Source organism: Nelumbo lutea, chromosome 5 (genome assembly GCF_056320005.1).
Source record: "Nelumbo lutea isolate HS-2025 chromosome 5, American lotus-T2T, whole genome shotgun sequence".
Classification (NCBI taxonomy): domain Eukaryota; kingdom Viridiplantae; phylum Streptophyta; class Magnoliopsida; order Proteales; family Nelumbonaceae; genus Nelumbo; species Nelumbo lutea.
Window position 1 is genome coordinate 49,269,279 of NC_142688.1, and position 72,089 is coordinate 49,341,367.

The window sequence follows — 72,089 nt, forward strand, 5'->3', positions numbered from 1 at the left end:
ACTATAATACATACTTAATACACTCTTGCAAATTAATATATGGAAACTTAAACAACTTAAATAAAAGTTTAAATGTAAAACTCAATCTATTAATATAAAGATTAATCACTATAACATCGAAAACAAATTGTTCAAATACAGTTTATTGATCTATGACAATTTATTGTTCCTTCGATCTTTGACTGCTACTGCCTTCTTCCCCTGATCTTTGGCTTCTACAACCTTCTTTCCTCGGATTGTTCATCTTGCCAGAATAATTGGAACGCTTCAGGGCAACCAGGAATTGATAATCCTAAAACTCCCCTACCTGTACATAGATTACAAACACGCAAGTCATAACACAAGTTTGAATGGTATACGATAATATAACATGCATAGAACACAATAAATAAGTGCCCCATGAAAGGTGTATACATTCTCCTAAGAATAGGTAGTTGAATTGAAAAAAAAAAAAAGAGAAAAAAGTGTAGGAAATCGAACCCAAGTTAATTTATATCTGGGTTGAGTTTGATGATAGTGCAATTATGATTGAATATATATGAAAATGGATTCGGGACTATAAGAAAAATAAGCTGATGTGAATAAATGCAATTGTAAACTCCAGCAAATTTAAATTATTATTTAAAATCTGTAGATAGATATTTCCTTTTATTTCTTTCTAGATCCTAAAATGTTGAACAATGGCATACAAGCAGGCCACATATGCACAGAAAGCCACTGCTTAAGCCTGTGCCTATCTTTTATAGAAAATTGACACTTCTACACCCATCATGGTGATGCTTTCAGAAAGCCACTGCTTAAGCCTGTGAAGCTACAATATATCTCAACCAAGCAATGAAAGGCATCCGAGTAGAAAACTTAGACTTCTCATGTGCCCACTTATAGAAATGGTAAAATTATTCATCAATCACACACAACCACAGCATGCCATTTCCACCAATATCTTCTTTGGTAAATTTCCACAAGTAGAAGAATGACTGTTGTAGGTACATTGTAAAGAAAGCATCAAAATAAACCATCTTAAATGGTTACTTGTTTAGGTTATGGCCTCTGACAATCAGCCCATCTCTGTTCCATTATGGTGATACCGCGACGTGATGTGGGCTCGCCTAGAAGATCATGGAGATTCAATATTTTGGGCCCTTTGTGCCACATTCTCAGCCATGAGGCCTAAGTTCCCAAACCCATACCTCAATTTAGTTGGAACAAGATTGGCATTTTGGACAACACATTAAAAAAGACAAATGGCACTGTACCCTACCAACACATGCATTGAATGTGAAGATCATAGTATACTAGTCTTTCTTCTGTCACTAGGGTTAAAAATTGGTCAATAGGGTCACCAATCATTCAAAGTATCTTCTGAACAGGAGAAGACCGTGGAGAAGCTGGGAATATCCCTGTAAGCTTGTGGATCAAAACCAGATCACTTTCATTGTGGGCAAATCTTCATCCGCAAGAAAATAAAGTGTTTTGGTGAGCCTGTATTGTGTAGCCAGCTTTGAGTATTGGTTACACTGATTAGCTACTGATGACACCCACAATTTCTGGATAGAAAGCTGGAAAGGAAGGTCTTGGGGACCCAAAGTCAGCCAGTGAGCCCTACCAATTATACCTTCATAGGTAGAAGATCAACAATCTCCTAGGCATGGATGTAGATGTAGACCCTAAATCAAAGTAGCATTCTGGTGCCTTCAAATTTCAAAAAAAAAAAAAAAAAAAAAAAAACAAAAAAACAAAAAATGTAGACCATCATTTTCCATCTAAAGTAGTAAGACTTAATATATACAATTGAATTGGCGAGAAGGAATGGGAGATGAATTCTTCTTCCCCTCTTATTCCAGTACCTGAAATAAAGTTGAATGAAATCCCGGTAACTACAAGAGTTTCTGACAGTTTATATTTTATACATCAATATGTATAGAGCTTTTCAATAAGTGGCCATCTTCCATATATCTTGACTCAGCAGAGAAGCTAAGAAATTAAGAGCATTTCAATTTAACAATCCTCCATTCTTTTGAAGCTAAGAATAAGAGTATGACAAAGTAAAGAAAAAATGTGGCATGATTGATACAGCAGCATCTTTATTTGATATAAAAGATCACCTGCCATTTAAAACCCCATCAAATTTGAGATTCTAACTCAAATACAGTTATCATTTTTTTTTGTTCAGCCTTCTTGATCTACTCCCGTCAAACCCTTGATTCGTCCTAATTTAATTTTGAAATGCTGATGATGTCTTAACAGCATTGTTGATGAAGTATGAAAAGCGTCTCAATAATTATTTTTGCCTCAAGAAATATATCAGCATAAGAACCGAATTCTTTATTTAATTCTTAATAATGTGGTGATTCAAAAGAAAAGAAAAAGAAAGAAAGAAAGAAAGAAAAGAAGTGGGCCGATCAGATTAAAATCTTTTGGTAATTTTGTATGGAGAAACTAATTTGATCTGATGCTATTTTTTCTTTCTAATAATGAACGCCACCAAACGATCTTCAACAAGAAAAACTCTAAATATGTAATTATTTCTAACCGTGATCCAACACCAGTACAGTATGCAAATCTGAACCTCACTACCCACAAATCTAAATTTACCAAAAACCAAAAGCCAGGGGAATAGAACTTGATAAAACGAAGTAGAGAAACATAAACAAACACTACCAAACAATAGCTACTCAACTCGAGCTTCTGATAACCAAATAAAAGGGGCAGGGTGGAGAGCAACGAGATCAGCTATTGTTTCAGCAGTCTGGGAAGAGAGGAACACTAGGATCTTCCAAGGAAAAGGAAAATCAAAGGATGAATTGGTAGAAAAACATAACCACCGATTTCTTAAATTGGCTGAAAACATTGGATCTGTTCAAGGCTTTTACAGTAGATGACTGAGGTTGGAGTACAGTAGTAGGCTCCTCTTCCTCATTCCCACTATTCATGTAAGCTGATCTCCTCCTCAACAGAATAAAGCTAAATTTTGGTGGTAGTTCTGTAGGTAACCCTGGTCTCCAACCACCTTGATGATTGAATCCTTCCCAAAACTTTTGACCTTTGTCTCATCCCCTCCTCCTAGAGAGGACGCCTTTATACCTCTGACATGTACTCAAATCAACTAAGTTTTCTCCCAATTATATGGGGTCAACTACATTGGATCTGTTCTGTCATGCTACTATGTTCAGTGCTATATTTACTGTTAAGTTGTGGTCCATTAAATCATTTCTCTACTTCAACCCATGTCCTTTTTGGTCTGCTCTTCAGCTTTTTCTAGACACTCCAACTTGTAAAAATCACTCACTGGTGCTGTAAGCAGTTTACAACACAGACATGGTACTCAATTTGAAGTATGCATATGAATTGTTTTTGTTGTTGATAAGCAACAGAAGTGATTGTATTAATAAATTTAAAATCTCCTGATAGCCCAATTCATGAGTGGCATGCTAGATAATACACAAGATGCAAGACAAAATCAAGGAAATTACAAATTTACTCATAGCATAGGTAATCCCCATTCTAGACTCTCCTTTACAACCCCCAATCAAGTACTTAGCTCATTGCAACATAACTTCAAAAGGTCACAACCTGGTTTTTTTGACACAAACCTTTATTATTCTGTTTTATTATTTGGTTGTATAAGACAATAAGGCAGTTCATATCAGATATCCTATTACAACCTGTCTGACTTGAGTTCAAACCTCATTCTTGTTGCCAACGAGTTCTAAAAGCTAACAATGCAAAGCTACCTGGGTAAAGCAACAAACCAAAACCTATCATGCTACAGTCTCAAATTGATGACAGTAGTAGACCAATTCATCAAAGTAGTTCAAGTCAAGTGATAGTGAAACCTCTGTTCTACTCAACTAGCATGCAACAAATCAAGATTGGTGCCATGGGATTAATGCTAACATGAAATCATCTGTTCTACTCAACTAAAATGCTAAATTAATGCTAACCTGAAATACTCTCTATTTTACCAAACTCACAAAGGGGGATAGACTGATGTTGCCATGGGATTATGTAGATACAAGCAAACTCAAAGATGATAAACTGACCCAAGTTCTTATTTTGATAATGGGATCTTCACCCATCTTGAAGGGAAGAAAAAAAATGTTTAGGGAACACAGAAGAAGATTTCTCTTACAAATTCTCGTTAAAAAGTAGGATATACTCAAATACACCACAGAAATCACATCAGCGCCCCACAGGCTCATCTCAGTGTGCATTGGGAACATCTCTTCTACTTGTCGTTGAAATATTGATGTTTACAATACACGGTTGGAATGTGCTTTGGGGCATGCCCTGTGGGGCCCCGAGTTTCCAGAATGCAGTCCTAAGAATAATTCAACACTGTAAGGGTGTTAGGTGGGGCAGGGGCTGAAGTGGAAGCTAGGGCGGCCAAGCATGCCTTCCTGGAAGTTACCCATTACCTGAAGGACCAGATTACCCATTTTGATAAGCACCGGATTGGTGCCATTTTCTTATTTTGATAAGGACCAGATTGGTGCCTTCTTAACAATCTACTCAAACCCGGTTTCAGCAGGGGTTGGTGGTCTGTTCAAGAAGAGGGATGTCAAAATTTGGTGGGTTTTTAGTGGTCCGATATAGGGGTGTCAACGGTATTCGAAAATCCGATTTTGAATTCGATATTCGACATAATCGAATCGAATTCGGATAATTCGAATATTTAATCGATCGAATTTGGATATCCTATTCTTACTGAATAATTAATCGGATTCGAATTCGGATATGACCTGATTCGATTCGATAAATATCCGAATTCGACCGATTATTTAATTCTTATATAAAATATTTTATATAATATATATAATAATTAAGTTATATAAATAATTTATATATTTATTAATTATCTAAAATAATTAATTAATCGAATTCGAATCGAATCGAATATTCAAATATTTAATCTGATTCAAATTCGGATATTAATTTTCAATATCCGTCAGATATCAAATCGAATTCGGATATCAGATTTTCTAATCGGATTCAAATTCGGATATTGCCTGATCCGATTCGAATTCGATCCGTTTACACCCCGAGTTTGATAGGGACATCTCACTCAACAAAGGCTGAAATTCTAGCTATCCTCATAGGTCTCTGAATTGCAAAAGACAAAACTCTGCAAACACAATAAAATGGTTAGGAGAGAAGGATGGAGGACCTTGGAGGTTAGCCCACTATCTGACAGAGACCAGAGACATCTTGGGTTCCTTGCATGTCAACCTTAATTGGGTTCCTAGGGAACTAAATTCTATAGCTGATCAATTGGCAAAATTTGGATCTGCTAGGCATGGTGGTATAGAAAAATAAAATATACCTCACCTAGCCTAGGGTTGTCAATGGCCTCTGAAAGTCTGATGTCTGTTTTGACATCCAATCCAATTATCTTGGATTAGGATTATGTGTTTACATAATCAGATTGGATTTGGATTTTGCAATTTGCATTACTGGATGTGGATTTAACTCCATCCAATCCAGTTAAAATCCAAATTTGATTATATTATAATATTCATTGATTTTAATATATAAATTTAGATAGTCATATTTGAAATTATAAAATATATAATTGTATATTATATTATATATGAAAATATATATAATATATTTAGTATGTCATATTTATATGAATTTATTAAAAAGTCATCAACTTTTTAAAATTTTTCTGTATTTTAAAAATTAAAGCAGTGTCAGATTAAATTTGAATCTGATCCAAGTCCATTAGGATTCAAATTCGAACCCAGGATCTTCAAATCTGATCAGAATTGGGATTGGATTCAAATGTCATTTTTCAATATTCAGATTGGACTCAGATATTGTTAAATGCAATCCATTTACAGACCTCACCTAGCCCACTACTCCTGATTTACTGATTATCTATAAGTGGGATCAAGTGCTGGATCTGCAATTGAATGCACATCCATTAAGCAAGCATGTAAGTATGGTTAGCTACTAATAAATAACCAGCAGGTCCAAATGCATTTTCTGCAGCCTTGGTTGAAGCATTTTATTGTGACTGGCCATAAAATATACACACAATTCCTATAGTTTTAAATTCAAAAGACCAAATCATCTGGTCTTCTTTATTTGATCACTACAACTAGGGTTGTAGACATGAACTCCCTCTTGATGTGCTCAATTGTTTTAAAGTAAACTGCTAATCATACTTGTCAACACATAAGGTGATTCTGGGTGACAGTGGGGTACCTAGTTGCCCAGGTGGGCTCCTAGGCAATGCCAAGATGATAAGAATTTTATAAAATAAAGATCTAAGTTTTTGATATATCACTAGTTTTATATACCATTCAGCATACATATCATTTGAAAGAATAACAATTCTTGTGATTGGGGTGCAACCAAAGCATTAATGTGCAAAAATCATGCGACTATTTTACTTTATAAGAAGCTTAGTTTCCATAATTTTTATAGTGAGGGAACCTCTATTTGTACTAAATTTAATGCTTTCATGGCCTTCAGATTTTCTTATCTCACAACATTTTGTAAATAGTGGTTTAGAATGATAACCAATGTTTGTTTGATATATTCATTGAGAAAATACCCACACCCTTGGAAAGTTGGCATCTAGCAATGTATCTTTCAAAAAATAAAGAAAACAAATGTTGGCATGAGCCTTTCCTTTTCTTAAACATTAAAACAAGGAAACAAGTGTACCAACTTCATTGCTAATAAGGGTATCAATGAAGAAAACTTCTATGATTATAATACCATCAATGAGTTTCCAAGCATGGCAATGTTACTACATGCTTAAAGAATACTTTGGTATTCCGTCTATTTGTGTAGGTCAATGGTCTTGTTGGTTTATGATTGGTTTTTTTTTCTATATTTTAAACCTTGTATTAGGTCAGGATGAGAAAGTTAGGTTGTGTGCTCTACTTTTGGGTGAGATGCTTATTACTCTGATTGCCTCATCTGGATTGACTCTCTACAAAACTCTATTGCCCTGCTTATTGAGGCTGAAGGTTGATAGATATAGTCAATCAGTTGTAATTGAGATTTTTTACCAATCAGAAAAATAAAATTAGGGGTGCAACTTGAGTGGGGATCAAAAACACTTTATAAATCTTATTGAGGCTGAAGGTTGATAGATATAGTCAATCAGTTGTAATTGAGATTTTTTACCAATCAGAAAAATAAAATTAGGAGTGCAACTTGAGTGGGGATCAAAAACACTATAAATTGAATCCTAATGAATCCTTGGCTACTTTCTACAGAAAAAGAAATTCCTATGAGTTGATAGTAGTGACAGTACCCACTAGTGAAGTAGAAAATTATCTAGTTTTTTGTAGTGAAGTAGAGAAAAATTATAGCCACTTTGAATTTTTATTGTGTTTTCACCTATAGTTTCCCCACCAAATAGGGCTTTTCTTACAAGATGATGATAGTAAAGGAAATCTATGAGTCGAGAAAATAGTACATAACTAGTAAAGAAGAAACCCCAATAAAATGTTAAATAAAAAACTCTTTAAGAAACCTAAATTCTCCATCTCCAAAAATTTGAACATGAAGACAGATATATATTCTTTATTCCTCAAATGATTTCTTTATGCTTTGACATACCTACGTTTGAATTTGGCTTGACTTACTGCCGTGTTTATGCTTCAACAATCCAATATGTCTCTTCTATTTAGGGCTTCACAAAAGATTGGGGTACCAACTGGAGGCTGATGGATGAAATTCCTGCATATGAGGGGAAAGAGAGGTGAAGATATATAAATAAAGATATCTCATAAGAAAAAAAATATAAAATCAGAAAGGAGGGAAGATGAATATCATTCCCACAAGTAGGAATGGAGTACCAGGAACAAATCTTCTGGCTTCAACCCAAACCCTCTAGTTTCAAATCTTCAAATCTTTATTCACAAATTCGTGGCTTCAAATCCTTCTCTCTGAGCATATATTCACAACCGATCCACAGTTATCTTGAAATCTCCACTCTCACATCCACAGTTCTCTTGAAATCGAACTCTATGCATGGATTCTCACAGTTCTCAAATGATAAGTTAAATGGAGGAACAAAGATATGGCATCGAGATTCAAGGAAAGGATGATTTAAAGTGAGAGATATTCGTCATTACGTTTAACGAATCCCTCCTTTGGCGCGACATAGCTGTTTTGGCGGGACCCCTGTTTCACTGATCAATTGGTTATTATTTTCTTTTTTTTTTTCAAAATAATAACTGCCGGGACTCATCATTCGGTTACGTTATATGGCCTCTTAAAATTTGACCATCGGCCCCTACTCAAAACGTGAGCGGGCAAATTTGTGCACTGATGTTGTTGGGATTTGTTGGCATGGCACGCGACCGCCGGATACAAGCCGCCGGATAAAGAAATTTGGTATGTAGAAAAGGATTGTTGTCTTAAGGAAAGACAACAAGTTAATTACTCTGAAGAGAACGATAAAAATAATTATCTATTCTACGCTTGTCATGCTGCTTCAGAAGTGAAGGATGATACTTGGTATTTGGATAGCGGCTACAGTAATCACATGACAGGAAATGAGAAGATCTTTAAAGATATAGGAAAGTCAGTTAAGTCACAAGTCACGCCTAGCAATGGAGAATTATTGGACGTCGAAGGTAAAGGACCTATCATTATTAAGACAAGGAATGGGATACAATTCATACAAAATGTGTGTTGTTAGTCACAAGATTGAAGACAAATTCTATTAAGTGTTGGGCAAATGGTGGAAAGAGGATAGTCTTTACTCTTCAAAGGCGATTCATGCATGATATACAACAACAAAAATAAAAATTTGGTGATTGCTAAAAGTACATAAAAAAAACATGATGGGGAATCTTCTATCCATTCAATTGATGAACGACATATGTGAAGGATGCTTGCTTGGTAAGCAAAATTGAAAATTGTTTCCATTAAGCAGTGCATGGAGAGCCAAGGCAATCCTGTAGCTTGTACATACAAATGTCTGAGGACTAATGATAACGACATCCTTCGAACAAATCAGGTACTTCATTCTCTTCATTGATGATTGTAAGCGTCAGAAAATGGGTTCACTTGTGACTTGGGCTAGAGACGGAATCACCACCCATCAAGTAAATGAAAAAGAGGTGATGCAACCTCTAGGATTTACATTGGAAAGCACTTTTAATTTATTAGTGACTTCAAAGCCCGAGGCATCGGCTAACCAAACCGGGTAAGACTCGGATAGGAGAGGGAAAAGATTAGACACCCCTCTCCCGGGCCCAATAGGTGGGGCTCACATGGGATTCCAAATAAACCAAATTAAAGAAAGTAATTCAATAACTAATTAAGAGCAATTAATAATCAATAATGCTGAGCGAAAACATGAGCAAGCCACCACAAGAAAAAAAAAACTAACTAAATTATTTTATTTTAATTTATCTCCCCTTTTTATTTAATTTTATCATTTGTATATATTTTTATGAAAACCATTTTTATCTTTATTTTTTTATTTTTCTATTACCTAATTTTTTTAATCTTTTAATTTGTATTATCATTTTTTTTACTTCATTCCTCTTTCAGTAACATATCCTCTCCTACCACCTAAGTATGTCCGAGTTGGCTGCCTAATCCTCTCGATCCCTTTCATGCTACTGATTCTATATAGGGAAAAATCATTTCTACGTTGTTACCTATCTCCCATTGTCATCCCGATTCCTCTTTTTTTTTTTATTCTTACTCTTTTACAAGAATGATCTGGGTGGTTATAGTCGGTGTATCTGAAATCTTTTGTCAGGAGGAAATTAAGCTCAAACACGACCACCAGTGTGCCTGAAATCTTTTGTCAGGAGGAAATTAAACACACACGATTGGGCCAATTGTTAGACAAAATAAAATAGATATGGGTAGACTTCCAGACTGATGAATCAATTCAACAGAGCTTCGTCATCGGTTCCGATGACTTCCCAGACTCTGGTCATTTATCATAAAACATAGGTAGAATGAAACAAGGAAACAAGAGAGCCATATAAAAAAAGAAACATAGAGGCATATCATTACGATAATGATAGGAATGGAGTAAGTGAAACAAAACCAATTAGTAAACACTGGTAATGATATATGAAATAGACTTCTACGGATTACCTTACATGATTAACTTTTGTGTAAGTAGAATAAAACAAGAGAAGCTCATTGAGGAACAATCAGAAATTACAGCTAGAGAATTGTAAATCAATATGCTGAGTGAAGAAATGACTAAACATCAAAAATCAACAATTGGGAGAAGAAAATATGAACCTAAAGGCATAAGCATTAGTTGTGTTTTATCTGTAATAGAAGTTGGTTCGATGGTTATACCCATCACCAATATAGACGAAGGATTCAGTACATTACCAACTCACATTGGAAGTCTCAGTAACAGAAAAATGAAAATAGTAATAAGAAGAAAGATGAAACGAACACCTTTGAAGTAAAAATAAAATGTAAAATAAAATAAAACCAAGAACAGATCACGACAACAAGATTAAACTGAATGCAAATGATGAAAAAGGTGCTACAGAAAAAACATTCCCATCTTGCTTTTTACAGAGACAACTCAACACGGTTCATTGCCGTCTCTAACTTGCAATCGAATATTGCATCTGAGGAAGGGAGGGTGGGTTAAAACTAAGAGAAGAGTAAGGGATTACCAGAGGAAATTACTTCGACACAAACGAGTATTTTGGCCTGAAATCGGCTGGTGCTACTGGCAATGACTAGCTTATTTCAGTGTCACACTATGTTTGAGGAATTAGTGCTAACGACGAAAAACTGATGAGGAAGACTTGATACCTCCTGAGAGATGATGTTGAGTCACCGAAAAGAGAGAGTCATGAGAAGACCCTGCCGTTTTTTATTCACTGCCATTGTGATGAGTGAAGTAGGGGATGAACAGCTTCTTCCCCCTTCCGAGCCCTCCCCCTCAATTCTCCTCCTTGTTTTTCTACCAAAAATGAAGCACCCAACACCTCTTTTTAAAGAGTGTCCAAGGACAGCTTCATGAATTTTTGAAAATCTAGGGTGAAATTGGTGGTTTTGGGTACGCGAGTCAAAGAGGGATTAATGGGTTAAACCGGGGTTTGGTGCAATGATGGGTGGCTCTGGTTTAAAGAAAAGTGGAGGATTGAGATTGGTTCGACCAAAAAGAGGTTTTTGTTCTAGTAAACTAGTGAGCTTGATGGAAATGGAATCTTTTCCGATTGATGGGTAATTTGGAGGTGTTTTTGGTGAAAATTGGTAGGGTGAGGTTTTTGGAGGTCCTGAGCCATTTAGTGGGGTTGGATTGGGCCATATAGGCCAAGATCGGACAAATTTGGGAAAAGGCTTGCTTCAACTAATCTAGGGATTCGAAACAGAATCTAGGTATGATCAATGGGAAAACAAGGTTTGCTTTGGATGAAATTTCTCAGGGTAGGGTTTTTGGGTAGTCTGAGATGATTGGTAAAATCAGATCGGTCAAATGCGTTTCGATCAAAAGGACTTGGGATTTGGCTGATATAGAGCCTTGAAACAGAATCTTGGTATGGCAAAAGGTAAATGGGGGGTATTTTGGGGAAAATTGGCAAAGTGATGTTTTGGAGTGTTCGGAATCTGATGGTGATGTCTGATTAGTCTTGGGGGTCAAGATCGTAGGAATTTAGGTTAACGGGATATTTTAGAAAGAAATCTTTGTTTAATGGGTAGACAAATGGGGGAATCTAGCTTTGAAACTTTATGGGTAGGTATTTTGATGTGTTCAAAGTTTAATGGTGTGATTTGATCAGTTCAGATGTATCAAGATCAAGGGGATTTGGGTTCTGAGTGTTTAGGTTAATGAGATTGGCTGAATTGGAATCTTTGCTTGATGAAGGGGTAAATGGAGGAATCTTGAGTTGAAATTTTATAGGTAGGTATTTTAGGAGGTCTTAGGTCTGATGCTTATGTCTAATCTGATCCTTGAGGTATAAGTGGGGGTCAATCGGGGCCGTCGAATAGGTATCAAACAAGTTTGATGGTGGATTTAAGGGTTTTTTGGGTGGAACTCGGGTTTCTTAGGTTTTAGGTGTTTCGGAGAGGTCCGAAGGGTTTGATAGGGTGTTTGGGGTGAATTAAAGGTTCAGACGATGAACTAAGTAAAAATCAGGTGCTAACAATGATTATACAAGAATGGCGTGGGTTTATTTTATGTATGAAAGTTCAAAAGTCTTTAAGATTTTTGAAAGGTTCAAGAATTTTGTTGAAAAACAAAGTGGCCAAAGCATAAAGGTGATAAAAGTGATAGAGGAAAAGAATATACTTCTTATGAATTTCACAAGTTTTGCAAAGATGAAGTCTTGGAGCATTACTTGACCATCGCCTACGCTCCAAAGCATAGTGGAGTTTCAGAAAGGAAGAATAGAATAGTAATGAAGATGGAAAGATCAATGCTCTTGGAACAAGGCATGCCTAAGATTTTTTGGGCCAAAGCAATATATATTGCAGTTCATCTACTTAATAAATGTCCAAAAGGAGCAATAGAAAACAAGACTCCTATATAAGCTTGGAGCAGAAGCAAGCCGTCGGCACAACACTTGAGAGTTTTTTTTATGCATTTGCTATGTTCACATTCCAGTAGGAAAAAGGAACAAGCTAGAAGATAAGACAAAAAAGGGAATATTCCTGGGATATAGTATGCAATCAAAAGACTAAAGAATTTATAGCCTAAAGAGCAAGAAGCTAATTATTAGTCGAGATTCAAGATGTAGAGTTTGATAAGAATGCTACATGGAACTGGAAAAAAGAAAAAGTAGAGATACATAACATCATGGTACCAAAAGTAGAAAAACTAAGGCCTTTTATTAATGAATGAGAAGAAGGATAAAAAAGTCCTCAATCTACAACATCACCATCAACTCCATCATCAGCCACAATAGAAGAAAAATAAGAAGAGTTATCTCTAGAATTGCCACCAAGAAGGATGAGGCCACTTAGTGTTAGACAGTTTTGTATGCCCTTAGCTCCAATAAGTTTTGATGTACTTTTGACATTTAGTGTAAATGAATAAAGTGCATTTTTTATTCATGTTGTCTGGTATGTTTCTGTGTAAGACCCTTAAACTGGACACTTAATGAGACTTGTGTTAGTTTATAATGTTCATAGCCGTTGGATAAGTCTGGGGAGATTTATCCTGCTAAGGCTGACACTGGTGTGCTGCCAAGTGTTAGGATGGCCTATCTCAGCTGCCAGGGTTAGAGTGGCCTGTCTCAACTCCTAATAGGATTAGGAGGTTTCTTAATCGCTAAGAAAGAGGAGAAACCCTAATCTTGAATTACAAGAATTCGAACCAAGGGTTTAGCAGAAAAATCCTCCTGCCAACTTCATCTCTAGAGTTCTCTTCCAGCCGCCGCCATTCACTGCCTGGTTCGATCTCTCTGAGAGGGAAAGATCAAGAAGGTGTTCTTGATATCAGTCTTTGCTGAAAGGCTGATTGTGTATGGTGCTCTTCGCTTCCATCGAATTCTTGTGAAGAATTTGGTTTGTAGGATGAACACTGCTGGTTCTGTTCCAGTATCACTGCGTCATCTTCAGTGGGAGCAGATCTTGGGAGTATTCTTTGGGCGTGAACACCGACATTGGGAGATATCGACTCTCCATATCAGGTATAACCCTTCCCTTTCTCTTTGGTTCAGATCTGGTTCGGATTTGGTTCGATTAGATCCTTGAATATTGTATTCTAAAATCAGGGAATATGATTCCCAGTTGGAAGGGAGGAGAGAAAATTTTTGAAATTGGCCCACCCTGTTCTGCTGCATTCTTGGCATCCATACGATGGATCTCTCCTTCCTTTCAGTGGTATCAGAGCATAGGTTCGAATCTTGAACCAAGAAAATCAGATCTGAACCTACGCAAATGGGTAGAAGTTGTTCTACCTGGATTTGCGTAGATTGTTGTTTTTATTCCAAGGAATTGTTTCTGGATATGGGAGATTGATCTGAAATTAATTTTTGTTAAATCTGAAATTTATTTGGAACTATTCTTAATTTATTTCTTGATTTAAATGGGTTGTTCGTACACGGAGATCGAAGTGCAGATTTGGCGCAGATAGTCTACGCAATCTTTTTTGCAGTTTTTATTCTATTCGGTCTGTAAAATAATTTTTTTTTTATTTCTCTAGACTGAATGTATAGGATTCAATCAAGAATGTAATTAATTAATAGAAATTAGGTTACTGTAATTTTTTTTTCTTGATTGAAGATGGTGGCGGCGATGGAGATTTGCAGATTGTGTTATCGCATTCTGCGTTTTGCAGTTTATGAAATTGCAACCCTTGATTACTAACCTCTGTTTTGCAGGTGGTATGAATAGTCCATATCTGATTTGTGATTGTCTAAAATCAGAAATATTAATTTCAGATCATTCTTGAATTGTTTCTTGAATTAAAAAAATGGTTTTGGACCGTTTTCGGACCAGATTGGACCAAAGCTGTTTGGACCGAATCTTGGGTTCAAACGGGGCTGTTCTCAGCCCTGATTTCTCCCACTTTCAGGTCTGAAACTAATCTTTAATTCGAAGAACCAATTCGGCCCAACCTCTAAAGCCTAGTTTTAAAGAGTTAAAACTGCAAAAGCCAATTTTGTGTAAAAGCTATATGGGCCGAACTGCTAACTGCTATTCAGCCCATATACCTAGATAATGTTAATTGTTAATATTATGGATTATAAATGGGCTTATTAATGGGCTTTACAGAAAGTAATTGATTGGATCAATTCTTCCATTACATGCGATGTGTGGATGTTTGATGTGCTGCGACCATGGGCCATAAGCCTGAAAAGGGACACGTGCGGAAACCCTAGCCGAATTGGGCCATTACATACGTTAGTGGCTCTCGCGCACGCTATGGCTGAATGCACATCATTGCCATGGTGTTCCTTACGGTCATTGGATGACCCCTTCCTTTCATGGTGGGCCCCATAACCCTGAAAAGGGACACGTGCGGAAACCCTATCCAAATTGGGCCACCAGAAATCTGACTTTATGAAAGTCAGTGGGAGCAACTTTGTTTTGACCTAAATTAACTTGGGCGTAATCACTTGTTCCCTTCAGTAATATGTGTGCATGTAATAGGGAGATCCATATGATGGACTCTCTAAAGGCCTTCCGTCATTAGCACGATGATGGGTCCTTCAGTAATGAGGAAACACATCATAAAATTGGGCTATCCATTTGCTGTTGGGTCTGTCAAAGTGTTTCATAAGATGATAGGGGCGTCATAGACCGATATGAGAGGGGCTTCACCAGAAAATGGGAACTCTCTCACGGTACCTTGGTGTAACCTAAATATGATGGGTGAGCACTCACTGGACAGAAAGGTTTATTCTAAAATGGCTATGAACCTTGTATGATAGAGGCTAAAGGGAAACTCATATGATGAGTGGATATGATTCGTCATAGAGAGGTAATGGGGTTATGCAGTTGAAACAGTTGGTTCCATGCACCCTATGTGATTTCCCACATTTATAGAGACATTTCGTCATCTCCGTCACTGAGATAGGAGGGAAATGTCAGAGATGAACAAATGGAAATGAAACATAGATTAAAAGCCATATCTATGTACGTAAAATGAGTCAAACTAGGGTTGTGGACTAACGTTTTGTTGTTTTACCAGAAAATGGGAAACGAACAATTTGCTAAGTTGCTTGACGGCAACAAATTTAAGGGCTCAAACTATGCCGACTGGTACAAAAACCTTATGCTGCTCTTGACTTCAAAAAAGTTAGATAAAGTGGCAAAGAATCTTGCACCGGATCGTCCGGGAGACAGGGCTTCAGAAGCCTATAGGAGGGAATACCAAGAGTGGGAGGAGAAAAACTCCCTAGGCCATTGCTATATCATAGCCTCTTTAGATAATCCGATACAGAGGCATTTCGATCAGATCGAACTCACCAAAGACATATTGGATAGTCTAAAAACTATGTACGAAGAGCAGAACCGTTCTACTCGCCAAAAGGTCCTGAAGCAGTTCATGACCGTGCAGATGACCAAGAGGCAGCAAGTTCATGACCATTGTCTCCGGATGATGAGTTACATAAACGTAGAATTAGTCTTTAGAGAAGGAATACTTGTACTTAAGGATTGCCTTTATGTACAAAACTTAAGAAGAAATTTGATTTCTGTTTCTAAACTATGTGCGGATGGATATACTGTCTGTTTTAGTAATATGATTACTATTAAAAGGAACAATAAATTCATCGCATGTGGGGAACTGGAGAACGATCTCTATGTTCTACATCATTCTTTAGAAACTAACTTAACCGAAACTACGTCGGTCGAAATCCCCAAGAAAAGGACTCGTGATATAGTTAGTCCCACATGCCTGTGGCATTACCGACTTGGCCATATTGGTATTGACTGAATCACAAGACTAGTAAAGGATGGTCCTTTGGATTTTCTAACCGTAGAAGATCTTCCCACTTGTGAGCCTTGCCTCCGAGGTAAGATGACAAAACGACCATTTAACAGTAAGCCTGAAAGATGTACAGGCACGTTTGACCTTATACATACTGATGTATGTGGTCCCCTGAGTGTTAAGACTCATAACCAACACGTGTATTTCATCACCTTCACCGATGATTACTCACAATATGGTTATGTGTACCTAATGAGACAGAAGTCCGAATCCTTTGAAAAGTTCAAGGAGTTCAGAAAAGAAGTCTAGAAACAGTTAGGGGGAGAAATTAAGGCCCTTCGATCAGATCGAGGTGGTGAGTATCTCTCTGACGAATTCAGGAACTACTTGAAGGCCAACGGGATAATATCACAGTTAGCTCCTCCTGTAACACCACAACTTAACGGTGTTTCAGAGAGGAGGAATAAGACATTGTTAGACATGGTCCGGTCACTTCTCACACGCTCGGAATTACCCACATCCTTTTGGATATATGCATTAGAGACTGCAATCTATGTGCTGAATCGGGTTCCAACCAAATCGGTTCCGAAAACTCCATACGAACTTTGGACTGGAAAGAAACCAAGTGTCACACACTTGAAGATTTGGGTTTGTCCTACGCACGTTAAAAGAACGAGTGCGGACAAGTTGGAATCCAAGACCAGCCATTGCCTATTTGTAGGCTACCCAAAGGATTTGGTGGGTTATCTATTCTATGACCCAAGTGAGCAGAAAATGTTCTACAGTTGAAATGCCCAGTTCTTAGAAACCGATTATATCCTGGACACCCATCGTCAGGAAATAGTTCTTGATGAGAGCTTAGGAGCAGTGGGAGGTGTCCCACAAGTTCCAGGTAGTGACCAAGCTAGAAGATCCACCCAGGTATCCAGGCCATCAGTCCGTTATGGTTATGACCAGGATAGTTACTTGGTGGAAGCCTTGACTAGTGAGGAGGATCCCGTGACTTACGCGAAAGCTATGTTGGACTTAGATTCCCAAAAGTGGGTGGATGCCATGAGAGCCGAGATGGACTCAATGGTGGCCAATGGAGTCTGGACTCTAGTAGATTCGCTCTCCGGGGTAAAAGCAATCGGTTGCAAATGGATCTATAAGAGAAAGAAGGGCCCTGATGGCAAGATTGAGACCTTCAAAGCTCGTTTGGTGGCGAAAGGGTATACTCAGAAAGAAGGCATCAACTATGAAGAAACCTTTTCGCCCGTGGCCATGCTTAAATCCATTAGGATCCTGCTAGCTGTAGCAGCATACCATGACTACGAGATTTTGCAGATGGGTGTCAAAACCGCGTTCCTGAATGGAGATCTTAGTGAAGATATCTACATGCAGCAGCCACAAGGTTTTATTGTTGTTGGTTAGGAACACATGGTATGTAAACTTCATAGATCCATATATGGACTTAAGCAAGCTTCTAGGCGTTGGAACATCCGTTTTGACTCTGCAGTCAAATCGTTTGACTTTGAGCAGAATCCGGATGAGCCCTATGTTTATAGGAAGTTCAATGGGGATAAGGTCACCTTCTTGGTGTTGTATGTGGACGATATCCTACATATTGGGAATGATTTAGGAATGTTGACTTCGGTCAAGGTGTGGCTTTCGCAGCAATTCTCCATGAAAGATTTTGGAGAAGCCTCCTATATACTGGGTCTTTGACTCTATAGAGATAGATCGAAGTGGATAATTGGATTATCCCAGGATGCTTACATTGACAAAATTATCAAAAGGTACAACATGGAGAACTCCAAGAAAGGAAACGTTCCTTTTAGGCACGGAGTCACTCTCTCCAAGAAAATGTCTCCCAAGACTTCTGAGGAGATTGAGGGCATGAAAGACGTCCCCTATGCCTCAGCCGTAGGGAGCATCATGTATGCCATGTTGTGCACTCGCCCTGACATCGCTCAGGCGGTGAGTGTGGTAAGCAGGTTCCAGGCCAACCCAGGGCAGGAGCATTGGACTATTGTGAATAACATACTCAAATACCTTCGAAGGACAAAAGAGTTTTGTCTGGTATTGATGGTAGTTCACTACAAATTCTGGGGTATACTGATGCCGATTTCCAGTCGGATCTAGATGATAGAAAGTCTACATCTGGGTATGTTTTCACAATAGGATCATGTGTTGTTTGTTAGAAAAGTAGCAAACAAGGGTCCACGACAGACTCCACAACCGAAGCCGAGTACATTGCCGCAAGTGAAGCTGCCAAGGAAGCCGTGTGGATGAAAAAGTTTGTTCACGAATTAGGAGTGGTTCTGTCCAGCACATCACCCATCCCGTTGTTGTGTGACAACAATGGAGCAATCACTCAAGCTAAGGAGCTTCGAGCCCACTCGAAGTCAAAGCACATCGAGAGGAAATACCATGTACTGCGGGAGATTGTTGGCAGATGGGACGTCCAGATTCAGAAGGTAGCATCAGCGGGTAATGTGGCAGACCCATTGACTAAGCCACTCACACAGAAAGTGTTTGAGAAACACGTGGAAAGCATGGAACTCCGGTTTGTACCAGATTGGACCTAAGTGCAAGTGAGAGCCATTAGACAGTTTTGTATGCCCTTAGCTCCAATCAGTTTTGATGTACTTTTGACATTTAGTGTAAATGAATAAAGTGCATGTTTGATTCATGTTGTGTGGTATGTTTCTGTGTAAGACACTTAAACTGGACACTTAATGAGACTCGTGTTAATTTAGAATGTTCACAGCCGTTGGATAAGTCTGGGGAGATTTATCCTACCAAGGCTGACACTAGTGTGCTACCAAGTGTTGGGGTGGCCGGTCTCAGCTGCCAGGGTGAGACCCAAAGCACATGTAGTGTAGGATTACTTGAATCTTTGAACCGGACCAGATTTCTAGTTTTGCCCTGGACCTTGGTGATTGATGGGAAAAACTGGAAAGTTACACCTAACCCCTAGACTCGATTATGATATAGCACTAGGCGTCGGATTGGGCTGTCTTTGATAGGCCAATCAGTGAGATCCTTAGCGGGGGTCAAAACCTAGGTATGTTGGGACAGTCTAAGAATTCATCTGAGTGGGCGATCATAGTGACAGGATTAGCCCCTTTGTCGGACAAAGGTAATGATCGGGGATGCACTCTCTCTGATGGAAACCAAACTGCCGGTAGTTGATTTCAATCGTTGGAATTTTGTTTTGTCGGGAAATGGTTTTAATTCCTGGGATCCATATGTGCAGAGAGTGCATTACCGTTCCTTGCAATTGAGGGAGAGAGGTCCTCTCTTGTTGGACAGTGTTTGATCATTATGGGCTGAGAGGTTAAGTGTAAGGCCATTTAGGGTTATACCTGATGGGCTAATCTTGCATCTGCCCACAGTCCCTGGGTTTTTATACGATGGCTTGACCCAGGGACCACTTAGTGTAAGTGTTGGGCACATAGAGTCCATGTGATGGGCTCAGGGGGTTCACTGGGCTATCTAGTGAATTCGGTTAGGCTTTGTAACAAAGGCTGGGCCGAACCCATGTGACTAATGTATAGATCAATGCTTGGGTCCCACGCCATACAAAGAAGCCCAACTGGGCAGCAGTTTGGAAGCTTGTTGAGCACTTAATACATATTGGGCCTAAAGCCCATATCGAACTGGCTAATTTAATTACCCACTTAAAGGGGCGGATTTGAGATTAAGGCAAGCCAAAGGATTGGGTCTTGACCCTATCCATTCTTGGAGACCAAATTCAAATAAAGATTTGAATCTGGTAACCTTTTGATTAGATCAAGAGTGGGCTGACCTAATCTGTAGATAGAATTAAGATAATTCCCTATCCAAATACAGATTTGGATTGGGATAACTCCTAATAGGATTAGGAGGTTTCTTAATCACTAAGAAAGAGGAGAAACCCTAATCTTGATCTACAAGAATTTGTACCAAGGGTTTAGCAAAAAACTCTTCCTGCAATTTGAGATAGGATCTCAGAAACCCTAGAGAGAAGAAAAGCAAATACGCCAACTTCATCTCTAGAGTTCTCCTCTAGCCGCCGCCATTCACTGCCTGGTTCGATCTCTTTGAGAGGGAAAGATCAAGAAGGTGTTATTGATATCAGTCTTAGCTGAAAGGCTGATTGTGTACGGTGCTCTTCACGTCCATCGAATTCTTGTGAAGAATTTGGTTCGTAGGATGAACACTGTTGGTTCTGTTCCAGTATCACTGCGTCATCTTCAGTGGGAGCAGATCTTGGGAGTATTCTTTGGGCGTGAACACCGACGTTGGGAGATACCGACTCTCTGTATCAGGTATAACCCTTCTCTTTCTCTTTGGTTCAGATCTGGTTCGGCTTTGGTTCGATTAGATCCTTGAAAATTGTATTCTAAAATCAGGGAATATGATTCCCAGTTGGAAGGGAGGAGAGAAAATTTTTCAAATTCGCCCACCCTGTTCCGCTGCATTCTTGGCGTCCATACAAAGGATCTCTCCCTCCTTTCACTTAGTGAGATATATTTGACATGCAACTTTGTAACTATGGAGCTTGAAAGTTTTGAAGCAACAACAAAACAAGAAGTATGGGTAAAGGAGATAAAGGAAGAAATCAATATGATTGAGAAAAATAAGACATGGGAATTAGTGGGTCGTCCTCAAGACAAAGAAGTGATTGAAGTTAAGTGGGTCTTAGCTCAACCCTAATGGCTTAATACAAAAACACAAAGCGAGACTAGTCATTAAAGGCTATGCACAATTGCTTGGGATAGATTACAATGAAACCTTTGCTCGATGGCACACTTAGACACTATAAGAACACTAGTAGCATTAGCATCACTGAAGAAGTGGAAGATCTATCAAATTGATGTCAAGTCGGCGTTTCTTAATGAAGTGCTCTAGGAAGAAATATATGTAGAGCAACCTCAAGGGTTTATAGTAAAAGGACGAGAAGACAAGGTACTAAGATTGAAGAAAGCTCTCTATGGCCTAAAGCAAGCAGAACAAGCATAGTACAATCAGATTGATAGTTACTTCATCAATCAAGGATTAGGAATCAAAGTAAGTCTACTCTATACATCAAGACCCAAGGTAAATCTAACACTCTCATTATTTCTCTATACGTAGATGATCTCATCTATACATGAAATGATGAGACAATGATCAAGGTGTTCAAAAAAGATATGATGAAGACATTTGAGATGAGTGATCTCGGATTAATGCACTACTTTCTTGGCATCGAGATCAATCAAGAAGAAGGTATCTTTATATCACAAAATAAATATATCAAGAACCTACTGAAGAAGTTCAAGATGCAAGGATGCAAGATGGTCGCTACACCACTCGTTACAAACAAGAGGTTCAAGAAAGAAGATAGTTCAAAGAAGGTTGATGCCTCAATCTACAGAAATCTTATTGGGAGTTTACTCCTCATAGCTACATGGCCAGATATTATGTATGCAACAAGTCTACCCTCAAGGTTCATGCAAAGCCCAAGTCAAGCTCACTATGAAGCAGTAAAAAGGATACTAAGATACTTGGAGGGCACAAAAGAATACTTCATTTGGTACAAATCCACCATCAAGACTAATTGGCTATACTAACAGTAATTGGGCAGGATCAGTGAATGACATGAAGAGTACCTCAAGCTATGCTTCTCACAAGGATCTGGAATATTCTCTTGGGTATCAAAGAAGCAAGACACATTAGCACAATCATCAGAAGAAGCTGAATACATAGCAGCGGCAGCAACAAGTCAAGCTATATGGCTAGGAAGAATACTTGAAGAAATGGGTGAAAGGCAAAAGGAACCAACAATGATCTATTGTGACAACAAGTCTACTATAGCAATGGCAAAAAATCAGTATACCACAGCAGAACGAAACACATTGCAATCAAGTACCACTTTTTACGAGAGACAACTAGCAAAGGAGAAATTGAGCTCAAGCACTGCAACTCTGAAGAATAATTAGTAGAAATTTTCACAAAGGAATTACTGTGTTCAAAGTTTGAGTTGTTACAAGAGAAATTAGGAGTTACAAGAAAGTGTATTAAGGAGGAGTGTTAAAAAAATAATCCACTTTCTAGAAGTTTTCCAGAAATTCAAACTTCTAGAACTAATTAGCAGGTATGACTAGAAATTAAATCTCCAAGCCTCTAGAAAATGTAAAGAAACTATATAGAATGTCAGTTGGCTTTTGCTCCATTGACTTGGCTCCAATTTAAATAGGACTAAGCTTCTACATTTGAGGACAAGCCAATACAAGTTCCCATTTTTCCAACATCTTGAGCCTTTGCCATTTGCTACAACTCTATCTTACCTAGTTTACTCTCTCTCACATCCCAAGTTCTAACAACTCCAATCTCCTCCATATCCCAATAATTTGATATATAGTTTTGGAATTCTCAAATAGGAGGTCAATAAATCAAAATAGGGCTGTTTGGGCTCTCTGGTGTTGGGGAGTTGAGTTAGAAGTCAATCATGTGATGGGTTTTTGGCTTGGTGGAGTGAGATCGAGTCATGGGTCCCATTCTTTGAGAGATGCCACTGTTGCTGCTACTGCTGTTGCTGTTGTGGTGTTGTTGGAAACCCATGCCCTGAGGGTGGAATTATATTCGTTCCCCACCATTACAAGCCCTAGAGTTTTTAAGTTCAAACATATCAAATTCTCAACTAGGTGAAATAGTGGAAAAAATGTCAATACTATATTTTGTGTAGGTTTTTTACTAAAACTCGTGCCCAACTTATACTGATTTAATCAAAGATATATTTCAATTGAGCCTCTTCTCCCATGTATAAATTCAATATATTGAGTCTAGTGGTAGATGGTTAATTGATGGAGGGGGATGTAGTTGAGACTCAGAGAAAGGGAGAGCTGAGACTCATAGATGTAGTTGAGACTCAGAGATGGAGAACGAAAGAGATAGGGGAGGGGGGGTAACTCAAAATGTCCACTTAATGGAATTTGGGCATTTGGAGTCTGCTTCCACGTTAATGTTAAATCTGAACTAGGGAAAATAACGTATTTTTGACTTTTGGCTTCAAGTTGAGATGCCAACAAAGGGCAGTCCAACATTTAACCTCATCCACTTTTGCACTGACTAGTAAACCACAGTGATCAAACAACACTTGAGGAAAACTTCGCACTCCCAAGTGCCCTTCTCTAAGAAAATTTTGAGACAATCATTGAATACTTGAACTTTTGCAGCTCGCTCCTAAAAACACCTAAACCCATTGTTAAAACAGAACTTATGATGTAGTTGAGAGCAAGGTTCAAAATATCGATATGTATCAGGTCATACCACCAATACATATTGTAACGAGGCCTTTTGGATTCGCCCATATAGGGGGTGTTTCGGGTCAGCGAGTCTTTTAGGATGTAGACTAGCCTTATACCGGCCCCTTTGAACTAGATTCGGAAAGAAACAAAAAAAATCGATACAAGCCGATACGCCCTTTATATTTTATTTTCTCACCTATCCTTGTTAATCTAATAAATCAAAATAAATTTGCTCAGGGGTGATTATTTCAATCCAACTCAGGCCCAGGTCCACATCACGTCCACAAATTCTACTCTCATACAAATCTCATTTATTTGTTTCATATTCAAATTTTATTTAATTGGTTAATTGTCATAAAATTATAATTTAAGCCTAAAAACTAAATTTAATAAAACATTACTAAAATTATTAAAATATTAAATTTTACTAAGCTTTTATCTAGGAACTATTAAAAATTAAGAAATTAATAAAAATCAGTAGTTCACAAGTTAAAAATTCAAGTACGTTGAATTATATTTAAAATAATTAATATTAATAAGACAATTAAAAATAAATTTTTTGACGCTAAATGTATAATTTTGTTAAAATGAAAAAAGAAAAGGGGAAAAGTAAAAATAATAGGATAAGTAATAATAATAATAACTATAAAATTTATTAAAGTAATAAAACAAACCATTTGCATTCCAAATAAAAAATTTTAAATTTAATTAAAAAATAAATCTAATAATGGCACGATTAGAAATATCATAAGGCTCCTTTTACTTAGGGATAATAGTTTATAATTTAGCCTAACCTAGCTAGACCTATAAATTTTTATGCTCAAGCAATTATTTTCTTCTGAGCTAGGTCTAGCATAGATTTCCACCTAGCCTGCATATATTGTAGGTAGTAGTGCTTTAAATTGATCAAATTTAGATCGGATCCTAGTGGACCCACATCCACATTCAATTATGAAATCTCTATCTCCACATCTACATCTAATTATTATGTTAGATTTGGGATCAAATGCAAATTTAATCTACAACCATGTTATTGTGTTTAAAATGACAAAAAAGTTTTAAAATGTTAATTATTTTAAAGTGTACATGTATAATAAATGTATATAAATATAAAATATTAAATTTATCAATTATAAATTTATATAATTGTGCATAATATCTTTATGTATACATAATTATACTACATATATACATAAAATAATAATTTTTATTGGACTTGAATTTTGGGCAGACTGAATGATGTAAAATCCACATTTGATCCAATTATTAATTACATACAAGTTCTAACATCCAAATCCAGGATTTTCAGATTTAGAGTCAAATCAGGTATCATACTTTTGGAGTCTATTGATGGCCCTAGTAGGTAGGCCCAAGCTAAGCAACCCCTAAGCTCAACCTGGAAGTTATATATGAGGTTCAAAATATTGATACAGGGCAATATGTTGATAGTGTGTATCCGCTGTATCGGTACTCTTTTTTTTGTTATTTTATTTTTTTCAAATATGGTTCAAAGGGGCTGGTTTAAGGGCAATCTATCTCTTGAACCACTTGTCGACCCAACCTCGATATGATACGTATCAGTTGATACAGCCTGATATGTATCAATATTTTGAACCTTAGTTATATACATATATATTTAGATAACAAGTTTCATATAAATATATAGATCAGAATTTTTATATATTTTTATAATAAACTAAAATTACATAGAAATTTTAATTTGTAAAAGAATCATAGCTTAGCTAACATAGGCAATCCGGTACCTATCCCAAGCCTAAACAAACATTATTATGCTTGGGGGTGTGGGCTAGGCTGGGTTAGGAAACCTTAAAAAATATTAATACACTATAATGATTTGGCCTGAGATCTTTTATGTTTTTTTGGTTCATTAGGCTAGACAATGTGGGTAGCCCATTCCCATAGTCATTCAACTTCAATCTTAATAATTTTTATCTAAATAGTAAGAAAACCCAAAAATAATGCATGCATGGATTGTACTCGGTTTGGTTCAGTCTAATTACAAATGTCACATTGCTCTTAGGGGTGCAAGTTGGGGGAAGGGTCAAGTTGAGGATCAACCAAAGCCCAACCTGAAGTCTTAAAACTTGAGCTCAGGCTTGGATTAATTTAATTATGACCAAAAATGGTAATATATAGATTAATTTAATTATGACTACAACCAAATTTTATATATTTACTAACATTTAAGTAACATTTACAAAAAAATGTAAAATTTAATCATTAATAAAGTATAATAAATAAAATAAAACATGACCAGATAATATGAAAAATTAATTATTTTATTAAATAATTAGTAGTAGCTAAGTATTTTTGTTAAAATTACTAATATAATTAACGCAAATTACTAAACTATTTTTGTAACAAATTACTAAAATAAAGATGAATTATTTTAAACAGTATTGCATTCCTTCCTTGTAATGGTTATTGATACTTGTTGTTACACTTTCCCTTGACAAATCCCATGAATCCCACGGGTCCTTGGTAGAATTATATAATTTTAAGTGGAAAGTTTTAAAGAGAAAACAAAATTATATAAAAAAAAGAAATTTATCAAATCATGTCAATATCACTCAATGAATTAGTAAATTCCACTCCCACCCAAATCATGTCATTCTTGCAACATTGATTCCTTTTGGTACTTTGGTAATTACACAAGAGGATCGATATGCAATTTACAGGAAAACAATACCTTAAGTTGATTGCTAACATGAGATGAAAGTTTGTCAATAACCCAAATAAATAGTTTGATATCTCAAATATTGTTCTACAGTTATAATTGCTAATTATTTTGAAACATCATAATACAAAAGAAACCAAAAGAAAAGTACAAACTTGTCTATTGAGATGCATGTATCAACGTGGGAAAGTCATTGAAAATATCATATCATTCTCAAGACTATATAGCCTTGATGCATCACCATGGTAATGACTTAATGATATAGGATTGGGGTTTGAGGATATAGATAAAAGTCCTTCTCTTTCTTCTTGTGATTGTTGAACCCATGGGTGTCTCGCTGACCTTCTCAGTCCTTCAAGCTCCATTGCAACCTCTCTCATAGTGGGTCTTTCCTCACCTCTCACATTGAGGCATCTTTTGGCAAGATTAGCAACTGCAGTAATTTGTTCAGTCTTCCCCTCGTCTACAAATTGACTATTGATGAGCTGAAACAAGCGATTCTCGTTCATCATTGAAATGAAATAAGCAGCTAGATTTTTTTGTTCTTCCGATCTTTCAAAACAAATAGTTTTTTCCCCTGTTAAAAGCTCCACAAGTACCATTCCAAAGCTATAAACATCACTTTTCTCTGTTAGTTTACTGGTGTGGAAATACTCTGGGTCCAAATATCCAAAGGTCCCTCGGACAAAGGTGGTTATTTGAGTTTGATCCATAGGAAATAGCCTTGAAGCTCCAAAATCAGAGACTTTTGCTGTAAAACTATCATCCAATAGTATATTTGCAGATTTGATATCTCTATGGATGATTGGTAGAGAAGTTGCAGAGTGTAGATAGGCCAATGCACTAGAGGTTTCTGTTGCAATCCTCAATCGATCATCCCATGAAAGTACAGAGATTCTGTTGCTTTTATGAATGTGCTGAGAAAGAGTTCCATTGGACACGTATTCATAAACTAGTAGAGGAACTTCAGTCTCTAAACAACATCCCAATAGCTTGACTATATGTCGATGGTTAATTTGTGTAAGAATAATAACTTCATTTATAAATTGCTTAATGGCAACTATTCGATGATCAGGTAGAATGCCTTTATATACTGTACCTTGACCTCCTTGACCAAGAATGCAACTCTCATTGTAATTATTGGTTGCCAATTCTAACTCTTTTTCTGAATAGATCTTTACAAACTCTAAACCACCTTCATGTGAAGATAATTGTTGTTGTAGAAGCAAACCGCCATTTTGTTGAAAGAATTTCTCTCTTAATTTCATGAGCTTTCTTTTACTTATAATCAAGTAGAACAATGAACTACAGATGATTAAAAATAAGATTCCAAAGCCTATACCTGCATTCAATATTTGAAGATTCTTTAGTATAGTCATAACAGAAGTGGCGGAGCATTACTTACTCAACTAATGAAAAAAAATGGCAATTAGCTACTTGACAAAGAGTCAATTAATGAAAAAAACAAATCTTGTTTTTCTATGCAATTACCTAGGGAAACCTTCATTACCGCAAATCCTTCACTTTTCACAGTGCAACCACTTCCATCTCTTCTCCCATCGCCATAACTACCCCTTGGACAAGAACAGTAGTAAGATCCTTTTGTATTAGTACAGATGGCTACACAAAGATTGCTTTTTGGATCCTCACACTCATTTACATCTGCCCATGAATAAAATAAATAAATAAATAAAGCATTAGCTCAAAATTACATGTGCAGCCCGAATTGATTTACAACCTTTCAACCAAAATTAAAGGGCCCTGCATGTTCCTTTTTTCACCCATTATTTTATTCATGGTGGCAAGTTTCATCCCAAGAAGTCTTCGTATAATAGAGTTTTGATATTTTTAAACTGAAAAAGTAAAATAAAATAAAATATTGCATGGATATTGGCTAGATTGAATTCACATCTCCGCTCCACAGCATATCCCCGCTGTGTATTAGGAATATCTCCCGATGATAGTATCAGTCCTGATGATGTCATCATTGGGAGATGTTTCCAATACACAGTGGGGATGTGCTGTGGGGCGTTGTGGGTTGGAGATGTGATCTCGGCTAGATTCTTATACTAAATTGATTTTAGGATTAATTGAAAATCCTTATTGGGCCAATGGAAGTGAGGGTTGGTCTCCTCCCCCACAAGGGACTGTCCCACAATGCCCCACAGCACATCCCCATTGTGTATTGGGAACATCTCCTGATGATCATCGATTCTGATACTATCATCGGGAGATTTTCCCAATACATGGCGGGGCTGTACTGTGGGGCATTGTGGGGTGGCCTCTTGTGGAGGAGATGTGAACTCATAATCTGTTCTAGGAGCCGGAAAATCAGTTTCTCTTTGCATAAGAATGCTGTTGATTCGTGGTATAGTTTATGGGATGAGAGCGGCATTTCTGTGCTTCTGGCGTTTCTAGTGAAGATAAGACTAGTGATCCTTCTTCCCATATCAATGTCAGTGTAAGTAATGGCAAAAAGTAAGTGAAGAAGCTCTTTGAGAGATTTCTTTGTAGTTATTTGTGCAAAGAAAGATGAGAAGAGAGGTTCTTTATACTTCTAGACAAGGTTTTTAAAATCGATTTGGAGAACAAACCCTAACTGGTTCTTAGGTTAAGTTGTATGACCGTTCAAATCAAATGGTTGGTCCATCCTCACGAAAAAATAAAAATATTTAAAAAATAAAAAAATGTTAATCCATTGAATGGTTTGAACGGTTCAACTGCCCAGGTCAGCGGTTTGTTGACCAAATCAACGTTTTTTGCAAATGTCTGGTTTTAGAAAAAAACAGAACCAGTCACCTGACTAGTTTCCAGGATTTCCGGTCCGACCGTCTGGTCCAGTCCGATTTTGAAAACTATGCTTCTAGAGACCGGGACAGAGGAACTGCTCCTCACAGAGCATGCCTCACACCGACCACACAGCATGTTTTAACCGTGCATTGGGAACATCATACCTTGGGTGCTATGCTTTTGCTTTTGTTTCTAGCTATTTGAGTGCTATGCTTTTACTTATAGCAGTTTTGGTGGAAACCAAATCAGCCCCCCACAACATCCCACAGAACATCCCCGTGTGTATTGGGAATATCTCCCAATGATGATATCATTCTTCTTGGTATTATTATTGGGAGATGTTACTGATACACGGCGGAGATATGCTGTGCGAAGTTGTAGAGGCAGTTTAGTGGGGGCTGATTTGAACTTTTGGTTGGCTTTTCTGGGCGAGCTGTACTTATTTTTCACTGCTCCCTCTTTATAAATTTTACATATTAATTAGCAATAAATAAATAAATAAGGAACCCTTTTCCTAGTTAAATTTATATTGTAAAGCATAACACGTTAGAAGTGAAATCATACCTTGGCACCCATTGGAAAGATAAGGATTCCCTTGATAACCGTCCACACAATAGCAAAGATATCCAGGGCCATTAGTAGAGTTAGAACAGTAGGTATTCTCCCCACAAGCATAATCGGTCTTGTCACATTTACAAGATATTCCTTCTCATTTCTTAAATTCCATAGGTAGGGTGCATTTGAAGTGAACCAGCTTTGGTCAGAGAGAAAAGCGTAGCTGCATTTGCTGATATTCCAAGTGTAGGCATAGTTGGTTCTGTTGTCATACATTTGAAGCTTCAGAAAAAACGTATCAAGATGATTTGGTATTGCAGTTTGACAACAGCCAATGCCACTACAAGATAGGTCCGTCGATTGCATGCCATATGGACAGAATGAAATGCATCCACTCTGGAACTTCTCAGCATAGAAATCAGACATGATGCCTAGTGTGTTACATCCGATAGCCGTGAATCTGTTTCTGGTGTTGGAGAATCTGTATGCGTTTGGCAATTGGATGTTTAGACTGTATTCCTTTAACCTTCCGCTATTTTCCTCATAACAACGGATAGCAGCCAGCATGGACAAGGTAAGTTGGCCTTGTAGTGATATATTCAAAATGAATCTCTCAGCATCCATGAAAAAATTATGGCCATACAATTCCAGTTGGGGAGGGTCAGTGGCATTGTTGCAGAACAACTTAAATTCATCTCTGAAACAGGATGGATCTTCTCCCACCAGACCAAATGGGTAAGGGATGCTAATATTCCCACATTTGTTTTGGCAGCCAGGTTTTGTCCAGAAGGATGTCGATGCTGTTATTGTCAATATTATAGATCACCGTTATTCGATGTAGTAAGATGCAGTGAAGCAACATACAGTTCAAATAGGAGGAGAATGTAAAAGAAACTTGTTCAAAGAAATAGAAAAAAAAGAAGAAAATTGGATGATAATTCACTAATATGAGAAGACTGATAATACGAGGCAATAAGAATGGAGGTTCATGTTATGGTCACACCAGCCGACAGCGCACTGCGGCGCAGTCATAGGCGCAGCACGCACCGCCAGGCAGCAGCGTGCACCGCACGGCAGCATGCACCGCGCACACGCCCGACACCACACGGCAGCGGCACCATGAGCCGCACGCACGCACTGCACGGCAGCAGCGCTGCGCACACGCACCGCGCGACAGCGGCACCATGAGCCGCGCACACGCACCCGGTAGCAGCAGCAGGTGGGGTCCACACGACAGCTCATAGGGGTAGGCCCACCCTTATCTGGACACGTCAAGCCAACTCGTCGCCAGCTTATCTTATCCCTTATCCCTTATCTTATCTTTATATTATCATAAGTAAGAGTGAGTTACCATTAGGAGTATGTAACTAGGAGTTTGAGTTCAAGTTGGAGTTTGAGTTTAATTGGAATTTCCTTCTATAATCTCCTATTTAAGGAGCTACGAATTGAAATATAGGGATTCAGTTTTTCGCAGTCAAGAAGGAGAGTAAGGAGAATTCGGGTGATCTCTTAGACAAATCACCCCAAGGGAGAGTTCGGGTGATCTCTTTTGACAAATCACCCGTGACGCGATCCTACGCTCGGGCCCATAACAGTTCACTCACCTAAAAAGAAAATTCTCTCATTTCTCTAGAAAAGCTAAAGGCTTCTCAAAACAAAAGAAAGAACTTCATCCTCTAATTTGAGATCACAAGGTTTTATATAGAAAACAAAAACTAGCAATTGGAGCATTTAATGTAAGATTAACCCTTCAAGCATTTACTAAACCTAGCCCAAAGAAACCCACTAACAAACTAACCATTAGAAGTCCACTAAAGAAACCCACTAACAATTAATAAGTTTAAATGCAAGCCCAATTGTTTCCTCTTTTAAAACGGTATGGTGCTTCTCAGGAAATGGACTTGAGTTGCATCCAAATACAAAGTATTTCCTAATTTAAAATAAATACAGTACCTACTGCTCCCTGCCTCAACTTGAGACAGATAGCGGTCAGATTCACCCTGACCCGCACCCAACCCAACACTAAATCAAGACACCCAACAATACCCAACCAACCCAATGGGGTTGGGTCAAGGAAGGCTCTCCGTTTAAGCCGACCCAATGACATTATTCCTGGATCAAATTTAAATTAGGCAATATTTGCTATTAAAATATAAAGCAAATCTTGTAAACTCATACCTTGGCATCCCTGGGGGAGATAAGGATTCCCAAGGTAACCTTCCATACAGTGGCAAATGTATCTAGAACCATTGTCGGAGTTCGAGCAGTAGGTGTTGTTCCCACATGCATAACTGGCAGTTCCTTGCAGCTGACCAGTCGAACACTGGAAATACAAAATAAGCCCTCTTGAAAACCTTCCTTTGAATAAATTGATAACTTGGATGTTCTAATATCATTTAATAAATAATCTAGTTATAAAAGATCAGGTGTTGGATTGAGTAGACTGTAATAACTTGAATGGCTAATTGATCCGATTATGCTATCTTTTCTATTTAAACAGTACTGAATCAAAAGAGATCTTTATAACTGAATTCCTAGCTTTGCATCCATCAGGGAGATAAGGATTCCCTTGATAACCTTGCATACAATGACAAAGATATCCAGGGCCATTTGTGGAGTTAGTGCAGTAGGTGTTACTCCCACAAGCATAGCCAAATCATTTGGCTTTGTGCTTCCTCGCAAGTACTCTCATTTCGAATTGCCCAGTCAAGTACCATCGAAGTTCTGAACCCAGTTTGTATAAGGTATTCCACGTTATTTCTTATGTTCCAGGGAGGTAACATTTGTGAGGTGAACCAATCCTGATCTGACAGAATGGCATACGCGCATCTACTGATATTCCTTGTGTTGGTGAAGTTGCCATAACTTCCTATATGTATGACTAAAGAACTCAGATCCTTGGGTATCGTGGTTTGGCAGCATCCAAGGCCAGAACAAGATGACCCCGTAATTGTGGTATCGTTCAAGCATGATGAAGTGCACTCGACATAGTAGACCTCCTTGTTGAAGTCGTACAAAATGCCATACATATCGCAACCAATACCAGTGAATCTGTTTCTGGTGTTGGATACCGGGTAGGTATTTGACAGTCTAAGAGATATGTCATATCCATTCAAGCTTTGGTTCCCTCCCATGTAACATTTGACAGCTGCCCAAATGGAGGTTGTAAGCTGACCTTGCAACGATATGTTCAGAATGGGTAGGCCGCCCTTGGTCCGTAAGGGAAAGTCACTAGAAGTGTTGCAGATCAACTTAAAATCTCCATTGACGAAACAGTTTGGATCATCTCCAATGCCAAAAGGGTAGGGGATGCTAGTGTTCCCGCATAGCTCTGGGCAGTCAGGCTTTGTGTGAGACAATGTCGATGCTGCTGCCTCTGCCTTCATTACCAACATCCCTATTGAGATGAGATAAAGCAACATGGGCCGAAGCATTTCCTTCTTACTGTTCGTCAACAAGATCATCGTTTTGTTCCTGCACGAAAGAGGAAAATAAAGCTTCTGGTTTAATTACTGGACCTCGCAATATGGACATAGGAACGGGCCGGACTGTAATAGGCACCTTAGGTAAGCACAATGAATGAACAGGTAATAGCTGTGTCACACATATCCCCACTTAATGCGCTTTCATCCAAACGTTTTTGCTCCGTTAGGCGTTAGACATAAATTATTCATTATTTTATTATTTTTGTTAAAATAATTAAAATAATAAATAATAAAAAAAGAAAATATAAATGAATCCCAAATCCCAATAGTTTATATTTTTCTTTTTTATTATTTTTATTTTTAATTATTTTAACAAAAATAATAAAATAAGGAACAAAAACATTTGGATGAAGGTGAATTAACTGATAAATGTGTCACACAACTATTATGTATTTATTCATTATACTTATCTAAAGTGCCTACTACATCTCGACCCCGAGATGATGGATTTAGATCACAATAGCCTTAATACGTGCAACAGCTACATGCAAAATTTAGTAGTTTTGGAAAAGGCAGTAATTGTCATGGACATTTTTCGCCGGGAGGGTGGTACGACACGCAAACCAATATGGCACGGCCACCTCTAGGTAAAAGTAGAGGATGGAGTGTGCGGCGAATGGCGGCTTTGATTTTGGTGCGATGCTGACCGTTGATAAGATCAACAGTTATGATTCGATCGGGTGTGGTCAAGAGGCACAATTCAAAGTTAAGAGTCATTAACTGTTAACTACTTTTTAAATAGTGTTCAAGGTGTCTTCTCTGAACCAACACCTACTTTTTCTTCATACATTTTCATAAACTATTTAAGGAGCATGAATCAGACTTAAAAAATACACATTTTCGAAATCCACTTTCTCTTTCTCTCAGTCCGGTCTGCTATAGTCTCACAGAAGGTTTCTTCGGAGATTCTTCAATTTTGTTGGTTGCAGATTCTCGCCTAAGGTTTTGTTGTATCCTGGGAACGGATTTGTCTGTAACCCAACAGCAAACTCAGTGAAACTGAATGGGGACAAATAACGTTCTAAAGATAGTATCTCCAAAGTTACAGTAACCCCATTTCCTACATCTATTAACTAGCTTTTATAGACAAAACTGCACTGCATGAAATGTATTAAAAAGCTGCAATGATTTCAAATACACGATCATTAGTTATTTGATTCAAAAATGCATTATATGGTTTCAGTACCAACCATTGACGAACAAAGAAAACTTTAATTAAGCCCATAAAGCTAGACCAGTCAACATGATATGCAGGCTATTTTCATCATTAATATAAATACTATGATCATGGAGATACCTACCTATTCAAATTTAAAATTCTGTATCCAAACAGGGAATAAGAGTTGTTTGCTCCTAGAGAATGCATGCCACGTATATACGAGCCTAAGAAACACATTGTTTGAGAAACCCTTCTAACTTTCAAGAAGCATCTACATGCTGGAAGCTTAAAGTCTGGATATGGAAAACTGAAACACAGATCAACAACAAATTAAACTAACCTGCAGGCCAGGGCTTCTTTTAGGCTTCTTTTCTTATAGGGTTTTCGAAGAGCTCTCATATCTAATAGTGATTCGATGTAGCAAATAAATAAATAATATATATTAGTGCTTCTAAGTTCGATGAAGGTGAATCGCTTGGATGGTCCAGATCAGCGTTTGGATTTTGAAAATTTTATCCTTGTCAACAATTAGATATTAGGACAGTTATTGAACAGTCCCAAACAATGTATTGAATGTTGATGGATATACGGAAACCATGGGCTTTCGTAATTCATACAAGAGGCAAGAGCAAAGCTTCCTCGCTTAGAAAACTCTGTATTTATTAAGGGATACAAATAAATCTTACAGCATACATCGGAACATTGTCATCGGAGTCACAGATAGGGGACCCACCTCGACTGCCTTGAATGTTCTGTACGTTTGCTATTAGATTGATTTGTATACATGCAATGTTTCTTCACTTAGTTTTTTTAAAATAAATTTTCAGATTCCACACAAGGCGTGATGTCATAAACTTGATTCTTCAAGCAAAAGTAACGATGAGAATTTGGTTGACCAGAACGAGGCTAGAAGGGTTTAACTCGTCAAACTAGATTGCAAGTTGAACCAGGAAGTTTTCTTGGTCAACAATTAACCGGTTTAACCTAGTGTTTTAGTTCAACTTGTTTAATTAAACCACCCAAAAACTGGTCTTCATTGGTCCAACCAATCAGTCCGGCCAACAACAACATTAGCTTAAGAGGCTGGGAGTGGCATATAAGGCGCTCCAAAGTCAAAAGCCTCTTGTATCCACCCATCCAAAACCCATATTGCAAGCAATATAAATATATAATATGCCTGGCTCATTTGTTTAATTACCAAGGTATCCTTTTCAGATGTGCGAGAAGGCCCATAGGATAGGAATGGGTCTGTTCAAGAGTTATTGCTTAATTTTATGACAAATTCAATGGTACTGATGTTTTATAATACTATTGTATCGAAAACACTGTGCTGTGGCACAAAGTATAATGTTTTCTTGGACATGGGGCCGTGGCTTTAAAACTCCTTGAGGTACATAGGTGTGCAAATTGGTTAAATTTGGATCACCTCTGATCGGATTTTTCGATTGTATCGGATTTATAATACCCACTATTCAATCTGATGTATTATATATTTATAAATATATCATTTATATTGTATTTTTATAAATTTGTTATATTATTTATTCTTTTTCTAAAAAATATGTGTATATATATAAACATGATTTTTATAAAATGTAGTTACCAATTAATGACTATTAATTTTGAATAGTGCCTCTTAATCTCATCACCGTTGAAACATCAAAAGTCAAAACCGCTCTTCTCAAACCACAAGAGGTATGAGCAAAGTGTATCTCTAAAGTGTCTCATTGGCTGCACACACGTATGTACATGCGTGCGCACGTGTTGCATGATAGTAAGCCTCTATACTCTCCTCTTATATTTCTAACAAGTGAAAATAAGCTCATATTTAAAAACTCAAAATAAATTTAATAATTTTTTAATGTATGATAAATTGAAAACTGATTTTAATAAGAGAAAAAATGGGACAAAAAAGAGAATTGATGATATATAGATTCAAGCTTTTGACACCCACATTTATGAGGTCTACTATTTTAGCAAGGCTATCAAGTCCTAGTTTTGGCTCCATTAATCTGGAATCGTCAATGTTAAGAAATCCCAATTGTTAATTAGATTCCCACTGTTTACTAACCATCTCACCCCTTGCAGAAGAACTTCTCACCCAATAAGATCACTCCTCTAGTCCTAAGGGCCTATGGTAGGCAAGGAGTCCCTAAGGATTTTCCATGCCAATTTTGATAACAAAGCTAAATTGAAAGAGTAAAGGTCCATAAAACTTATTCCACCTTCAGCTTTTCTTTGAGAAGTCTTATCCCAACTAACCGATTTTACAATTCCCCACTACCTCTCCACTAAAAGGCTCTATGCTTCTTAACCAAATCTATGCATAAAGATTTTACTGAAGGCAATGACCATCTCTACCTTTGGCATGGGATGACGCAATTTAATTGCCATTTCCTGTCACTTATATGCTAGTTTTAGAAAACGACCTGGAAATAGAATTGATTTGGCCACCGATTTCTGAGTCGACGGTTTAACCATCCACTTCAAATGCCTGTTCTAACAAAAAGAATAAAAAATAATTGAAAATAAAAATGGTAAAAGAATATTGAATGAGTCAATGATTCGACTATTCAGATCAACGGGTTATTGATTGATTTAACGGTTTTTAGTTAGGGATTGGGTTTGAGATAAAACAGAACCGATTGCCTGAACGGTCCGATCGTCTGAATCAATGACGATTTAAAAACCATGATATGCATAGTCAAGAAATGTATCCCTTGACTTTTGCACTCATAGCTTCTAGGTTAGCTTGATCTAACACTAATTTCATATTATAAGAAAAGTGGTATAAAAAAGTTTTGGATACTTTTCCCACAAGTTCTTTTTTTTGTTTCTTCCTTCAAATTAGCAAACTACGTCCTAGTGCTTCTCGTCAAGCTTTTCTATAACTCCCAAGTTGTGTACCGTTTCACTTTTCACATTTTGTCTTTCAACTTTCCCTACATCTTCTAGTAGGGTTTGGAATATAAGAGGTGGCATGGAACACTTGGGTTCTTATTGTCACTAAACATGATGGGAAGAGGCTAATATGAAGACTACATGTGAAGGTTGAATGTAGTTTGTGGGATAAGTTGACAAGCTGAATTGGTGAAGACAAAGGAGTGGTGAAATAGTTGTGATGGGTGCAATAGATGTCATAAAGGGAGGAGATGCAAAAGTAGGAAAGAATATCGGTGTAGTCAACTAGGTCACTATTGTTATAAGGAGAGGTAGAGGTGGTATTGATTGGGACCATTCAACAAATATGCATCAAATTGAGCTAACACTTCATCAAATCTCTCTTGAAGTCTAAGATATTCATTGTATAGGATAAAGGCCAGCACCCTGGGACTCTATTAATGAAGAAGCAAACAAATTCATAGGCTGAGAGGTGTTAATAGGATCATTTTGAAAAGAATCTTGTACATGACAGGAGCAACTGATCTAGTCACTATCTATGAGTCACAGGCTTAAAGTATCCTTTATACATCATGTTTGAACGAAAACAAAATAAAAAATAAAAAATAAAAAGAATCAAATAGCGATCATGGGGATGAGAGATATGGGGAATCAACCTCATTTACTCAAGTGTAGCTTCTAAAAAGACAATGTGTTACTCTCAGCAACTACGCCAGTAACATGGGCACTATGGTGGGTCTCTTCTCAAATGGTTGTTGGAATAGTTCTAATAATACATTAATGCTTGCGACATGTACCCAATATTAGTCAATAGGAAATAGTAGGTGTCCTGCATTGGCCATCAATAGCTTGTTCCTTTAACATTTGGCTACCATATTGGGATCCTAGTCTGAGTTCTTTCTTTCACTTCTCCAAACTAGGAATCCTAAGCGCATTAGAGAACCTTCAACACAGGTACAAGGTCCATTGGCCCCTGGACTTTAGCATACAACCCTCAAATGGTAAAGGATTAAAGAACCTTCAGCGCGCCACCACAGGATTCATTGGTCCTCAAACTTTAGTGTACAGCCCTCAAATGGTGAATGGTTAAAGAACCTTTAGTGCTGCTTGAGGGTTCCTTGGTCCTCATACTTTACAACCCTCAAATGGTATAGGGTTAGAGAACTTTCAGCTGCCACAAGGTTCACTGGTCCCCAAACTTTAGCACACAACACAGTGAAATTTACACCAGTCTTTCTTCCTTCTCTTTTTTCCCCTCTTTTATTTTTTAGTGATTTTTGGATTTTGATTTTGTTTGTTGTTTTTTCTCTCTCTCATTTTTTTATTTTTTTATTTTGCTACTTTCTTGATTTTTTATTTTATTTTCCTTTCTTTCAACATTTTCCTTTGAATTTTCTAGTTATTTAAAATTATCATTATATCTTTCATATTTTTATATTTTTTATTATTTTTACCTTTAAATTATTATTCCTTTTATTTATTTTAATCTTGCACCACTTCTGTTAATACTTGGACCGTAGTAACCTTCCATCTTCCCCTTTCTTTCCCCCTTTTCTTTTTAATTTTTTCCTCTTTTAATTACCTTTCTGTTATATATTTTTCATTTATTTGTTCTTCTTTTCTATTTATTTCTGACTTTCTCCTTCTCTCCCTTCTAACATGGATTTCATCCTATTCCTTAATCAAAATAAAAAAGTTTCTTCTCTCTCTGTTTTTATTATTATTTTTCCATTTTCTTTTGTTCTACTTTCCTTTAGGTACTACTTTCTTTTCTATCATTTCCTAATTAATTATGCCAAGATCCTAACAATTTATCTTATTCTTTTATTTTATTTTGATTTGTTCTTTGGATTTTGTGACATTTTCTAATCTTTTTTCTTTTCTTTTTGCATTCCTTCTTTATTTCTTTCATTTTCCTGTCCTTCTCTTTTCTTCTATTTTATTATTTTGTTATAGCTGTTTGGATATATACTTTTATATTGTTGGTGTTTTATATTTCTATTATTATCTTCCTTTCCTTTCTTTTCTCTTTTTTTTATACTATTTCTTTTTCCCTCATTTCCTTTGAAATTAAATTTTGCAACACTTCTTAATTGATCTTTTTCATTTCTTTTCCTCTTTTCTCTTTTTTTTTATGATTTTTTATTTTGATTTGATTTTTTTTCTTTTATATTAATTTTTCTCTTTTTTATTTTCTTTTTTTTTGGATTTTTATATGTTTATTCTAAAGTACACCCTGCAAAGAACATGCAAGCAAGTAAAGCTGAGATAGCTAACGTCCTAAATGATTAGGATGACATATAAAGCGTGACACATGCAAAGAGGGTTTGACATCTTGATTCAATGGTTCCACAAGGTTGTTAGCCTTCTAACCTCTACCTATTGAACAAATGGGCTTTTTAGATTGGTAGCTCATAAGAACTTTCAGCATGGCCAACAAGTACATTGATCCAGTGGCTTAAGCTTATAGCCTTCTCCTATAGCACAAAGTGATTCTAATTCTAATAAAAGATGATGTGTGTAGATAATGTGTGAGCAACCATACAAAGGGAGAAGAAGCAAAGTATCAAACAATTAACCAACAACTAACAAGAACTAAGCAATTATCATTATGAAATAAAGCGAAAAAATAAAAGCATGCTTTTTTTATAGAAAAAATAAAAGCATGCTTTTTTTATAGAAAAAATAAACGCATGCTTATTCAAAAAAAAGAATAATTCAAGCAAAAATGCCTCCATGTGGGCCCCACCTACCATCCAAGAACTCCATAGCGGAGTCTCCAATCTATGAGCATCAGAAAACTACTCATTTGAGCTGAATTAGAGTCATCACCTCATTAGTCAAGCAAAATGGAGGTGATGAGACACCCTGACAATTATGTTTAAAATTGTTTTGGCTTGATAATGAGTTCAAACCCAAGGCACTGGTTAAACCAATCTATGAGAGATTGGGATGAGAGAGGGAAGGAATTAGGTACCCTTCTCCCATGATCGATAGGTGGGGCCACTTGAGAACCTAGATGACGTGAACATGATCAGGGTAGAAAAGATATATATATTACCATCACATTTCTTAAACATCCAACAAAATTATGATGTTTGGAATGGTTAAACAGTTCATCCTTATGCCTATAACAACAACTAGGAGATTGAAATTCCATATTTAATTTGAGTTATTGTATATATTATTGTTTTTAGGCAATATTAATTATATGTTCATTTCTTTCGTATGTTGTAAAACATTGTGTTTCTTTGGAAGATTCAGCCACTCTACTACATAAATCTTTTTTCTAAGGAGTCATTTGATAACAACTAAAGTGGCATAATTGAAAAGCTTAATGCTTTGTCTTCCAAGAACCTCCTTAATTAATAGCTAAAGCTAAAGTTCGATAGACCACCACAATATTTAATTTAGATTTTTCAAAAGTTAATCTAGTTGTCTCCATGTGTTAGAAAGATAATCAAGGGTTTCGTGAACAAAAAAGAGATTGAATTGCATAATGTAAAATATTAATTTTTTGAAAGTTGTGACAGGGTAGACAAGCAAACACTTTTAGGAAAAACTACATATTATTTTCTTGTAAAATCTTTTGCATGGCTTCTTCAAGGATGTGGCTCTTGATGATGGAGTTAAATCATATTATTATTTAATGTTTCTAGGCATATTTATATTAAACTTATACATGACATAATGAATAAACCAAACAAATATCACTGTGGATATGTAAGGTAATAATATTTTCCAGATAAGATGGTAAAACATCTATCAACACATGTTTAGAATGACGTATAATTCTTTGAATTATATACTCTAAGAAGCCATAATTTATAATATATGCATTTTATCATTACTTTGACCCATAAAAATGAGAAATGAGTAATAGGTAACTTATAGAACATGTCTTGAGCATATCTAATATAATTATGCAATACATTGAAACATTATTTCTTTCTTGATACAACAATTACCCAAGGATGGGTACTCTTTTATCAGAAAAGGTATGCACCGACATGTATCAGCATAAGAAGTTAGCTTACCCTTTATCCAGAACAGTAGCCTTTTCTTAAATATGGTTCATCTACAAATGTGATAAAACACCAATTCAAACACCATAAACATAAAATGTAAAGAGGGCATGCACTTATTAATATAACATGTGTTAGACCATCTCAGCGAGGAAATTTCATTGACATTGTCATGCTGCTCTCCATGCTATGTTGCCCAGATGCATTATAAGGGTAATCACTTAATGATATAGGATAGAGGTCTGAGAAATTAGATAGTAAGTGCTCACTCTCTTCCTGATGAGTTGGTTGAACCCATGGATGTCTCTCCCTTCTCAACCCTTCTAGTTCTTCTGATACTTCTTTCATAGTGGGCCTTTCTTCACCTCTTACACTAAGGCATCGTTTTGCAAGCTCAGCAATTGTGAGAAGTTGTTCAGTATTTCCCTCATTTACAAATCGATTCTCAATTAATTCAAAGATCTGATTCTCTTTCATTGATGAAATGAAATATGTAGCTAGATTTCTTTGCTCTTCTGATCTTTCAAAACACAGGGGCTTTTGGCCTGTTAAGATCTCCACAAGAACTACTCCAAAGCTATAAACATCGCTTTTCTCTGTTAATTTACTAGTGTGAAAGTACTCTGGATCCAAATACCCTAAAGTTCCTTGTACTAATGTAGTTATTTGAGTTTGATCCATAGGAAGTAACCTTGAAACCCCAAAATCAGAGACTTTTACAGCATAATTATCATCTAGTAGTATATTCGCAGATTTGATATCTCTATGAATGACAGGTATAGAGGCTGCAGAGTGTAGATAAGCAAGTGCATCGGCAGTTTCTGTTGCAATTCTCAACCAATCTTCCCAAGAAATCAAGGGAGCCCCATGCTTTTTATGGATGTGGTCAGAAACAGTTCCATTAGAGATGTATTCATAAACCAATAATGGAACTTCAGTTTCTAAACAACATCCTAAAAGCTTTACTACATTTCGATGGTTAATTTGTGAAAGAATGATAACCTCATTTATAAATTGCTCAATTTGGCCCTCATCTACTATTCTGGACTTTTTAATGGCTACTACTCGATGATTTGGTAGAATGCCTTTATATACTGTGCCTTGCCCCCCTCGCCCTAGGATGCAATCTGCATCATAATTATTAGTTGCCAACTCTAGCTCTTCTGCTCTAAAGATCTTTATGAACTCAAAACCACCTTCATCATATGAGGATAATTGTTGTTGTAAAAGAAATCCCCCATTTTGTGCAAAGAATTTTTCTCTTAATTTCATGAGCTTTCTTTTCCTTACGAAAAAGTATAACCAAGAAATAATAACGAGGAAAAGTAAGATCCCAAAGCCAATACCTGCATGCCATGTTTAGGGATTATTAATACATCCATTACAAAAATGGAGGATAGAGTGAAACAGAAACAGTCAATATCACATGATCGTTTGTTTAGTTAAGTAATAGCACATATAACTGAAACTGAATTGATATATAATACTTAAAGATGTTGATCTCTCTCTATATATATATATTGGTACTTTTTATGTGAGGTCATTCCCATCTTTGAGAAAAACGTTGGCTATTTGAAAAAAGAAAACACCTTAAACTGTTTTGGAGGTTTCTATATGTGGCGCATAATCCCATTCAATTCTTTACTTATCTTTTGACAAAAAGAATGTCGGTTGCAAATACTCTATAGCCCACAGCCATGTTAATATGTTATGCACGAGAATCTTTAAAACAACCCATGCTGTTTTGCCCAAAGAGCCAAAGTTTTTCCCCATCTTCCAAAATATTATTCGACATGGTTATTGAATTAATCTCTTATAAGAATTTGTATTGGATTTTGTACTAGTTAAAATATATGTAAATGTCATAAATATCTTATAATCATATAGAATTACTTAGATTTAGGCCCCGTTTGCTTTTTGGTAATTCATTTATCTAGGTAAATGCAATTATCTAGGTAATTTTTTCCTGTGAAACACTTACTCAGGTAAGTGTATTTATGCATATTCTTTTATTTCCCAAGTAAAAAAGGAAATGACCATTTTAACCATAAAAATTCATTATTAAAAGGGTCATTTTTGTCCCATATAAGTGTTGGAAACTTTTCCCCCAAGTGGGAAAATTATTTACCGACCTAGGTAAACTTTCTCTGGTCCCCACATAAATCGAAAAAAAAGAACATAGGATTCTTGGTCAATGGGAACCAAAATCCCATTGACCAACTTTCCCCCCTCTCAAAATCCCATAAAGGAACACCCCCTTAAAATAATATGAAAATTAATTTCTGTACTAATAAATCTATAGTCACGATATTTCTAAAATTCATGAATTTATGATATGATATACAGGCTCTATGAACTTTATGAAAATCTATGTGCATGTCAAGTACTGTCTTGTCCATTATAAGTTGGCATGAGCTGAAGTGCAAACATGCAATTTGATAAAAAAGAATTAATTGGTTGTTCTTTCTTTTTTTAATTATAGCTATTGGTATATCTTTAATTGATAAAGAAAATTTCTTTCTCCTGGTTTAGCACGCATACAATGTCGTGTCTACATATTTTAAAGTAATTGGATGAAAATAGCTTGTCAAGATATACAGGTTGGTGTTAACTATAATTTATAAAGGGATTTTTTTTTTTCCTTTAATGGTTGTGTTAGGAGTTTTTGAGTAGAGAAGAGCGTCATTTCTTGTTTTTGGACCTTCCAATAGTGTCTTTGCCTTTGAGGAAGGCTTATGGAGTAGGAAGATTTCCTCTAATGGTTCTTGGTAGCTTATTTCTCAGGATGTTGCTCAGAACTTGAGTAGGTAGAAAATTGGGCAGCTTAATCCTGGAAAACCTGGAAAAGCTTAGGTCCTGTTTGTTTTTCGATAAGTTATTTACCCATATTTCCTTATTTCTCAGATAAATAAGACAATGCCGGTTTTAGCCATAAAAATCCATTATTATTAAATGAGACATTTTTGTCCCATCCAAGTGCTGGCAACTTTTCCCTAAGTGAGAAAGTTATTTACCCACATGGGAGATTGGTATTACCAAGGAAACAATATTACCTAGTCCCCACATAAATCTAAAAGAATTAATAAAACAACATGGGTCTCTTGGACAATGGGAACCAAAATCCCATTGACCAACTTTCCCCCTCTCAAAATCAAAAAACACTTACTCGGGTAATGGGTAAGTGCTTTCCAGGAAAGACTTACCCTGGTAAGTACATTTACTCATGTTTTCTATTTCCTAGGTAAATAAGGCAATGACCATTTTAACCATAAAAATCAATTATTAAAATGAGTGTTTTTGGTCCCATCCAAATATTGACAACTTTCCCCCTTAGGAGATGCCTATCACTTACCTAGAAAATAAATTTTCCCTATTCTCCACATAAATCTGAAAAAAAAAAAAAAACCATGGAGTTCTTGGTCAATGGGAACCAAAATCCTATTGACCAACCCCCCCACCCACCCTCCACACACCTCAAAATCCAAAAAAACAATGCCGCCTTAGAGCTAAGAAAATGGAATGGAATAAATGACATCTTGCTTGACGAAGTTATTGGAGCAATGCACTTCGTTTTTTCATTGTTCAATAGGCAACATCTAATCACTATCTTGATAGATATTTATGGGTTGTCTTGATAGGTAGAAGAATGGTTGTGTAGATAGTGGGTTCAAGTTTTTGGCAGTGGAAAATGTTGAAACTCTAGAACTAGGAGGAAATTGTTTTTCCCTCAATGGATCTAGAACTCAATGGCACCAAATTCACACCCTCAATCAGTTTCAAAATGCACCAATGTCTCAAATGTGTGAAATTTTCAAAATGGAAATGGAAAGAATTGAACAATGACATTTTTTTTCATGCATACTGTCTTGTTACCATTAATACAATTTGTGTTCATTTATTTTTTGAAGGCATTTATGTTCATTTGTGTATCTTAATTTACATATTGCATTAATACACATGCATTTTAAAGAAGAGAAAACCTATGGTGCTGGAAAGAAATGGTATCGAAAGAGTTTTGACCAATCAAAAACCAACAATTTTGATAAATAACTACTGATTGCCTACCATGTTTATGATTCCAGTTTATTGGTGAGACATTTTTCCGATATCATATCTTTTCCATATTATAGTCAATCCCTTTAAAGAAAATGTGTGTTAGGAGGTTTGAACCTTGATCAATTGCTTTAAAAACTAAAAAACTAGTCATTTATTCATCACATTTAATCATTACATTATTTGTATTATATTATTTATAATATTTATATAACATGTGATATATATATATGTCATGTCATCATAGTTTGACTTCTAGTTTGAGTGTGGTTGAATCTCTGACCCATTAACCTCTACCCTTTTCAGTTTAATGTTCAGTCTTATTCCCTGAATATTATCTTCAATAAAAGTTAGTTGAGATTGTCATGGTATGAACCAGTAGGCCCTAAGTGTCCTTAGTTCGTGGTGGAAGGACCAACTAAAGACAATAATAATGCTTCCATAGTAGAAGACAGAGTAGAAATACCTAGGCTCTTGTTTCCGGTGGTGATGGCCTTAGTCCAATGGTGATCATTGGCAGAGCTTTGTTAATTCCATAGTAGAAGACAGAGTAGAAATCCTAGGTTACTTCGATTTTTAGTTAATTCGGATCAATTAATTTAGTTTTACAAAATTTTGGTTTCGGTTTTAGTTTTTAAGTTAAGTACTTCCATTAACTAAAAAACCAAATTAACCAAGTTTTATTATTTATATAATATATATTAATATGTTGATGTATATTAATATTTTAAAAAAATTCAGTTTTAATAAACAATCGGACAAAAAATTCTGGTTTTAGTTATTTTAGTTTCAATCTAATTTTCCATTTCAAACATTGGTTTTGAAAATTTTGGTTTATTCAGTTCAATTTTTAAACAATAAACCGATTTTTCACCCCTAATACTTGCTATCTCTTCCAATGATACGATCTTTACAGTCCAAAGGGCTAATCCCAGTAAGAAAAGTTTAGAATATGCTCAAGCTTGACTTGGTACCCAAGAGTGGTGGGGGGAACCTGCTTAGTTGGTTGGTTTCCGGATAAAGATATAGACAAATCGTGTTGTCGAATACCACAATAAGGAAAGAAACTACTACATCTGGATTGGTTTTAGAGGTGTGCACTCACCTTGTTTTCAGGCTTTATCACACACTCCATTGGGTCAAAGAACTAAACCAAGTTTTTAAATAAAAAAAGAGAGTGGTTCAAGACCAAAGGTCAAGTATTCCAAACTGGCACATGAACATGAACCACTACAAAGAGCAGGCATTAATCTTTGGAAAACTCCTTAGAGTGTCTTTCACAGTTGGATAAGTGGATTAGTGCACAAATGTCTCAGAGACAAAGAAGTTTCAATAATGAAGTCCCGCCCTTTAACTCACAATTATAGTTGGAGACTTGATTCGGATCTTGAGAGAATTAGTTTGGATTGGTCCTTTGAAAGCTTAGGTTACCTCCTCAGTTGTAGAAGATCCAAAAAGTTAGCGGATTTCTATGACGAGGTGGTGGTGACGCCAAACATCAGAGTAATAGAGATATGGGTAGAAGAGGTAGAGGAAGATCCATGACTGTTAGGTAGACAACTCTGGCTGTTTCTATATTCCTGTTTAGGTTCATGTTAAAGGTTGGGTTCATTTTGAGGTTTTCGGTTTGTAGGGTGTAATTGTTTTGAGGGGCATGTATATTTTGTTTTCTGCTTTGGGCATTTGATTAATTCTAGAATTATTTTACTAGGCTTAATCCCGATTCTATGTGGGATTAGGGGGTGCAACTTGAGCTTGTACCGACCCAACCTGTAGGCTTACATGGGCTGGCCTTAGATTATCAGTTCTTGAGCTGAACTCAAGCCTAAAAGTTCAGACTTTTTAATATTTTGGGTTAGGTAGTCCGTACCTGGCCTGATCCTAACCTGATTATATATACATTTATATACGAATATATAGACACATTTGCATGCATATTTTTTTTTTAATAAATCATACATATATTCATACATGCACACATATATATATGTATATGCATACCAATTTTTAGTATGAACTGATTATCCAACCCGAGCTTGGCCTGTATATCAATTTTTTGTATAAATTGATTATCCAACCCGAGCTTGGCCTGCATATCAATTTTTAGTATGAACTGATTATCCAACCCGAGCTTAGCCAGACACCCAGTCCAATCCAAATGCATCAAATTTTAGTATGAACTAAATTTGAATTAGATAATTTAGACTTGACCTCAAACTTAAGCTTTAGGGCCAATTCTTATGATTGAGCTTCGATTGAACTAAAACCTAGCCCAGTCTACCCAACTTGCACTCCTATATATGTGGGATTGGGTCTAAGCCCCATTCATAGAGGAATGGCTTTTGTTTCCTTTTTCAGTTGAGGCATTGTCTGTGTACTGTTAAGTGTATACATATTATATACTTTATTTTAATAAATAATACCTTACTATTTAAGAAAAATAAAAGAGGATTACCTAGAGTGACCTTAATCACCGGAAAAACTTTGCTTTTTGGCATGCAGCCTTTCCCATTCTTTATACCATCACCATAACTATCCTTTGGACATGAGCAGTAGTAAGATCCTATAGTGTTAATGCAAATACTTTCACATGAATTGACCTTCGCATCTTCACACTCATTTACATCTAGGGAAGCAGAACAAGATAAACAAAGCATAAGTTCAATTATTACTTTTCAAAAATTGCAAGTTAAAACTTAAAATAACATCACATCACATATATATACCAAAAGCTAAATGGGTATGGACAAAGCAACACTTTTACTTAAAATGGAATCCTAACACGTGAAATTTATAGGAATTCGTGTGAAATATTTTGCTATTATTTTTCGCACCAATGGTTCATGTTATGTTCATGAGCGCTTACTAGTTATAGGAATGCCATTATTTTTCATATTAATTTTTTTTATAATTACAAATGAACTCTTTGCTAATTACAAGCAATCATTGCCTTTTTTTAATTGTTCATATACAATTGAGTTTTCATGTAATTAGAAGAGTACTATTATTTATCACTTTGAGTTCTTTACTAATTACAAGATTGCCATTAAATGCAATCACTGCCTCTATATGACATTGAGTTTTCATGTCATTGTAAAAGTATCATTAAAATGTAATTATAATATTGGCACAAAGTTATTATTACTATCTTTTCATTTATTGCCTCTCTCTTTTTTCTCTACGGCTGTCAATGGGTTGGGTTGGACCCAATGGATCCGAACCGATTGGGGTCGACTCTAATTCCAGGAACTAGAACCAATGGGTATGTTATCCCAATTCTTCTCAGGTTGGAACCAATTCCACCATGTACTAAGTTGGTTCAGATCCGATCCGTGCTATATGTATATGTAAAATATATTAAATAAATTAATATTATATATATATATATATAAATAATATTTCCAATGGGTTTATTATAATTAGGTCCATTGGTTTAGACCTGATTGTATCGAGAACCGATCGATTCGGTTTTGGGTCTAAAATTACAGACCCTATCGAATCTGGTTTGGTCCTCTGTCCTTAGTAATTCTTATTGGGTCAGTTCCAGTTCTACTTGGACTCAACCTGTTGACAACCCTATCTCTCTCTCCACTCCCATTAACACTATTTTTAATTTTTCATTAATCTTTATTTTCAATTTTTCATTTACTCTCTCCATGAACTATTAATATTATTTACAAGATGATAAATGTTTTTAATATTTTTTAATTAATCAATATAATTAATTAATTAGTTAATTAATTAAGTTTTCTAATTTCGTTTCATCTCAGAAAGCCCCGAGTTGAGGTTGAAGTATTGGCAATAAACCCAACTTAGAATCTCGTGAGCCTGATTCACACTTAAGCCCAAGGCCAGGCTTGAACAAAAAACCCAGGCCCAATCCTTGATTTTTTGAGTTAAGCCGAATTTAGGTTGGTTGGGTCCAAGCTTGACTTGGAAAGTTGTGAGCCTAATGTGTGCTTGGGTTGTGCTAAAGTATTAGACCAAAGCTTGGGCTAAAAATTTGTAGGGCCAAGCCCAAACCAAGTCTAAACACAAAACTTAGGACCAAACTTAGAATTTTTGGGCCAAGCTGGGCCTTTCATCTACATCTGTTTAACTTCTCAACCGAATTCCATATGACAAAATCAAACTAATATTTTAAAACATTCTCTCCTCTCATTGCCTTTCTCTCTCCAAGAATTCAACCACTCCCTCCCATGGTTTTCAAAACCAGACCAGACGGTTGGACCAGAAAAACCAAAAACCAATCACCTGACCAGTTCCGTTTTCCCCAAAAACTGGATTTCCCCCCAAAACTGTTGATTTTGGTTAACGAACCGCTGAGCTGAGCAGTTAATCGTTCAAATGGCTTTGACCATTTTTTATTTTTTTATTTTTCTGCCATAATGGGCCGAGCATTTGGTTCGAACGGTCGGACCGTTTGACCTAGTAACTGGACCCCTGACTGGTTCGATCACCGGGTCAGTTTTAAAAACCATGCTCCCTCTCATCCCTCCCTACCCTCTCTCCCTTCATCCCCCTCAACCCTCCAACAATATACACTTAGTAAAATGTCTTAGTGCAAATCATATGTTAAGTTACTTAATTTTGCTTAAATGTTTTTTAAGACTTTATTAATTACTTTAGTACCCAAACTTTCAAAACATGCCAATTCAGTACCTATCATTAACGGACTGTCAGTTATGTGTATCACATGACATAATGTGCAACTTAAGACTTGAAAATGTTAAAATTAGCCTTCAAAATAAAACATTGTTCATCATCTTCTTCATCAAGAAGATGAAATAGAGGTGCAAAACACTGAGTGAGGGATGCTTATATGCTTGTGAGAATGAATGACAGCGATTCTAACCCTCATGGTGATAAGCATAAGCATTGGAGATGGGATCTTGGAAAGGAGAGGAACAAGGAAAAAGCAAGTTGCCAGTGAAATAGTATATACATAGCATAGCAAAGCTCTTCCCAACTTCCCCTTAAAGTTGGTAAAATGGTGCTTGGTGTTCAAGAGAAGATTTGGGCATTTGGATGGTTGATAAAAAAAATTAAATGATGCCTAAAAGGTATTTATCTTTTCACATACCAATTAAGATTAATGAAATATAACCCAAAGTACTGGTTACTAATTGGAAAATTTCCCAAAAGTTATTAATCACTTGTTGAAACGAAATATCAGGATATTTTTTTATCATGTTTCTACTACTCACATCTACACATAGTAGCAATTGTCAAATGGTAATGACACTAGGTAGAATGTTTCAATATAATTACTGAATAGGAGAAGTGAGATATGGTACCTTGGCATCCATCAGAGACATAGGGATTTCCATCGTAGCCTTGCATGCAATGGCAAAGATATCCAGGGCCATTTGTCGAATCAGCACAATAGGTGTTGCTTCCGCACGCATAATTGGCCAGGTCTTTTTTTGCTTCTTGACAAGTCTTGTTTCGAATTGCCCAGTCGAGAACCACCGGAGTTCTGACCCCAACATTTACAATGTATTCTGCCTCATTCCTTAATCCCCATAGATTTGACGCATTCGAACTGAACCAGTTTTGATCGCACAAAAAGCCATAGCTGCATCTGCTGATATTCCAAGTATACGTGTAGCTGGTTCTACCGTCATACTGCCCAAGCGCTACATAAAATGAATCAAGATCCTTTGGTATCGCGGCCTGGCAGCAACCGATTCCGTCACAAGACGGCCCAATCAGTTCCGTAGCGTAAGGACAAGATGAAGTGCACCCAATATGAAACCTCTCGCCTTTGAAATCGGACAAGACGCCAATTGTGTTGCAGCCAATCACAGTGAATTTGTTCCGAGTGTTAGATAATCTGTAAGTGCTAGGCAACTGCCTAGGTATCCTGTAATTCTCTAAGCTTTGGTTCTCTCCCATGTAACAGATGGCAGCAGCCCACAAAGAGAATGTCAATTGGCCCTGTAGAGAAATGTTCAAAACCCATATGTTGGCATACTTCATATAATCAGGGCCATACAACATCAGTTCGGGAGGGTCCATAGCGGTGTTGCAGAACAGCTTGAATTCATCTCTGTAACAGGTTGGATCATCACCAACCAGGCCGAACGGGTATGGGATGCTGACATTTCCACATTTGTTTCGACAGTTGGGCCTGGTCTTCAGTGGTGTCGACGCTGTTAATGCCATTATCGTAGTGGTCAGCAGTTAGATGAGGTGAAGCAAAATTTATCTGTCCTAAACATGACAAGTGCTACGATAAAATAAAGGAACCTCCATGAGCTACCCCTCTCCCGTGAATCAACAAGTTTTTCACTTACGAGTTCATATCAGTCCCCAACAAGATAGTTTTCCACAACGTCTCAGAGCATATTCCCGCCTCTGTTGACAACATCTCTCGATGATAATATTAAAAAGAATGAGGCATCATCGGGAGATATTTTCAATACAGCGAGAATGTGTTGTGAGACGTTGTGGGAAACTATCTTATGGGGTGCCGATTTCAACTCTCTACTTATAATATCACCTCCCACGAATTGAATTGAGAGGCCGAAATTTTCCTTTACTCTAAAGGAAACCAATTTACTTTACCATACCGACCCCCAAACCCCAGAATGTTTTACTAATTTCCTTGTGTTAGTACTTAATGATGATCTACCCAACTTCTTTCATCCATTAATTAAGAACCCCCCTACAACCTCTTTAAAATCCTATTCACTAAAAGACTTTTCAGTCCAGCATATCTTCAATTGTTTAGATGAATGATCAAGAGAAGCTTAATTGACTTGATTAGCTATCTTTTTTTCTACCTGAGTTGTGAAGTGAAAGAGAATGCTAAAAATAAATTCATACCTTGGCAACCATCGGGAAGATAAGGATTTCCATGGTAATCTTCAATACACTGGCAGGTATATCCAAGGCCGTCACTTAAGTAAGAGCAGTATGTGTCATTTCCGCAAGCGTAATTTGTGGCTCCTTTCTCACAGGTCTTGTTTTCAATTGATACTAAGTATACAAAAGAAAATTCTTGTGAAGGCATTACTTCAGACGAAGAAAAAATAAAAACAATAGAGAGATTAGAGGAATAACGTCATTAGAGCTGCAAAAGGATCAACTTTAAGAGGATACTGTTAGATTCAAATTTGATTAGTTAATATTCAAATTCGAATTTGGATCGGATAAAGATAGATCTATATTCAATCCAATTAGAAATGGCTAAAATTTTGATTTTTCTTAATTGAGTCAGATTCAAATATGAAGTTAATAACACTACTAGCCCTATATTAATACCAGATTAATTAAGTTTTTAGAGTGAATATAAGCATAATGGGGGTGGAAAGGGATTAAAGAGTTGGCTCATAACTGTCCCCAAAACAGAGAAAATTTCCGATTAGTATCCTGTACTTTGGGTCTAGTGTCACTTTGGTTCCCAATTTTAAAATGTAACAATTTAGTATCCAAATTTTTAAAACATGGCAATCCAATACCGTTAAGTAACATTTTAAAAAGGCACAAATGCCCTTTGAGTATCATTTAATTTTTTTTATCAATTATCGAAATATAGACAAAAAAACATAATAGTCCCAAATCATTGCCTCTTCTATTCAAGAAAGTTTGGGGTTATCTGAATACTTGTTCAAACTTAGCCCCTACTTTCTTGAATGGAAGAAGCCCATTTTGGACTGTTCATTTTTTACCAATGTTTAGATGATTGATAAAAAAAATTAAATAGCACTCAAAAGGCATTTTAATCATTTTCAAATATCACTTAATGGCATGTTAACTACTGATTAATGATAAACTCTAGATTGTCACGATTTGAAAGTTTGAGTATTGAATTATTGCATTTTAAAGTTTGGAAACCAAAGTGACACTAGGCACAAAATACAAGGTACTAATCGAGAATTTTCCCTAAACAATACCTTCCCCCAACCCAATAGTGATGGGATTTGACCCAGATTTCCACTACAATGAAAACCCATAAACCATAACCTCGCCGCCGCCAACCCTAATAATAATGGGGTTTGACATTTTGACTCTACATTTCTGCTACAAACAACCAGAGAACTTACTAACCGAGCCACCATCAGTTGGTCTCATCCAATTAAGAGTTAGCAGTGAGTTTTTGCATTGGCTCAGCTGATCCATGCTCTAACCAGACTAAACCAGGCCAGACCCAATGTGAACCCAACGAATAGGCGGGGAAAGCGTGAGGGAATGAAGCAGGACAAGTTTGGTGTAGATGAAAATATTAGTAGAAGAAATAAAAATATAAAATACAAAATAAACATTTGATATATATGCACATAAAAGAGGATGTTAATCATAATCATATGAGTTAGGTTTCCTGTTGAAACTTAGGGTCAAATTTCCCCTGCACTGGGCGGTGGTTTATAGGTTTGGGGAATGGGCGACCCCAGTTTTTTTATAAAAAAACTCAGAGTTCACCAGCGCTCTTATAAATGTCCAATGTCAAGGGTATTTTTGTCTTCTTCATGACGAGGGTTGCTTCCACCCAATGCTCTAATCAGATTGGATTTGGATCAGATCTATCCATATTTTAATCCAATTTGATGAAATAAAATGGAAGCTAGGGGCCTTGAATCAGATTTGGATCTTATTTAATTCTACATCGGATTTAAATTTTACCTAGGTCTTTTTTATTGTCTTTAAAATAAGGATAAATTGCTGAAACCTCTCCTAAAATTTTTGACCATTGCTGAAACTTCCCCTGATGTTTAGTAATTGCAATCATCTTTCTTGAATTTTTTAATACAGTTGCAAGTAGATCCTTTCTGGTACAATCTTCTTAAAAAAATGCATAAAATGTCAAAAATATCTGTACAATTACTATTGAAGTTGGTTTTAAGGGAAAAACAATATAAACCTTATGAACAACAAAAACAAAGAGAATCTAAATTTGTAGCTTTACCTTTGAGTGATTGATATAAAGGGCAAATTTGGAAAATAAATCAATTTCAAAAAAGAGTTTGGAAGGACTTGAAATAATATTTCATATGAAGAGAAAATTTGGAAAATAAACATTTTTGTAAAAAATAATTGCATGAATATTTTAGACATTTTCATGTTATTTTCTAGAAAATTCTACTAAAAGGGTCCACTTGCAACATTGTTAAAATATTCAGAAAAAGTGATTACAATTATCAAACTTCAAGAGAAGTTTCCAATAACCAAAAACTTGTGGGAAGTTTTAGTAATTTACCCTTAAAATAAAAGAAAAGTCAATAAGGCAAAATTAAATAATTGATGATTTATATATCCATTTATAAATAATATGTTGGGGTCAAGTTGGGTAATTATGTCAGTACCCAGTTGTCACTTTTGTTTTTTCTGGCCGCAACTCATTAGTCATTATATATCTATTCTGGGAAATTTTTAGTAATAAAATAAAATTTATTAAAATAAAAGAAAAAAATAGAAAACCAAGAAAGAGCTATACGATAACAAAACAATAAAACCAGCCAAACAATAACAAAACAAACGAAAATCTTCCTATAGGCCCCCAACTAGAAACTCTAGGGACTGTTTTAGCTATATGCAATAGAGAAATTGAAGGGTTGTGAGGCATATTCACTTATGATGTTGTAAATTAATGAGAAATTGAGTGGTTATAGGGCATAAACAGCTGATACCGCAAATGCCAGGATGCAGAAACTAGATCATATGAAGTTAGGGGCTGACGTTTTACCATGGCATACTGTTAAATCTTTAACAAAATCTCATCTATTTATTTATCGGACATTGGCATACTGTCAAATCCTTAATAAAATCTCATCCATGACTTAGCGTCCAGATCATATCAGAAAATTTTCATCTATTTATTTATCTCTCTTCTCTCTTTCCTACTTTTTCTTTTCTCTCCATTTTCTATTCTATTACCTATACCACACTAAAAGAATAGACAAAAACCAAAATAAAAAAAAAAATCATTTCTGTTTCTCAAATAATCATTTAAAACCGACCTGTTGGATCATTCAAACCGAAAATTTGGCCCGTTTTGACAAGAAAATAAAAAAAATAAAAATATTTCAAAAAATAAAAAACGGTCAAAATCATTCAAACGGTTCAAACAATTAGTCACCCAATTCAACAATTCGCTGATCAAAATCAATGGTTTTAGGGGGAAATCCAGTTTTCTGGTCTGACCATCCGGTCCTATCCGATATTAAAAACCATGCAAACAACCATTTAATCTAAAAGATTCACACGAAAGCCCATTGGGCTTAAGCCTGACCACAGAACCATTCAACCTAAAAGCTGTTAAATAAGGTCCTTGATAGGATGATATTCTCTAACACTGCTTATGTGCATCTATTCCCATATAAATAAAAACCCAAGACAAATCCTGACCTGAAATGCTACTTGTTCCGTAGTTTAATCGCCAGTTCCAATCCGATTCTTGCAAAATTGATAAGATATCATTACATACCTTGGCATCCATCAGGGAGGTAGGGATTTCCGTAAAAGCCTTTCATACAGTGACAAAGATATCCTGGACCGTTCGAGGAATTAGTGCAATAGGAGTTATTCCGGCATGCATAATCGGTAGCTTCTCTTTGTGCTTCCTCGCAGCTCTTGTTTCGAACTGCCCAGTCGAGTACAGCTGGAGTTTTAATCCCAAACTTCACAAGTTCTTCAACGTTGTTTCCCGTGTTCCAGAGTTGGGACACATGTGAAGCCAACCAGTCCTGATCCGACAAAATTGCAAATGCGCATCTGCTGGCATTCCAAGTGTAGGTGAGGTTATAGTAATCTCCCATTGATATCAAATAAGAATTGACATTCTTAGGAATTATGCTCTGGCAGCAGCCAAGATGACTAGCGCAAGATAAATCGGTCACTGTGGTATTGTTCAAGCATACTGGATTACACATTACATAGAAAGCCTTACTCCAGTAGTCGGACAAATACGCATTCATCTCGCAGCCGATAGCCATAAATCTGTTTCTGGTATCCGAGACTCTGTACGCATTTGCAAATCTAGCCCAAGCGAAGGTATTCCCCTGCCAGTATTTGTCCGCGCCCATGTAACATCGGACAGGCCCAATAACGAACGTCGTCAGTTGTCCTTCCAGCGATATGCTCAAAACGGGCTGAGTGTCGGAGATCTGTAGTAGTGGAGTATCACCGATGGTGTTGCAGGTCAACCGAAAGTCTTCATTCAGGAAACAGTTGGGGTTGTCGCCAACACCAAACGGGTAAGGGATGCTGGTGTTCCCACATTTGTCCTGGCAGGCAGGCTTTGTCTGAGACGATGTCGACGATGCTACTTCTGCCGTTACCTCCATCATCAGCGTCCGTAGTAGGATGAGATGAAGCATCTTGTGCCATACCATTATCGGAAATTTGTGTCAAATCGTCTCGTGGATCTGGAAATTGTTCCAAGCACTGGTAATGATTTGTAAAACTTTGCTTATCCTGTCAGAAGGCCATTCGAAGCTCCATATTAACACCGCCGAGTAGATCGGACTGATCGCCTGATTAAATTACAAAACAACAGGAAAAGAGTTAAAAACTGAAACCAAAACTCACCCTAGGACTAACCTAAGAGTAGTTTTGGTTCTCGCCTCGTTGTTCTCTACAGTCTACTGCAAAATACAAACCTTAGCTTGAAACTACCCCAGGTAATAAATCTCGACAGACGATAGTGAACACCGAAAAGTCTCTGAAATCAGGGGAGAGTATTGAGTTTCAGTGGGAGAAGTCGATTAATCTATTCTTCTACCTCTCACTGATTCACATGTCACTAATGTTTGCAAATTCTTCTTTTATTTCGTTGTTCTTGGTCGCATCCACTCCAAATTCAGATATAATCTTCACTTTCTTCGGGAAGAAAATAAGAAGATAGGACAACGACTTCTATAATCTTTGTCCGCTTAAAAGGCGTTGTGTCTTCGATTGATGTGTACTCTCGGTTGATGCCGTAGGTTTTGGTTCACGGTTGATATATGATAAGGCTACTTCCCCATCACCATTCGTTTTCGAACCAGTAGTTTTAATTGGTTCACTGTTCAACTCTCTTGTCTATTTACCAGCAACTCTAGTCTCTATCCGTCCAGTTGGAATTAGCCTTTTCTTTCTTTTTAATTTTTTGGTGAGAGTCTACTTAGAATATCTTGATCAATAGAATATAAATTAATTTGTATCACCATCCTCCTTTCTTATTTTAACTTTAGGGTGAAATACAAAAATCTTTCTGAAGTTTCTGACAATCATAAAACCCTCCCCTTTATTTTCATTTTAACAAATATCTTCTCTAAATTTTAAAGAAATTCAACAAAAACTTCCCTTTTCAACAAAAACCTCTTTTAACAGTCATTTTAGTAATTTCACATGACAAATTACTGAAATATGTTTATTGTTGAGTTAAAATGAGATTATTTCAATAATTTTGCATGTAAAATAATTTATAAAAGGATAGAATGAATATTTGAGAAAAACTGGTGCATAAGTCTAACATTTTCTATTTAGGACAGTGGAGATTGTTGAGTTTCTGAAAAGTCCAGGGGAGCTATTTGTTAAAACAAAATTATAAGATAGGTTTTTATAATTGTCAGAAACTTCAGGAGAGATTTTTGTATAGCACTAATGCCATTGATGGTGGAAGAGCTTTAACTAATCAAACCACCCCATGGTTTCCCATCTAATACCCTGATTGATCTCTTGTATGACAACGGTTGATAGTTGAACCCAAAAACTAGAGTGCCATTTGGCAAATCTTTTTTTAAAGATTTTTAGGAATACTTGATAGTTAAAATAGGATGTGAATTTTTGAATCAAAATGTTAGTAGAATGAAGACCGTTTAGTTAAGGCATATTATCATTTATTTTTTCACATGAAGATACCATAAAAATGTCAAAAAAAATTCATTTTGAGTTTCTTGAAAATAACACAAAACAGGTTTTATGTGTCTTTTTGAAACGTTATTTTTAGTGGTTAAATCTTTTCCAACCAAACAGTAAAAGACCAAAACATAAATTGTCCGACTTTTAAACAATCAACAGCCTATATAAAAAGACACGCCGAATGGAACCTAAACAAAGGCAAAGACTTCTGCAACAACGAAAATAAAGGCAAAGACTTCATTTAATAAGGATTTTAAATGAAAAACTTTTACCTGGTCAATCTGGGCCGCCGCTCATTTAAATTCAGTATATGAGGGAGGTAGTTGAGCCATTTATGTTAGAATGTTATATATATATATATATATATATATATGCTGATGTTCGTATTTGCACGGCTGTGTTGTTGACCACAGTGTAAGGATTAATTTTTTGAGCAGAAAATTTAGATTCATCTGGATAGCCCATTGCAAAAATCATAAAAGATGTATTGATCGAAAACATTGTTAATTAAAGTTGTTACCTAATAGCAATGTTTAAATATATCATGGACTGGAGATGGAACTGTTTTTTTATTAAATTTAAAAGGCATATTAAATTGATAAAATACTCAGATTACAGACAAGATCAACCAATCATTAACAACTCTTGAAACTGGATTGAACATGACCCGAGAAATAAACCCAACATCAACTAACAGACCAAACCCAACATCAACCAATCATCAACTAATAGTGAGCACGAGTATTGCTCTGCAAGCGGTGTCAAAAGTTTGTAAACACTAAACACAAAGGGATAACCTCTTCCAACAGATATAAGCTCATGAAGCTAGAACTCCAGTAGCAAATAACGCAACTCTAAAACAAGCTATTTTTTTAGATGATGAACCTGTGATTTAATTTTTCAAAGAAATACATAATGTTGTAATTAAATAATAAATATTTAAAAAAAAATAGAATACTAAAAATAAAAAAAATACAAAATTTTGTCAAAAATACTTAAGAACATTTCTAATGTTACATATTCATCATACAAAATAAAAGCATTTGTTAAAATATTTTTTTTATTTATGATAACAATGGAATATAAAATTTAATAATAATAATAATAATAATAACTATTGTAATTTAAAATTCCCACTTGCAATGTTATGTACATTTACTATAAACATTTAAGTTTATTTTTAATCATATTATTATTTTTGTTAATTTTCATTTTATATCTTAATTATGTTATGTATAAAATTCAAATAAATAATATAAATGAAATTTTCTTACTTACAATGGACTTCCTTAATTATTAATGTAAATATATATATATATATATATATATATATATATATATAAAGGCACTACAAGAAAAACTTAGTGGTCTTAGACTGCCACTGTAACAAGAGTTGAAGTGGCTGTCTTCAAAGGACCGCCGCTTGAAAAACCTAAATAAAATAATTTTTTTTTAAAGCGGCAGTCTTTATTGACAAGACGGTTCTAAGCTTCTAACCGATTTAACAAAAAAAAAAAAAGAACTCTTTAAACTCTCGCGTTCTCTGCTATTTAATTTTGATGGAGAGCCCCAAAACTAGAGTGAGAGCCCCAAAGAGGAAAATCCCATTAACATGACGGTCAAATCTTACCGGCCAAGTTCATTTGTTAAGCTTGCAGAGGAGAAATATTGGAGATTTCATCATGAATGCTGGTTCTGTGCTGATGTTGGAATGGTGCACACTGCTTGAGAAATGGGGGGGCTGGGGACAACAGCAATGATTATATAGGCACATGTTAGAACCAACGTGAATAGGATTTTGGAAACTATCCGACCATAGATTTCTTTAGTAATGCTCATATATATTTCCTTGATCTCTTACTCTTTGTGGATACTGTAATACACCTTGCATATATATATTTTTACGCATAATAGAGTTGAAATGGATGTATTGGACATGAACCTAATATCCACTCTCAGCATGAAATGACCACTCTCAAACTCAAGCTGACATTCTCACATTTAACAGCTAATAATTTACCATTTTACCAAGCAAGGCCTATATAGTCTTTTTATATAAAATTGTAGGAAGCGTTCATAATGTGTTTTAGATTTACCCTTATGATAATTAATTCATTCTAAAACTAAAAGCAGGTAGGAAATGATTAAGCTGCTATAAACTCCAATTTGATCCATTGTAGCTTTTTTTTTTTCTATATTTTCTTCTTTGTGTGTGCATGTATTTATTTGTTTATTGAACAAGGTATGTGTCATGTTTTTCATTTCTTTTTTATTTTTCCCTATTTGCATACTTCTTGCAAATGTTGTTTTTGGATAAATGAAATGCTGGAGTAAGGATTTAGCTAAATTCATTATTTATTCATGATTACTAACATATCACATGATAATTAAGATACAAGAAAACAAGAACACAAAGAACCGAGAAATAGTATAGTGATAATACATTAATATAACCTCTATTTAGCAGGTGCTGGTTATTAGGACTGAAATAGTTTGAAGAGCTTCAAGCCTAGAGTAAAACTTATAATAGAAATATAAATCTGATTGAAGAATAGAGATTAAGAGGCTGCTTGGTACCGTTGGAATTTCTAGTAGGCCTTACATTAAATAAAATAAATTACAGGATTATAAGATCTTACTAGAAAATTTATGATTAGCTATCTAACTATCTTAAAGAATAAAATTTAAAAACCCCAAAACATGATAGTTTCAAAAATTTGTCAACCCAATAAAAACGATGGATGGGTGGACGGTTTCTTATACTGATATGGAAAGAATAATTGAAACAAAGCAGCCTGCATGCATGTGACCAAGGTGGACGGTTTCAAGACTCTTAAAATCTTGGGTTTGCTGGATTAGCCTATCTAATGACACCTAGAGCCGATTTGGTTGAGGTCCAAAACAGTTCATGAACCACTTCTTGTCATGTCCTGCATCAGAAACCTTTATAGGAAAAAGGGCTCCTATGCTAGATAGAGACTTTCCTAGACTTGGATTATCGGTACCAGAACATTTCTTGTACTTTGAAAGTTAAATAATTGACATTATGACCATTATACCCCCATGTATACTAGGGGGACCATCATTCCTGTAGTCTTTGGCCCTCGTCATTGCTCTTCACCAGCAACTTATTAAAATTTTACCTATGGGATAGCCAGTTCTAGGATGGATCAAAACATAAAGTTTTCCATGAAGCCATTAATCATCTTTGATCTCCAATTGACAGTGTTATAGCATTTATTCCTGGAAACTGAACAGTTATCTCCTTAAGGAACCAACAGATTCAAAGTGCCTAAAATCAGCAATAAGGTAAAAGAGAAACCTTTATTTCAAAATCCGTAATTCCTTTAACAGATGTATCATAGGCCTCATGCATACTTAAATATGTGGATCCAAAAATGCCTACATCCCATATATATTTCTTTATTAGTAAATAACAAATCTATATGGTTTTAAATAGAATGGGTTAGTGAAACTGGATTCATGTAGCCCACTCCATGATGATCGCCTAGGATCTGTCAAGGTGATATTCATTGCGTTTTGCTTCTGTATTCTGGTAATAGACTTTCAGATTTTCTGGATTCTAGGTTTGCTGAATATTTGAGCTTAGACCATAATTGACATGCTTTTGGATTTGGGTTTGACGTGCTTTATTTTCTGAGATGTTGAGTTATATTTTCAGCTTTTGGGATTAGCATCTCACAAAGGCGGTTGTTCAATCTTATTGCTTCTTGTTTCTATCTTCTTTAAACTAAATTATCTTGTATGTATTGAATCCTGCCTTTCTATATTTTTTGTATTCATGGTCTTCTATCCTAGGTATTTTATGTTTCAGAAGTTATTCAAAAGTCAAGCAAGTTATGATGGTCATGAGTTCTATTTTGTTGTCTATTTCTACAACACATGGGCCAGATAGGTTGGGACCTGTCACTTTAAATGGTCCTTTAGGGGTTTTCTAGGTTAGGAATACAATATGTTGGCCTTTCAGTAGATGGTTTTCCATGTTCAATTCCATAAATCAAGTCATTCAATCAGATATTAACTGAGTTATCTCACTAGTAGGATGTTGATCCCTGGTTCCAGACTACTTTGATGCATGAGTAAAGCAGAGCCAAAGAGAATGGCTTGATTTAATCTTCTTAACCTGATTTCTCCCAATCCCAACTATTTTGATAAAGTTAGAGAAACTGCTACTATTGTCAACCTGTAGTGCAAAAGTAAGGTATATGCATGACTTTTATGTCTGTGCTAGCTCTTTTAGTTTTTGGACTTTAATGGTTTAATATGTCATGCTTACTCTCATAATCTTTTATGAATACAACTGTCTTAAGCAAAGTGATTGTTTGACGATTGATGATGTGGATGATGCAAAGAAATTTCACATGTTGATGGTAATGTGAAAAATAGCATGTTTCTGTTGCTACGCATACTAAATACCAAATTTCTAATTTAACTTGTGTTATTTAAGGCCTCGTTTGGTTGGTTTGGTTGAGCAGAATCGGAATCCCATTCCCATTCCTGCCCATTTGAGGGAATGGTCATTCCCTACCTGAAATTCCATTCCTGCTGATTTTAATTCCATTCTCATTCCTGTTTGAACCAAACAGATTATGGGAATGAATCATTTCGATTTCGATTCCGATTCCAAAGGATTTCAATTCCGATTCCAACTACAAACCAAACAGACCCTAAGTTTCATAATGCTACAATTCTATTTTCATATTTTGTTTGATTAGGAGGTCTTAAACATCATTAAACTTCCCAAAGATGATCAAAGCAATATATTTGCAATGCTTGCTAAAGTATTATGGCTAGGAGACATTACCTTTCAGATAATTGATAATGAAAATCATGTGGATGTGGTGGCAAGTGATGGTAATGTTGATATAATTTGTTTTTTAACTGTCCTTATTTGTTAATTTTTCAAATATGTGTTAACACGTTGATGTTCTTTTGGAGCAACTTTCCTTTTCGATCTCTAATTTTATTAATAGGCTCTTTTATAATTTGTCAATGGGCAATTTGTGTGTGAAATTATAGTGCATATTAGAACTCTTGGATGTTTGTTAAACTGACTAATTCAATAATACCAAAGCTTGAAATGTGTGGTGCATATTTATTAGGCGTTTTCTTCCAAGGAATTGGAACGAGGGTCCTAAAGTTGCATCTTCCCTATTTCTGTTGTATGTGATCTCTTTCCTTTTCCCTCTCCTCTTGCGAATTCTTATTTTCACTTAATCCTATTAGTTATTAAATTATTTTTGTGTATTTTATGTATGATTTCATGCACTAAGGTGCAGTTTGTGATCTCATGTGCTTATGCAGAACAAAAATGTTTTTCTTTTCGTTTATTTTTTTTTTTTTTTTAAAGATAGGTAGGTCGACAAAGTTTGAACAGTGGTTTCAACAAAAATGGTGAAAGTTTTGCTTTTTTCCCCTCTTCATCCTCTCCACTCAACTAATAATAAGAAAAATAAGCCAGTCAACTGGTGATAAAAACGAAGAGCTATTTTGAGGTGTGCCATGACTTGGTTGAAGAATACTTGAAGCACTACATTTGGCAACTTTTAATGAACTCTACGCATATCATTTGATAGGTGGACATCTGATTGTATCTTTACTGTGCTGAATGATGTTTATCTTTGTTCCTTTCTTACACAGCTGTGGAGGTTGAGTTCATAAAGTCTTAGATATCCCAATAACATTTTTCTATGCATGCTATTCTAAGAGAAGCATTGACTAGCCAACAATACATTGGGATTAGCATTCTGCATTCAGGTCTACTTCAAAGACATCAACTTGTGTTCTACTTTGTTTTACCCCCCCCCCTCCTCCCTTCAAATGCTTATTCGATTTTGTTCCCTTTCATTACAGGTCCTCCAACACTTGTTGTACTGGACATGGACACGGCTATTCACACCCATTAAGCACCTTAACACTCTTGGATGGCAGATGGAAGACTGCCGCCTTAGATCTAAGGCAGTGGTCCAAAGGCCTAAGCCGGCAGTCTTTAGTCCATCGACTTTGACCGCTTTTCTTGTAATGAAGGGCCCCATGTGATGCACAAAAAAATCCAATGTTTAATTGGACAAATGAAAAGATCAATAGGAAATATAAAGTTGTGCCATGTATTGGCTTATGAGAAATCTTGGCCTGAGATCGTGATGAAAGGAAAAGAGTCTTCGGACTTTCATATATATGACAATTGTAAGATGATAAACACCTTACAATTGTAAGATGATCAACACTGATATCTTGGCTTGGGACTACGATGAATGGCATAGGGTCTCCAAACCAAGATATAGAAATAAACAAAAGGATAAGAAGATTCTAATCATATGGACACTCTTTGCCTAACTATCAAAAAAATTAAACCAATATCGTAATCAAGTGTCCCTCCAAAGTTATTGAAACTTTATGGTGTGCATAGTAAACTTCAAGAGAGAATGAATAGAAGAATAAATAAAAGGTCATCCTTAACAATTAATCTTCTACTGTATCTCAGGTACTTCCATCTCCTATTCCTGTTCTCTACTCGACTCTATCAGTCTTGTCCCTTCATTTTTTGAAAAATGGTAAGGTAATATTATTTTTGAAATAACACATACAAGTGGACTGGGTATGTTGAATTGGGTATGTTACTTCTACTCTACCACTAGATGTCTAATGTCGAGATTCATCCCTATGAATTGGTGCTTTATACCTCAGAGGCACAACTCTAGCTCCACCCCTATGTGCTAATGACCTCCCTCCATGTGCCTTAACCTCTAGAGCCTGTGTTCTACTCATGGTGTCTGATATATTTGCAAATTAGGCACCTCTTCCACCACCCCGACTCCCACTACCTTTTTATGTCTCTCCTACTTCTCTACCCTTGCATCCCCTCTTATTGTAGCCCGTTTACCACACCGAGTATATGTCATGACTCTGCCCGTTTTGTACACTTCGTGTCCAAAAACCATTTCATTTTGGCTCTTCCTTCGTAACTTCTTTGGTCTCCCTGGTTGTGTTCTATGTCAGGTGGGACAATGGGGAAAACTCGTTCAACCCAGGGCTACTGTATCTCATTAGGAATGGGCATAATGATCTTCTCGTATGCCCCAATGCACCTTCCAACTGTGTAGATGGGATCCACATAATCGTACATTTGTATATATGAACTGGCGTGGCAGTAAGGAATCCCAGTTAATGGCCACTATCTCCATGTATATATCCTCCTTTCCAAATTAACAACTGCCCTCCTACCGAAGTAAGTCACCTCAAATGTGGACATCCCAGCATATACATGAAAACAATCACGAACATGATTTTATAAATACTTTATCTTCTTCTTCACCTTTGGGCAGACAAGACTTCTCTCATTAGGAAGTGAATGATGCCTCTTTTGCAACAACTTCATCAACTGTCTCCTGGTTTCTACCATTGTGATGATGGGTTTATCTCTTGCATCCAAAATCCACATGAAAATAATCATGAACATGATTTTATAAATACTTTATCTTCTTCTTCACCTTTGGGCAGACAAGACCTCTCTCATTAGGAAGTGAATGATGCCTCTTTTGCAACAACTTCATCAACTGTCTCCTGGTTTCTACCATTGTGATGATGGGTTTATCTCTTGCATCCAAAATCCACATGTTAAATGCCTCTAAGAAGTTATTGCATATATCATCATTTCGTGATCTTGGCCTAAGACACAGTAGCTGCCCCCATAAACAATCTTTCAAGTCTCTACCCCTTAAGATTCCTTTAAAGTTTGTGTACATGTGCCTCACACAGGATCGATGTTTAGCCCCTGGAATCATTATCTCAAATGTCTCAAAAAGGCCCTAAAACACAATGAGTAACATAAGCCCTAATATATTAAGATAATTTAATACAATAATACATTGTAGTTTTGGCAAAGAAAAAACATGCATGCATGTATAAACACGTACCTTTTGTCTATCTGAAATGAAAGACCAGCCATGCTCCTCCGAGCCCCCAATTGCTTCAAAAAGCGAAGACAAGACCATGTCCAAGAATCTCTGGCTTCTGACTCAACAATAACAAACGCAATTGGAAATATACAGTTATTCCCATCCAACGCAGCTATAGATAATATGTGGCCATAGTTTGGTTGCTTCAAATGACAGCCATTCAGCCCAATAAATGGGCGACAACCCTCCATGAAACCGACCTTCATGGCATTGAAACACATAAACAGTCTTTAAAATTGTCCCTAGGAGTCATCCTTCAACTTATCTTCACCATACTCCCTGGATTTGAATTCAATAATACATGACACTAATCAGGAAACTACGTGTACTACTCACTTTGGATCCCATGAATACCATTGATTGTGTTTTTCCTTGCTGCAGCTGACTTATTAGTACCAACCTTAAACTCTCTGAGGGTATCAGATACATATTGTAAGTGCTTTCAAACACATAAACAGTCTTTAAAATTGTCCCTAGGAATCATCCTTCAACTTATCTTCACCATACTCCCGGGATTTGAATTCAATAATACATGACACTAATCAAGAAACTACGTGTACTACTCACTTTGGATCCCATGAATACCATTGATTGTGTTTTTCCTTATCCTACATCCAAGAGGCATATATATGGCAATCACACCTTTGCTTGTAGACAGCGGAAACTTTCTCCCTGTTGTTCTTGACACAATCAAATTGGATGCCATTGATAATTGCAAATGTGACCAGAGCCTCCTTAACTGTTGTTGGATTTGGAAATGTCAGCCCCACTGACATTTGTGGTGCATCCATCTACCTTCAATGGAGAAATGACTCAACATGTGGGGCTTGTTCATCATCTGAATCATGTGCACCATGCAACTCAAACAGATGCTCATAATCGTCTAACATCTCTGGTATCTCTGGTCCAATTACATCTATTTCAGCTGGTATACAACCAATTTCATTATGAAGTTTATAATGAGCCTACCATGCATCATTAGGACGGATAGGGTTTGAGATTTGCCTATCGCAACAATCATGTGCTATACTTGTTTCCACATCTAATGATGTACACTGGTCTTCTTCTTCAAGATCATCACCACTCATTTCATAATAAACATTGCCACTATCATCATCAAACCAAACAACATCAGTAAAACCCCCATTAGATTGACCCTCATGGGGCTCAACCTAACCATCCACCCCATGTGGGACAAGGCCAGCATTATCAAAATCATGAACCACATACAGGTCTATGTGAGGCCTACCCTTCATGTGTTGCACACATGCTTAACACATTCCTATCATTTTCCATATGTACCAACCCATCCCTCAAGTCAAATCTTGGCATTTTATAAAACACCTTCCATTTGTCAGAATACCATAGCTCCCTCAACATTGTATCCATCTCAATAAACGATAACAAATCACCACCCACATTATTACTAACTGCCACATCACCACCACAATAAATTAATGTTGGCAATCTAACAAATGTGCCCCCGTGGTGGATGAAAATGGTAAGCATCTGCAAGAAAATCTAATAATGCTGGAAAATATATAATTACCAATAGTATAACCAATTCATTTACCAAGTGCACCACAAAAAACATAAAATAATGATATGTCCCCCTTCTATACCCCACAAGAGTAACATAAAAAGGGCAGATGGTCTCCCCTTCTACCCCAATAATGACAATGGTAACCAAATCAATTCTCATGTGGGGGACAAGATAGGGGACCATCACATACAATCTCAGTTATGTAAAGCATTAACAACAAAGTCAATAAGAATCTGAACATTCTGAAACCCATGAAGTTTGAAAAGTAGAGTTTCACATGTACACATTAAACTAAAGTACACAACAAACTAAAACCCTAACCCAAATCAAAAAAAAATATCAACATGGAGAACTCATATACATTTGCATGCATTTGTATCATGTGTACATGTGAAACTCACAAACTAACAAAGGATTATGGGTTAAACAAAAAACAAGTGAAACTCATTAACTGACAAAACATTTGAAACTTAGGAAAAGTAGGATTTTTTAACAAAATATAGGAAACATTATAGGTTAAACAAAAAATTCAATCTAAGAAACTAACAAAAAAAGGGAAAATGTCATCTCTTGTGTTTGCCTTTCTTCTTTGGTGACGACAAGATCCGTTTGTCTTATCCAACAATGGCAAGGTTCTTTTATCTTCTCCAACGATGACGTCGGAATGAGAACTTCTCTCCTCTTCTATAAAGTGCATGAACGGGCTGGAAACACTCGTCTACAAGGGTTTTGTTTGTAGGTGGCAACTAGGAACACCAGAAAAGTCCTTTCCGGCAACGATTTCACGAGCGAACAAGTGGGCGGTGAACACTATAACTTCTCTCCTCTACTATAAAATGCGTGAATGGTCTAGAAACACTTGTCTACAAGGGTTTTGTTCGTAGGAGGCAACTAGGAACACTGGAAAAGTCCTTTTCGGAAATGATTTGATGAGCGAACAAGCGGGTGGCGAATGCTATAACTTCTCTCCTCTACTATAAAATGCGTGAATGGTCTAGAAACACTTGTCTACAAGGGTTTTGTTCGTAGGAGGCAACTAGGAACACCGGAAAAGTCCTTTTCGGAAATGATTTGATGAGCGAACAAGCGGGTGGCGAATGCTATAACTTCAAATAGTCAGTTGTATTCCAATGAACAATGTTTGGTCTAAGCGAATAAGGGTTTACACGCATGGGCAGTTTCATCATTTCGAAAAAAATCTCTCTTTTTCACACCACAAGGGGTATTTGTGTCATGAGACTTGTCCATTAACATCTGTTTACGGGCAGGAACTATCTTGAGGAAATTTTGGATACTACAATGACACATTTGAAAGTTTGAATATTAACTTGACACTACTGATTACTGCCAAAATTCACGGTACTAAAGTAGAATTTTCCCTTTTCTTAAAGGATAAGGTATCTTTTATTCAAAAATAAAAGGAAAGAAAGGAAATACACAAGATGTATACAACAAAACAAGGCCATTTGAATCCACTTAGAGCCCAAAAACAACACTCAAGGGCCAAAACAAAAGCCCAAGCACCTATCACAACCCACTGACAGCCCACGCAAGGAAATCTAGAACCAAATTCCTAGTCACAACCAAACCAAAGAGACTATGTCCATAAAATACTGGGCCAAACTAATTCTTCCTCTGCCTCTTCTGCCTCGTCCCCTAATGTTGCGAGTGCCTTAGAGGAAAGGTGTAGCAACTAGTAAGTTATAACAATCCCTCAGCAACTTCGATCCAAGTGAGAGCAACAAAGGTGTAAAAGAGACATTTGACCAAAACTTTCTATCTCCACCTCTATTTTCGATTCCGAGCATCTATCATTTTGTGGGATATGAGCCTTCGTTTTGCTAGACAGAGAAGATTTAAACCACTCTCGTAAATGGGATTCTTGTTCCATGGTGAAGGAATAGACCGGTCCAAATGGTTGTATGGACTCTGTATGGTCCATATATATTGCAGACTAAATTTGGACAGAATCATTGATTGAAAGGGGTCTAGTTCTCAGTTGGAGATTTCAGAAATTTGTTCGAAGAGTTTATCTTCCCATTTGGAGATTTGAAAATTTTGTTGAGGTTTCATTGCTCCCTCCAGCAATTGAATGAACATTCGCTTAAGTTTTTCTCTGTAGCAAAATTTCCCTAGCTTCAGCGGTATTCATGGTGGTTACTCCTCTCTCTCCAATGGTATACTTCGTCTCGCCCCTCTTGTTGGTAGAGTGGCCATAGGCCCTCGTTTGATCTTCAACATGTTGGAATATCCAATGGCCATGTGACAAGCCACATGTTGATGGAAGATGATTATTTTATGGTTATCTCCATGCAATACTCTCTTACACAACCATTCATTTTAAATTATTACCTATTTATTTATTTTCTATAAAAATAATTTTATTTGATTGTTTATTTGAAAATGTTTTTATGCATACAGATACTAATATTGTTGGATTATTCTAGATCCAAATTCCAACTCTTATTGGGCGAATGGATATCCATTTGACCCAGTCTAGACTGGATGAATATGTGGCTAGATCCTTGGTTAGTATGAGACACTTGTCTCAATCCAGAGGGGCTTGACTCATTCAACCAAACAGTTATACTTCAATGTTCCTATTAGCATTTATTGCACACAGTAGGACGTTGTTATAAAAGGGCACTTAGCTTGTTTCTAAAGCACATGAAAAAGGCAGCTAAGTGAGGGAAGAGCATAGAGCCTCCCAGTTAGCCCAATTCGGATTAAGCAGTTCTAGGTTGCACTTTACTTCCATGGGCTAGTGTCTCAGATCTTATATTGTGCGCTACTCTTTTTCTCCTATATGCAGGTTTGGTATGCCAAGATCTCAGGAGAAAAAGAGTAGCGCACTCTTTTTGATATTGATAAAACAATGATTAAAGTTTTCTTTTATAGGCCTTAGATTTCTGATTTCTGATTTGACGTAATAGCGCATCTGGCTATTACTCTCTTGCTAAAACAATGATTAAAGTGTTTGAAATGCTACATGCAGCACTTCAGATGAAACCCTGCAGTGGCAGGTTCTTGGCTACCCTTTTTTAAGTTGGAACTTATTAGAGTTCAGAAAGTGCTACAGCTAGTGGATTGGATTGGACTAGTCCAATCTAGTCCAAGTTGAACAGTCCAATTTAATCAGTGGTTTTTAAAAGAATTTCTAAAATCCAAAAAATATAAAGATTTTGTTTTCAATGAGTTTTCAAATAAATTCTTTGGTTATGGCCATTAATGATAAGTCTAGGACATCCATCGCAAAAGAAAGAAAAGAATTCATCGGGTTAGATAAATCTAAGGCCATAAATCACCAAAGCCACTTTTTCCCTTCATGTTCCAACAAGGGATATCAATTACATACATCAAAACCAGCCATCAAGCTTCAACACAAGTAAGCATCAGGTATGCAATCATCAACGCAAGTATATTCTCGCTTGCATTTTCTCATCTTTACACCATCATTGCATTGCATCCATTATGGGATCTATGAGCCCTAATATTCCCTTAATCCTTATATTAGGCGACTGACCCAACTCCTAACATCAAAGAATATTTTGGACTTCAAAACCAAATGCCCAAAGAGTCATGTATATTGACTTACCCATGTCAAAAATTTATGATTCAGGTGTAGAAACTTGTTGGATGCCTTTCAGTTGTTCTTAACAAGGAAATACACTAGAATGACTTTCCTACACTCGTTAGTTTTCCATTGAAAAGGTTTTCTCATTGACAAAAGTCATCTTTCCTTTTTCATCATGTATTTATGAAATCAGTGCATCTCAAATAATCTCAAGCAATTGGCGAGTGAGAGATTCTACAATTCCTCTATTGCAAGGATAACCATAGTCCTAGACAGCTACACAAATATTATAGATGAGAGATTTCATTTCAAAAATCATTTTAGGAAGATCCAAGGATTGGCATAAATACAACAATCCTTCTATTAACAATTGAATGAATGCTAGACAACTATGAGAGCGTACAATAGGGGGAGATTCATGGGAATCATTTTCAATAAAAAACAATCATCTTCTTTCAAACAATTAGCACTTTTGTCATGAAAAGGTTTTCAAGTAGCATTCTTTTGAAGCTGGACAACCATTCCATTACATTTTTGTGCAAAGCTGGGTTGTCTCCTTAAGCTTTGTTCTTTAGATTATCATCCTCCAACAAAGAGGGGTAATCTAAAAGCACCCTATTTTTGTGCTCTTTAGCCTTTTTGCATCACTTTGAGCTTTAAGTATGCTTCAACTAATCTCTTAGTCAAATTAGAGGCATTCTTGGATTTTTAGAAAAGTTTGGACCCCTAAGATCCAATACCATAGGCATATAGAGCCCAAAAATCTAAATCTGATGACATCCAAATCACCCAAATCCAATATCATTTACCTCTTCATCTTAAGACTCGAAGCCGAAGCCAATTCCATTCGTCTGATTAGAATCATTTTGATTTTGAA

General features: G+C 36.3%; 3 protein-coding genes across 3 annotated transcripts; all 3 read right to left on the reverse strand.

Annotated features, from left to right (window-relative positions):
• Window positions 1-26,478: 26,478 nt before the first annotated feature.
• LOC148852274 (wall-associated receptor kinase 2-like) lies at window positions 26,479-33,111 on the reverse strand. Its single transcript, XM_088945775.1, has 4 exons — window positions 32,308-33,111; window positions 29,657-29,777; window positions 27,794-27,964; window positions 26,479-27,644 (listed from the first exon to the last, which is right to left on the reverse strand). The coding sequence occupies exons 1-4, from the start codon at window positions 33,109-33,111 to the stop codon at window positions 26,479-26,481; spliced, it is 2,262 nt and encodes a 753-aa protein (XP_088801901.1).
• An 8,100-nt stretch (window positions 33,112-41,211) lies between these two features.
• LOC148852275 (putative wall-associated receptor kinase-like 16) lies at window positions 41,212-51,389 on the reverse strand. The gene is made up of 3 exons (XM_088946945.1): window positions 50,568-51,389; window positions 47,726-47,896; window positions 41,212-42,563 (listed from the first exon to the last, which is right to left on the reverse strand). Exons 1-3 carry the CDS (start codon window positions 51,289-51,291, stop codon window positions 41,362-41,364), a joined length of 2,097 nt encoding a protein of 698 aa, XP_088803071.1. The 5' UTR covers window positions 51,292-51,389; the 3' UTR covers window positions 41,212-41,361.
• Window positions 51,390-55,458: 4,069 nt separating this feature from the next.
• Window positions 55,459-56,606, reverse strand: LOC148852276 (wall-associated receptor kinase 2-like). Its single transcript, XM_088945776.1, has 2 exons — window positions 55,700-56,606; window positions 55,459-55,499 (listed from the first exon to the last, which is right to left on the reverse strand). The coding sequence occupies exons 1-2, from the start codon at window positions 56,604-56,606 to the stop codon at window positions 55,459-55,461; spliced, it is 948 nt and encodes a 315-aa protein (XP_088801902.1).
• Window positions 56,607-72,089: the final 15,483 nt, after the last annotated feature.

Excerpts from the sequence above, each read along its gene's own strand:
- LOC148852274 (XM_088945775.1), bottom strand. The coding sequence starts at position 33,111 with ATGATCTTGTTGACGAACAGTAAGAAGGAAATGCTTCGGCCCATGTTG. Across the intron at positions 29,778-32,307 it reads GCGAGGAAGCACAAAGCCAA|AAGACCGATTATGCTTGTGG; the intron begins ATGATTTGGCTA and ends TGTAAATGTGAC. Across the intron at positions 27,645-27,793 it reads GGTAATGAAGGTTTCCCTAG|GTATAGGCTTTGGAATCTTA; the intron begins GTAATTGCATAG and ends TATTGAATGCAG.
- LOC148852276 (XM_088945776.1), bottom strand. The coding sequence starts at position 56,606 with ATGGTATGGCACAAGATGCTTCATCTCATCCTACTACGGACGCTGATG. Across the intron at positions 55,500-55,699 it reads CCTCCCTGATGGATGCCAAG|GCTTAAGCCCAATGGGCTTT; the intron begins GTATGTAATGAT and ends TTCTGTGGTCAG.
- LOC148852275 (XM_088946945.1), bottom strand. The coding sequence starts at position 51,291 with ATGGACCCTCCCGAACTGATGTTGTATGGCCCTGATTATATGAAGTAT. Across the intron at positions 47,897-50,567 it reads TGTCTCTGATGGATGCCAAG|ATGTAAATGAGTGTGAAGAT; the intron begins GTACCATATCTC and ends CTGCTTCCCTAG. Across the intron at positions 42,564-47,725 it reads GGTGATTAAGGTCACTCTAG|GTATTGGCTTTGGGATCTTA; the intron begins GTAATCCTCTTT and ends CATGGCATGCAG.